The 72,089-nt window shown below is 31.1% G+C and overlaps 3 protein-coding genes across 5 annotated transcripts in view; 1 reads left to right on the plus strand and 2 right to left on the minus strand.

Moving 5' to 3' along the window:
* Nucleotides 1-4,773: 4,773 nt before the first annotated feature.
* Nucleotides 4,774-33,961, minus strand: LOC107457263 (retinol dehydrogenase 12). Of its 2 annotated transcripts, none has more exons than XM_043047594.3 (7): nucleotides 33,695-33,961; nucleotides 28,747-28,970; nucleotides 17,584-17,823; nucleotides 16,239-16,331; nucleotides 12,704-12,889; nucleotides 10,434-10,543; nucleotides 4,774-4,993 (listed from the first exon to the last, which is right to left on the minus strand). In XM_043047594.3, the coding sequence occupies exons 2-7, from the start codon at nucleotides 28,934-28,936 to the stop codon at nucleotides 4,802-4,804; spliced, it is 1,011 nt and encodes a 336-aa protein (XP_042903528.2). In that variant the 5' UTR covers nucleotides 28,937-28,970; nucleotides 33,695-33,961; the 3' UTR covers nucleotides 4,774-4,801. The 2 variants fall into 2 exon arrangements, with proteins under 2 accessions (XP_042903528.2, XP_087005918.1); XM_087149792.1 differs by lacking the exon at nucleotides 33,695-33,961 and adding an exon at nucleotides 30,511-30,656 and having other exon boundaries at nucleotides 28,747-30,223.
* Nucleotides 33,962-39,955: 5,994 nt separating this feature from the next.
* Nucleotides 39,956-50,862, minus strand: LOC107457274 (toll-interacting protein). Of its 2 annotated transcripts, none has more exons than XM_043047589.3 (8): nucleotides 50,698-50,862; nucleotides 49,621-49,794; nucleotides 44,866-44,999; nucleotides 42,996-43,044; nucleotides 42,701-42,853; nucleotides 42,473-42,569; nucleotides 42,134-42,288; nucleotides 39,956-40,428 (listed from the first exon to the last, which is right to left on the minus strand). In XM_043047589.3, the coding sequence occupies exons 1-8, from the start codon at nucleotides 50,737-50,739 to the stop codon at nucleotides 40,315-40,317; spliced, it is 918 nt and encodes a 305-aa protein (XP_042903523.2). In that variant the 5' UTR covers nucleotides 50,740-50,862; the 3' UTR covers nucleotides 39,956-40,314. The 2 variants fall into 2 exon arrangements, with proteins under 2 accessions (XP_042903523.2, XP_042903524.2); XM_043047590.3 differs by having other exon boundaries at nucleotides 50,590-50,789.
* An 11,812-nt stretch (nucleotides 50,863-62,674) lies between these two features.
* Nucleotides 62,675-72,089, plus strand: part of LOC107457264 (uncharacterized) — a 12,946-nt gene continuing 3,531 nt past the window's right edge. Inside the window, exon 1 of the mRNA XM_016075390.4 lies at nucleotides 62,675-62,887. Coding sequence (XP_015930876.2) covers nucleotides 62,713-62,887 — 175 coding nt within the window. The 5' untranslated portion in view covers nucleotides 62,675-62,712. The remainder of the gene's footprint in view (nucleotides 62,888-72,089) is intronic.

Below are 72,089 nucleotides of genomic sequence, written 5' to 3' on the forward strand. Positions count from 1 at the left end.
AAAATCCGAGCTTTGTAGACTGAAACATTCTTGCTATATTAAGAAAATATTTTAACATCGACCGTACAAGTTGGTAGCTATGTTCAAAATCACTATAATTGATCAAAACTGTATTCTGCGCTATATAAAAGAAATGATTAAAATAGTTAAAAAAAATCTTATACTGAACTACAAAAAAAAATTAAATTAAAGCGAAAAAAAGGAATAGAATGAAGATATAAATGGTATAGTTGAGACCAATTATCGTCATTTTCCTAATTATAATGTTTTTTGTAATTCTCGGTTTTGTGTTTTAGAGATACACATTATTAGAAATTTATATAGTGTACGCATTTTACTTGAAAAATTATCACCATTAATTATTTTATAACCGGTAGCAATCAGCGCAGTTACTTTTGTATCATTTAAGTTAAAGAGAAAAATATTAATCATTCTTAAGTAAAATTCAGTAAGAATCATCTAAGTTCAAAATTCCGTTATATTTACTTTTTGCATTTTTCATCATAACTTTTTTCTAATCGGCACACCTCTAGCTCAGTAAACCTTATAACTAAAATTAAAAATTCGCTTTCTCATGTTAATATAATACTTGAAATGTTTGTTGTTATTTCTATTACTTACAGCAAGCATGCTTGGCAAACCAAGAGAAATTTAAGGCGGGGGAAGCGTTTTTCGGTGGCGCCATCTATGGCCAAGAATATGATTTCAGCCACACACACACGTCACAGTACGTTTTGCAGAGCTGACCCATTCATCCATCCACATATCGTAATTTTGACCTTAATCAGAGATGGTTCGAACTCCAATTCAGTACCCCCGAGGTATAGATTTCTTAGGGGAACTTGGAGGACTTAGCGACTCAGACAGATTTAACGTGCACCTGTCACCATTTAATGCACGGGGTTTCTTTTGCTGGTGGATTCAAACTCCCGTTCTCACGAACAGGAGACCAGCGTCCTACCAACCAGGTTATCCCGGACCAATACTCGTAATAAATCGTTTAAATAGCTCCTGAGAGAAAGCAATTTAAAAATTCTCAAAATTATTGTTATTGCTTAAAAATTTGTAGATGTATTTCAAATTTCTGATATTTTTACAAAACATGTATATTTTAAGACGATTTTAAAAACATTTCTAACACATAATTTTCAAAATTTTGAAATTAGATGATTCATATACAATAAAGCTTTCAATGAGTAAAATTGGTTGAATAGTTCCTGAGAAATATTGATTTATAAAACGCTAAGAATTATAATAGGTATATAAAGAATTATATATGTCATAGCTTAATTAATCTAGCAATTTACATATAAAATTCCCCACTATTTTATTTAAAATTGTTAAATGTAAATAGTTTTTCCTTCAGCTAAAACGTGTGAAAGCCAACTATAACTTTGCAACTTTTAACATTAAAAAAAAACTTTTTTAATTGCTTTTCTAAACAGGCTATTTTTAACTCAAACAAGTGCCTGTCCAATTGAGGGTTTAAATATTTATGGAAAAAAAAGCATTATAATAAATTTAATTACCTATGAACAAAACAAATGTCGAATTACTTTTCCTAAATACCACACAGTTTTCTAATTTCATTGAATAAAGAGCATAAATAAAATCAATGATCGAAGTGAAATTAATATTTTCATACATATCTACGTGTCAGTATTCGAGAGATGTTCAAATTCTCAGTGAAGCTAAGCATAGACGGAGAATTGTATAGATCTGAAAAGTAGTATGATATCGTCAAAGTGGGGAAAAAAATGCAAAATTCCTGGATGGAATGTAGTCTCCGTTCTCGCGTCGCACAATGTCAGCGACGTTGTGGTATGTTGATGTAAAAATTTTTAATAAACGTTTCTCGCTCTTCCTAAGTATGTTATATTTTATTTCATACATAAGTGTGTATATAAGGAGCTTGGGGCAATGTAATGAAAAGCCACAATTGTTTGCACATAAGAGAGTTTTTTTTTATGAAAACAACACGTGTCGAGAGTTAGATTTTATTGTAAATTACCTATTTGGAAACTTTTAAATTACCGATGAGGAAACAATACTACTGAACAGTTTGATGTAAAAAATTTCAGCTTTGGAAAAAATGTGGCTTTTCACTAAATTGCCTCCAAGGTTTTCCTTTTCAAAATTTTCAATTCCCTTAGGGGAAAACTCCCAACTTTTACTCTTTTTGCAGAAAATATTTTCCAGAGAAAGTTTCACACGGATCTTTAAAAAAAAATCTGATAGTGGTAATAAATTTACTTTAACCTTTTCCGGAACAACAAGTTTCGATCAAAAATTTTAGTCTGGCAGGTCATTAGCAAGTGATAACATTAGCAGGGACCTTTAACAGCACATCATAAGTAAAGCAGCATACTTAAGCTCTTTGTTGCTTAACACTAGGTTTACGGACGTTTCTTATATACCTATCTCTATGAACACGCGTCAGTTTGACGCATGAACGAATACATATAACAGCACTTACATAGATGCCAACTTGCTCCGGAGAACTGAAACCTTCAAAATCTGACATCAATTTGTTCTCTCTATTATTGTTTATCGGCAACAGTTGTTTATCGCTTGTTTCATTTGAGATAACGATATCGGATAGCGGAAATAAGTATTGTCGGTGCATTCCTATTTAATATTGATGTGATGTTTGCATGTTTACTCAAAATTTTGTCTAAATTACGATCACGTCCAATTGACGCATATCTGTAGAGATAGATATACCACAAAGAGAATTTCACTATTTCAACGCTTTTGAAGAAAGTAGACTTCAATATATATTTACCTTGATCAATGGATAAAAATCATTACAAGAGATAAAATAAAAATGAAAGCGGGTTTTGTAATTTTCCTTATAAAATTCGAAATGCGTCAAAATGACGCATCCCGTAAACATAGTGTTAAAGCGGTTGCTAAACGCTTAAAAGAAATTAGTTTTACAATTCTAGTGTTTTGTACAATTTGTTGAATTAGCGTTGCCAGGATGGTTATACTCAAAGAGGCCAGCTACTCCGGATACGGCAAAATATTTTTTTAAAAAAACGGTATAAAACTACAAATTAAATTTTGCAGATTTTCGGTTATTTTTGCCAATTCTTTAAAAGGCATGACATAGCTTCGACGCAGGCCTGCAACTACTACGCTTTTTGAAAAATGTGTTATAGAGTGGTAGAGATTTAAAAACCAAAGCTTTCAGAAATTTTGCCAATATTTTTAAAGCCTCACCTAAAATAAGCTGAAATAAAGTGCATACCTGCCAACTTTTCCGGAAGATTTTATTTTCATATTTAAAGTGGTAGTAAATATATACAATTTTTTCTTTTATAAAGTTAATTTTTAAATGATTTTGATCACCACTATTCTTACAAAAATTAAGCACATATATTAATTTGCGTTACTATCACGGTAGTCATCTTAAGTTTTCTCAAATACAATGTATTTGTTTGCTTGAAATTGAAGTTTTAATTCCATTTTAACACCACTGGGAAAAATGATAATGGAAGGGATTAAAAGTTGGCAGGTATGAAAGAGGCATTGCATATGAACTTTTAAATCATTTATATGTAGTGGTGTGGAAAACAAGCTAAAATGAATAAAAAAATAATACATTAAAACATAAACATAGTTACCGCTAGAATAAGTTTTTACAAAAAGCGTAGAAAGTTGGTAGCTCTGTCGCTGTATCAACGTGGCGTATCGCATAAGTCTTTGCCAAGCTATTTTTACACGGCTTGCTCATCTGGCCACACGGTAAGTAACTACAAACTAAATTTGCGATTATTAGACAGATTTTGCTAGTTTTTACAAGATTTAACATGACATATCTGCAGAAAGTGATGAATTATATAAGCCTGCGATTTGTTTAGAAATAGTGGTGGATAAAAATCTACTAAATTGAATTTATTAAACCAAGAATCACAATTAATAAACTACCACTTGAAAATATTGATTCGCTGTCCGGAGCAAGTTGGCACCTTTGTAAAACTATTTTTGTGTGTTTTATGTTGTGTTAATTTCTTCAAACCATTTTAGTAACGATAATAATATTAAAAAAAATGTACTCGAATTATGTGTTTCTAATTATCTCGGCTTCACCGGTGACCCCCATAGTATTCAACGTGCTAATACTTAAATCACATTGGTATTTTCTTACACTGGCAACCTCGTAAGTTTCAAATAAATCACAATTCCTTGATTACAGATCCAAATCAGAAGATTTATGTTACAAATAAATCGCGGTAGATGTGCATTCTTTATCTTTCTTAGATAAATGAAATAATAAAATAATTGTGTAGTCAGTTTTTATTTTTTGGAAGAAAAAAAAGAGCTTCTCTGTAATGCGGAAACAATGATTTAAAGGGTAAAACGTCTCACCACTCCCAGATCCAAAAACAAGACAAGACAACTAAGCCATTTTGAACCTTCTAAAAAGGTGAAAAAATTAACTGAAAATCTGCAAATTTTAGTTTGCAGTTTTCTTACCATTTCTTATAATATTTTATCGAATCCGGAGCAGTTGGCATTTCTGAAAAGAACCGTTTTATATGAGCTTGTGAATTGTTATTTATGTACTACGTATATATATCAACAGTGACAATTTAGATAATTGTTACAGCTGATCAGTTAAATCACTTTATCGAATGTACTAAATTGAGGTTCATACTAACATATAGTTTACTAACGATAGACAAAATTTGCTCTCTAAGTGGAAAAGGCAGTATCTTTGGTTTTTTAAACAAAAATTTAAGTTTTTTTTAAATAAAATTTAAAGGCTGCTTTATAAAATTTATTTTATGGCTTTTTATTGTTTTTTACAAAATGATTCTCCAACGATTTTTTCGCTAACTTCAAACAGACGTTTTGCCAGTAATTTGTTCCTTGCCGCTCGTGTCACTGATTTCTTTTTGCAATCAGCGAAATACTTCCCAGTAGTCTTTTCCAACCGAGGATCAACTGCCAGTCGAATTGTAGTTTGAGCACCTTCTTCTGATGTCTAGAAATTGTTTGAAGGAAGAAAAAAAAGAATATAAATTAAGATTAAGCAGAACTATAAATAAAAATTGAATGATAACACTGGGGAACAAGTTTTACTTCTTTATTTGCTTGAGATTTTTTAACAGATACTTTCGTACCGCTAATTTCAAAATAAAAAATTATTTTGCTCATAAGACTACAGATTTTTTGAATGATGTTTTTAGTCTATTTTTAGTTGAAATGTACAGGTTTAAAAATGTTATATACAACAGTGGTCGCAATGCACAATGTTAGATACCAGGGGTTTCCAACTGGCGGCCATCGGAGCCTTTTTTGTTGCCCGCGAACTAAAATATATTATTTGTCACTTTTTGCGAACAATTTTCGTAAAAAAATCTACATGGGTTTAAAATACTTTTCTCGATAATAAAAACCTAATTTCTTCGTTTCTGTGAAATTTAGCATACCAACTGTGCAAAAAAGGCAAACAGTGCAACGGTCTCAGGTTTTGCATCCAAGAAAATATTTATTCAAATACAAAAATAATCGTGTATGCTGCTCTTTTTTTATTTCATTTTTTTTGTATTTTGTGAATATAATTTAGCATGTGTGTATCAGAAATTTTCTCGAAGAAATTCTCCGATTTAACTTTTTGAAACTACTCATTTAGGACGAAAATATTTACACACACATTTGTAAATTTTAAATTTAAATATCTATTCTCAGGTGGCTGCAGCAGACAAACCTCAATTTTCTCATTGAACATTTTGTGTGATACTGTGTAAGTTTTAATACCAACCTTTTTAAAGTTTTATATCTTAACAGTTAGATATCTGTTGCACATTAATTGCTTAATACCAACACATTAGGTATTATACACATATAGGTACACATTAAAGTTATTGTAGCCCGAATTTTTATTATTTATTTAATATTTTTTTAAATATTATTAATAACAATTAAATATTTTTAAAAATATTATTAATAACAATTAAATATTTTTAAAAATCTATTTCTTATTTTAATTTGTAGTTCAATACTTTTGTTTTGTACAACTTGGTAAAAATCTGACAGTAATATTTAATGTTGCTTCAAACATAAAAGAGTCCTACATAAAATTTTGACAAAGTTGCGGCCCGCCATTTGATTTGTGTTTTTAATTGTGGCCCCCGGCCTCATGTAAGTTGGAAACCCCTGTTATATATAACAGTGTTGCGACAAACTTCTAGAGGAATTAGAGCACATCATTAAATTTAAAATTGCGTAGGAACCCCAAAAATATCGTTATACGCTTCTTTGTTATGAACCATTTCTTTAAACTTGTACATTTCGGCAAAAAATATGCTAAAAATGTCATTTAAAAAAAATTTGCAGCTTTGAGATCAAAACTATTTCATACTTGAAATCCCTACAACCAAATATGGCAAGATCAAATATTTGTATTTGGTTGAAATATCCCTAAAATCCCTACAACCAGTGTAATTACACAACACTTATGCTAACCAAACCTTTATTTCATTTCATAACTAATATTCTATTACTCTTTCTTTTATTAGATAATATATGGGACACTCGCAAAATCCGTACCCATCCCCTTGACTGCCCTCAACAAATTTATTCGCTAGTTTTTCTTTTCACCGTGAAGTTACGGAACATAAAATTAATTGTGATTTTGGAATATTGCGTACTGCCGATTAACGTACACAGGTTCCACTCAATTTCTATGGAAATTCAAAGTTTGTCCTGTAGTAATTACGACGCAGCGTAACTTGTGGGATATTTCGTGGGAATGCTAAATCACTCTGATATCTTTCGAAAAAAAAAAGACAACCCCGCATCTTGGCACTATACGAACAAACATATGAGTTTTTAAAACGATTTTTTTTTCTCACAGAATCCTAATTAAAATCTGAACGCTCTATCGAGACGAAAAGCGTTAGAAATTCTGCGATAGCATCGCAATAAGTTCTTCTTGTAGAGATCGGAAAATTATTAAAACTTGCATTGTACTCAAATACCGAGATTCACTTATGATTTGAGTGTTCCAGCTCGTAGGGTAGCTTTATAAACTTGTAAGTTCGGAAGTTTTATTAACTATAAATTCTCTGTGACTATACATTCTGCATGAAGCGGTATAGGCTTTTATATGAAATCGTTAAGGCGTCATGTACGATGTTCTTAATACGATTTGTGCGCACTAAGTTATCAGAATTTTGATTAAGAAATCGTTGATTGATGAAATCGTTAAGGCATCATGTACGGTGTTCTTAATACGATTTGTGCACACTAAGTTATCAGAATTTTGATTAAGATATCGTTGATTGATGAAATCGTTAAGGCGTCATATACGATGTTCTTAATACGATTTGTGCACACTAAGTTATCAGAATTTTGATTAAGAAATCGTGGATTGATGAAATCGTTAAGGCGTCATATACGATGTTCTTAATACGATTTGTGCACACTAAGTTATCAGAATTTTGATCGAAGATAAATTCGATTTGGCGATAAAATGGCGGTAAATTTGTAATATAACAGAAAAGATTGGAACTTGCATTTTCATAAGGCATGTAATTGTGCAGTAGAGGTTTGAATGCTTGGAGAGAGTTCGAAATTTTTATTACAATACTCAACCTCTAACCGACACGAAAACGAATAAAGAAATACGCAGTAATCAAAACTTTTTTCACTCTAATCTTTAAGTAAAAAAAACATTGTAATTTTATATTAAGAGTTTTAGAACACAGGTATTATTTTTGCTCAAATTTTAAGTCCCGGAACTTTACTGTTTATTGAAATTACATACATTTGCAGGCTTGTTTGCTCAATTTAGGCTTATAAGCTTTTGTCAAGTAGAAGGACATATAGAACAATTTAGAGAAGGACATCACGAAGAATACAGGGTTACTGCGGGATTCGAACCCACCACTTCCACGCTTCACACTGCGCTTGGCAGGCGATACCGCTCGGGCGGTAGCTAAATTTAAGTTTTAAATTCATTTTTTGTGTATTTAAACTTTTTTTGCACACCATTACATATAAATGACTTAAAAGTTCATATGCAACTCCACTTTGTTCCAGCTCTCTCGCGGTCAAGCTTTTAAATTGTTGGCAAAATTACCAAAATTTCTCTAAGCTATGGTTTTTAAATGTTATCCCTCTATGCAATATTTTGCAAAAGGTGTAGTAGTTGGCAATGTTTGCAACATTGCCGAAAAATATTGAAAGCTACATTTTTTAACTGTTTACAACTCTATGAAGTATTCTAAAAAAAAAAGCGTAGTTGTTTGCCCCCCTGTTTAAGTCTTAGAGGTTTGCCGATGGGTTTCTGCGGAACCCTAGGGGTCTGTAGAAATTTAAGAGGAGTTCCGAGAATTTGGCCTTTTTTTAACCAGCAATGATTTTTGAAACAAGTAACTATATTTGTATCCAACTAGTAACCCATAATTTATTCAATATTTCGGTTACTTTTATGAAATTATTTAATGGAAATGCCAAGGAAAATATATAGCAAAATTTAAAAATATATACATATTTTCCAACAACTATTTATTAAATAAATCGTGAAAGGGATGCGCATTTTCGAATGAGGCGTTTATCATCAAACTTTTCAATTCAAAGGAAAACTAATTTCAAGAATAAAGAATTAAACTTCACAGATAACCGTTTTCATTGTTCATAGCCTTTTCTGAAAACCATAATTCAGCTTAATTTATTTAATTTCAACTTATGCATACACAAAAGTATATTTTGAACTTGTAGGCGCTCCAGAGCTGCATATTCCACTGCCTGACATTTACAATAATTCTAAGACTGTTATTCAGAAAGCAACAAAAATTTTGATAATTCATATTATATATACATCAATATTCCTTTTTAGTCTTTTTTTGGTCAGCATATTTACAGCAGCTAATAAAACTTTATTTATAAAATCAAACTTCCGTCGAAACAAGCTCGATCATTTAGGGTTCCCTAGCCCCCCCAAAAAATTGGGAACCATTGATTTAATTGATTAAGTTTAGTTCTGAAACTGCTCTAAGTGCAGGGATGCCAACTACTGCGCTTTATACAAACACGGCTGCCAACTTTCTACGCTTTTTGTGAAAATTTATTCTTGTGGTAGCTAAGTTTGTGTTTTAATGTATTATTTTATTCATTTAAACTTATTCTCCACACCACTATATTTAAATGATTTAAAAGTTCATACGCAACGCGGTGATGCTTTTAATCGGTTAACGCCCAGCGTCATATATTTGGACAGTTCCTTTTTTCAAAGACATTCATTGTGGTGGGAAACTTTTTTCAGTATTTTCATTTATCTGGATGAATTAAAAGATTCTCAGATACCACATTGATTTAGTTATTTCTGATTAGATCTAGAATTATAAGGAGCAAGTACCTTTTGATCTATCAATGACTTTTTGAATGCCTTAACAGTAGAAAAGACAATTAATTTCGATAATATATTATACCACTTTTTCCATAAAACCACTTTTTTGTATCATTTTAATTTATAAATTCGGGACAAAACGGGTTAAAATTAACAAAAAATTCTGAAACCTTCGGCTTTTAAATGTCTACCTCTCCATGAAATATTTCTTCAAAAAGCGTAGTAGTTGGCAGGCTTGTATAAAATCAAAAGCCAAAGGTTTCAGAATTTTGAGTAGTCTTGCCATGATTTGAAAAAAATTATTACGCCTTGCAACTGGAACAAAGTATCATTTCATATGAACTTTTGAATCATTTACATGTAGTACAGAGCTGCGAACTTTTTACGCTTTGGGGGCCCATATTTCCACGAATGATAGCTAAGTTAAGTTATATTTCAATGCATGACTCCTTGTTTTGTAAAAGCTTTAGTTTTTAATTGTTTACCATTCTAAAACTGTTTTGCAACAAACGAAGTAGTTGGCAACCCTGGTAGTGGCAAGGATAATAACTTTAAATAAGTATTACTAAACAGAGAACCATACGAAGAAATTAAATCTTTCCAACTACAGAAAGAAATTTTCCCGAAAAACGTAGAAAGTTGGAAGCCCTGAATGTGTTATTTTTAAAACAAATTGAAAGCAAAAACTGTAATATTTTTTTACTTTTATATGTAAATCGAATACCATTTTCAAGCCACGCTGCGATCTCTTTTTTTGACTCGAAAATTAAACTAAAACGCAGTAATCACGATAATGTAAAAAAAAAAAATTTATAAAATCTGAGTCCAAATATCAAATTAGCTATAAGCAATAAAAATTGCACGTATATAGTACGTAAATTTATGAAAAGTGATAGAAATTGCCCACATTAAGTACGTAAATTCATAATAATCAATAAAACTCACACATATAAAGTACGTGAATTCACAACAAGCAATTAAAAATGCGCACATTAAGTACGCAAATTCACAATAAGAAATAAAAATTACACGCGTAAATTCACAGTAAGCAATAAAAATTGTTATTTACTTTGCCAACCACAAAAAACAATATTCTCATTAAAATTGAATATAAACCATCAACTGGAGTCAAGAAATCCGAGTTCACCACACCGGGATGCAATGAATTAACTGTCACTCCTGCCAATAAAGAATTACAAATCTCTGCTTAATATCAAGCAGTCACTTTTAATAATGGTACAATTGCAGAGATGCCATCTGCTCCGGACACGCCTAAATAATTTTTAAAAAACGGTAAATAACTACAAGGTAAATTTTGCATATGTTTGACTATCCTTGCTTGCTTTTTAAAAGGTATAGCATGACATAAGTTTTTGTCTTAACTTGATAGGAGATTCGCTGAAGATAACGTAGTGAATTTTATAAGCCTACGAATTATTTAGAAATAGTGATGGATAAAAATCTACTAAATTGAACTTGTTAAACCAAGAATCACAATTGATAAACTACCACTTCAAAATATATATTTGCTGTCCGGAGAAAGTTGGCATCTCTGTAATTGCTTTAAAAGCACTTACATTTTTATCGAATTTATATTATGGCAAATGTGAAGCTGATACATTATTGAATATCATACCTGCCAACTTTCACTCTTTCTGAGAATGGATTTTCAGAGTGGTTGTAAAACAATAAATGAAAAACAATCTGACTCAAAAATATTTTTGTATTTTGATCCCGTTGAAATTCGCTTGAGCAAAGATTATTATGCTTTTATATATTTATTGTAATTATTTATATGTAGTGGTGGTCAAACTCATTTATAATTATCATTATAAATCAAAAAGTTAATTGGAATAACATGAGTATTGCTACCAATTTAAATATGAAAATAAAATCTTCCTGAAAATCCGGAAGAGTTGGCAGGTATGGAATATGTCTTTAAAGATATGAATAATTACTGGTAGAAACATGCATTCCATATAAACATTTATTGAAATACAGTATATCTCCGTGCATAAGTCGATCCAATGAGTAAACCGACCTCAAAATTTTGATAACGAGATAGGAAATGGTCTCGTTTATCAGTCGACCGCTTAAAAAAAAAAAAAAAAAAAAAAATCCAAAAAATTTTTTTAAAAAATTATTAAGTCTAAATAATTTTCTTCAATTTAAAGATATCTCACATTGGATATAATACATTTGCCTTCAAATACAAATTATTGAATCCTACATAGATGATGTTCCGAAATCTTATAAGGAGTAGGTTTTTTTTTAAAAAATTTCTAAATTAATTTCGAAATTTGTGATTTGAAAATGTCCCCCATGGAAAGCCTCTGTTTTGGAGAATCAGCCATGTACGGTGAAACCTCTCGGGAGCTGTTTTACTGTAGAATGGATCACTCTCCATTCCACAGTAAAATGGTCGTTGGTGGAGGTTGGCCGCTCTTAGAGATTACCTCCTTTGACTTCAAAATTGTTATCGAAAGTACGTGAGTTTAATTTTAGTCAGTGTCATTTTCTTGATGAGAAAATTCATCTTTAGTTGGCGTCCCTGAAAAGACGGAGCAATGAATAAAATTTAGCGTCAATAACAATCCTCCCAACTGATAAAAATATATGCAAAAACAATTATAAATGATTAAGCTATTTTAAATAAATAAAAAAAATTATGTTTTTTGTTTACGTTTGCATTTAATTTCATATCATAAAAATTTGTTAGTTTTAAAAGAAGAGAGGAGGTTTGTTTGAGATGCTTGCTTTTTCTAAAAAAAAACTTTTTTTTCTCTAATTTAACGTTTATATAGGTTATAACCTATAAGTAAATCATCGTCTTTACTGCACTCTGACTACAACATGAGGTTGTATGCTCAAAAGGAGCTCTCTAAATAAGAGCGTCTCACAAATAATTCGAATGTATTTTAATCCACTTATTTGTTTTGTTAATTTCTTTTTTATATATTTTTTTGGGCTTCTTTATTTGACTTCTTCCACGTTCGGTGCAGTTGCTTGCCCGGTAGCTGGGAGTAATGGTCTCTCCTAAAGGTTTTCTTCAACATAAAGTCTATGGGAAAAATTCTGCTCCTCTCAAAAGTGGTCGTAAATAGAGGTGGTCGCTACACAGAGGTGGTCGCTACATAGAGGTGGTCTTTCCGGGAGGTTTCACTGTATTTTACTTGAAAAATAACATATAGTAGTGCTCGTAGTGGTAAAAAAGGTATTAAATAATTGAATTTCGTTTTTCTATTGTTACCATTTTTGTTTTTAAATTTTAAGGCCAGTGTGAATTCTGTTATAGATTTAAATACTAGGAGTGCATGAGAGAGTTTTAATTATACTAACCTGATCCTTGAAGTCTATCAGCCAATTCAGCAGTAAATAAGACGTTTGCCAACTTAGTGTTTCCATAAACATAAATCGAATTCAATCCTTTTTTGTTGCTCAGGTCTTCGATGTCTAACCTCTGGTAACGATGGGCTTCAGAAGACACGTTGATTATTCTGCTGGGTGAACTACGCTTCAGCAAATCTGCAGAAAAGTATTAATTGTCACTCTTTTAGTTTATTCGATTGAAACAAATTAATCTTGAAAAAAAAAACTGTAAAAAAATCTTTACAACCAGTATACTCACAACAATATCATGTAGAACAGTAATAATTTTAGTTTAGTTACCAATGACCGCCGTTATATACCGCCGTTGAACAGCCGACCCGATTTTTTGGGTTTACTACCACTAATGCTCAATTCCGTAGTCTTGTAATTTTAAGCCCAATCCAGAATACAAGGAAACTCCTGGATCAATCATTGGGAGAATATTGCCTTCATGGAGGTTTTTTTGATGTTACTAACCCGCAATTGCGTTACATGGAGAGGAAAACTTCAAAAACCTCCCACGCTTAGTCTGACTGCAAGGGGGGCTCTAAGTGTATTTTACATCAGCACTGTGGTCGGTACAAGCTGAATGCGGAATTCGTATCGGCCAGCCATGGCTGGGTTTCGAATCCGGTTCACCTCATTGGAAAACGAACGCTCTATACCCAGAGCCATCACGGTTCAACAATTAAAATTTAAACTATTTTAGCTTTTAGAGTTAATTTTATTTCTAGTAGAAAAGCCATATTCAGCTATTTCTCACTTCGCACTTAAAAAAAATAGAATGCCAAAGGAAAAATTGAATTAACCCCATGCAGAGCCATTGTTTTCAGTATAAAATATTTTTGGAATATGTAAAATATTTTCGTGACTGAGTTTGATTTATAAAATGAAATTCATTTAGTTTATTATCTGAAACTAATTTGATTTTAAGAGCATTCTTTTTTCTTCTTCTTTTTTTGTGGGAAGGTGAGTGGTATTTTAAGCGTTATACTAACTGTAAAGAGTTAGTCATTAACTTAAACTTATGAGCTTTACTATAACTGTTTTTACAAATTCTGAGTTTATAACTACAAATAAACTCGATGAGAAACGACCAAATGAGAAAACGCATAGCGTACTCGAGAAAGTAGCTGTCCAGTGTTTGGCTTTTCTCTTGATTCCTCGCAAACCTTTACTCTAACCTACATTTATATAAACACTCTATGGTTTTTTTTTTTTTTTTTTGTGTATTTTCTGCAGCTGTCAGTAGATGGCCACACAAATCCTAGGTGGAAAAATAACTTCCCATCGTGATTTAATATTTAATAAAATTGGTGGGAAATATACTTCCCATGCCTGATGAAGTGCTAAATCAAAGAATAAAAACCTTTGTCATTAAGATAATCTGAAGTTGAGTCTATCGTGCATCTCCAATTAACTCTTTGAAGCGAAAATTTTATTAAGCATATTTTTCATTTTTTTTCTTCATTGTTTTATGTTAATTTAGGTAAAAATAAGGGGAAATATATTTAGTATTTTAATAATTTATTATTATGAAATGCAACGTGAAACGCCGCTATCTTTTTCTCGTTAAAAGTAAAATCTTCCAAATACGGCTCACTTCCACACAATAATTTTTCAAATTTGCACTTATTTGTAATTATTTAGATCTAAGAGAAACAGTTATTCAGTATTGAAATTTCTTTAATTTGCTATAACAATTGATACATTTTTAAATATGAGTGGAAACAAATTATCACATTACTTTTTTTTGGATTTTATATTTTAGTACAATTATAATTCCGAGAATGGAACAGATTTTTTTAGTGATTAGTAGACTGTTTTTTATTACATATTAAAAAATACTAAAATTTGTTTTTGCTTGTAATTAGATCGGCAGAAAAAAATATATAAAAAAGATACCGGTGTCCCATCTGCGCCAAACTGCTAAGTTTGAAATTCATGGTTTAAGCACCATAGTCTATGTTATTTATATTTCTACACTAAGTCAAAATATATTTCTCTGTTGAAAGTTCTTAGCACCTTTTTTTAAGGTTTAAACATATTAAGTTTTCTCGAACATTCATTCCTTATAATAAGGGCAACAGAAAGCCGCCATTTATAAGAATCCCAGTTATCTCAATTGAGCAATTGGTTTCATGACTAAAACTTGTATAAAATGCCTGTTCGCTAATGCAGAGATTTAACACTAAAAAAGATTTATCACGTTCACATAACATCCAGCACGTTAACATACATATGTTCAACTCAATTACCACAGTACAATCTTGACTGTTACTGTCAACAGTCTATTACTGTTAGCATTGATTGGAAAAACAACATTATTTTCGCAGTTTGCAACTACTTTGTTACAAATGTAATTAATTGCAACTACTTTTTTTAAATGTAGTGACTGTAAACTACTTTTAAAATGTAATAATGAACTTTGCTGGTGAAATTAATTTACATCCATGTTCAAAATTGTTATGAATAAGAAATTGATTTACATTAAAAGAAAGGAACTAATTCAGAAACATTTATTCATGTATACTTGAGCCGGTTTGTAATTCCAAAACATTTTCTTCGAATTTGCTCATTTAACATTCAACTTTTTACGTCTTTTACGACAGCGAATATTTAATTCAAGAAGAACGAAATTATCAAATACTTACAATTTTTCAATTGTTTAATGCTCTTTTAAATCCCCTAAGAAATTTAGAATATCGGAAATATGTCCCCTTCCTTTGAAATAACATCAATGTTTCACAAGTGTGCATTCGCATGTGAAAGTGCGTTCAAAGGTATTAATTATCTATTTTTCGTAATGGCTAGTTTAAATAGTTATACATGATGTAATTTAATTTCTGTTAAAGCTCAGATGCAGCCACAGGATCATTTTTAATGTATCCATTGACGGACCCGCGAAGATTTTTGCCCATCAAATTCAAAAATTTAGTTGCGTTAGAACCGTGTCTCTTTTCTCAATTAATGTTAAAAGTAGTTGCCCAGAATAGCTACATACTATTGGGGTTTTTTTTGTATTGCACAACTTACTACACTACTTTTTTAAAAAATAAAGTAGCACATTACTCTACAAACTATTAAAAAAGTAGAGACTACAGTAGTTCCACTACTTTTAATGCGCTACATCCGACCACTGACTGTTGGTTTGGTGAGCAATGTTTTTTTTAAATTACATGCAGGGCTACCGACTTAGGTGCCAACTGCCAAATATACATCCAGGGTAACGGCGATGTTCCAGCCCGCTAACTCCACGCTTTGCACAGCGTTTGGTGGGTGACACCGCTTGACCAGGGGGCTGCATCCAAGTGACGTTGCATATGATATGAACTTTTAAATCATTTACATGTAGTAATGTGGAAATAAAGTTTGAATGAATAAAAAATAACACATTGCAACATAAACTTCAATACCACTGGAATAAATTTTTACAACGAGAGTAGATGGTTGGCAGCCCTGCCTAAAGCATGAATTGAAAGAAAAGAAGAGAAAATGTTCTTACCTAAAAGTAAAAGCGTCAAAAGAAAGTGTCCCAAATGATTAGACTGCATCGTGTTTTCGCAACCATCTTCTGTCAGCTTTCGATTTTTTAATCCTTTAAAAATGAAAAACAAATGTTTTTTTATTCTATATTTCAAACCTATCAAAAGTATTTATTTAATTCAAAAAATAAATTGAAACAAATGATTTTAGATTTGCAATCTAAAAGCTCTTACACAATCAAAGGTTATAATAATCCAACGTTATAATTGCATGTACATAGTCGCATCTTTATCTTTAAAACTTTGAACATTATTATTATTTAACAAAATGAGAATCTTTAATTACGTTCTTAACAAACTGCGGTATCCATGAGGGTAGAATCTTGCAATTTCGCCCTCAAAAGTCTCTGCTAGAGCTTCATACTTTGTGACTATGCAAGTTTAAATTGTTCTTGGCATGCAAAATTTATCGCTTAGTAAAATTTGTGGTCAATCTGACTAACTGGTGCACTCGATATCATTTGGAGCTACGAACCTAATAAAAGTTCTAATTTTAACTGATTCTTCACCGTTAAAAGCAGAAATTACCGCCATGGGAAAAATTATATAAGCAAGTATGTAGGTAGGTACTTTATTTTCGTCTCGTCACACTAAAGCTGAACAATGGGCTATCGACGACAGTTTGTGAAGCATTCCTGAGGAGGATCTGAAGACATGCCATCCCAATTTTGATCCTCTGGATGACTCCCCCACTTTGCTATCCCGACTGTCTGGGAAGCATTCCTGAGGATGATCTGAAGACATGCCATCCCAATTTTGATCCTCTGGATGACTCCCCCACTTTGCTATCCCGACTGTCTGGGAAGCATTCCTGAGGATGATCTGAAGACATGCCATCACAATTTTGTTCCTCTGCAGAGGGGATCTCTTCTCCACTTTAGTAGTCTGACGGTCTTCGAAGCATTCCTGAGGATGATCTGAAGACATGCCATCCCAATTTTAATCCTCTGCAAAGGGGATCTCTCCTCCACTTTGGTAGTCTGGCTGTCGGGGAAGCATTCCTGAGAATTATCTGAAGACATGCCATCCCAATTTTAATCCACTGCAGAGTGGATGAATCCTCCACTTTGGTAGCTGAATCATCTGAGCTAATTAAAATTAATTAATAGCTCAACTATTTTATGATAAAATAACAGCTATAATTCGTACGTAAATATTACTCTATAATATAAAATACTATACTAGTATGCAAATAAGTACTAAATATATAAAATTCTGAACAAACTTGTTAATAAAAAAAGAAAAAAATTAGAACATGCAAAAGTGTTATAAACAAAGTTTATAAAATTAAAATTAATAACCTACCTGCTATGCCGGCATTATTGATTAAAACGTGTAATTTTTCTTCAGTTTCCAATACACTTTTTGCACATGCTCTTACAGATGCAAAAGAAGTCAAATCTAAAACCTTGACAAACACGTTCTGATTTCCAGTGGTCTTTTTTATCTCTTCGGCCACTTTATTAGCTTTTTCAACATTTCTACAAGCGAGCAGCACACGAGCGTTTCTTCTTGCCATATCCATAGCGGTCATTTTACCAATACCTAATTTTAAAAGAGAAAATATTTCCATGAGGCAGGATAAAAGACTGGCTCATTAAGAGACAACACATATAGCTAAAATGAAAAATTATCCAATCTAATCATACTTTTCTTCCTTGTAGCGCATTACTGCCACTAAATAAGACATTTTATTACATACTAAAAATAAATTTTCAAATTAAAATGTAAAGTAAAAAGTAATTTTAATACATTATTGCTCACCATAATGAGCCACGATAGCTCAGTGGTTAAGGCACTAAACTGTCATTGGAAAAAACTATAACTCGATCCCGGATGTCGGTCTATAGGACACCCTGCTTTAAAACGATAGATACCAGCTTGAATGAGGGAAAAAAGCACCTTGATTCAAATGCCACAATGCCAACGGTCAGGAAGAAGTGACCCAGGTTCGAAACCCAGCAGTAACTGCTTGATACGAATACTTTTCCCGGCTCACTCCGATCACATTACTGACATAAAATACCCCCAATAGTAGACGAATCATGGGTTAGAGTCATCTTGCCGTCTGGTTTACCATGAGAGATTTTCATGGTTTTTCTTTTTAGGTAACGTAAATACAGATTAGTTCCATTAAAATGTCCTCCACAAAAGCTGGTTGGTCGTATGCTTTATCCAGGAGTATCTTGCCTTCTGGATTGTGTTCAAAATTACAAGGCTTCTAAATTGAGTATTCGAAAACACAGAATTGGATCGGCTGCTCAACGCCAGTTACGAAATAAAAATAAAATCGTGAGGAAATTGTGGAGCCATAATCTTCTCTGGCCCATAGCGAAAATGCTTTTTGTTCACCACAATCAGCAGTTAATCAATGTGTGTGTATATATATATATATATATATATATATATATATATATATATATATATATATATATATATATATATATATATATATATATACAGGGTGTTCACTCAGTTAAACGTTTCAGAACTTCTAAGAGGGGTAGGGGGCATCCTGACGACTTGAAATCATATAGCAATGTGGGGTCGAAAATGCTTTCCTGAAGCGGTGACGTACAGTCCGCAAAAAAAAAAAGATATCACCCTGAATAACTTTCGTTCTAATGATCGGATTTTCACGAACTAAGTGTGAATCTTAATGGTTCCTGGGGGTGACCTCAAATATGCTAATTAATTAGTCCTAACTATTAATTAAGTTACGAAATCAGACACAAAAACGTACTTTCTCTGAATAAACATATATTTTTTCTTACATATTTGGATTCTTAACCTTCAAAATATAGGGGGTAGCCGCAATCTGGGAAATATGGTCCCCATAGTTTGGTCAGGAGAGCGATCCAAAGTTCGTACCCCTTAATGTTAATTTCACTTTTTACGTTTTTAGTCATATTTTAAGAACTAATAAAGCAATTCGAAGAAAATTTCACCCAGTCATAGAACTCATTTAACCAAAGATAATTTCACGAAAAAAATAATTTTTAATAATTGTTAATTATTTTTTTATTATTTAATTAAATTAAGGATGAAAAATTTTTGAATTATAAGGTATGAATTTTTTTATACCATATTAATCTACATATTTTTCAATTGAAAAATCTAAAGTTTCAACTGTTTTTATTTATTAGAAGCTGAGAAAAAATTAAAATTAATTATTTTTAAAAAATAATTTGGCGACAATGAAGAAATGATTAAATGGGGCGATTAATATTAAAATGTGATAAACTTGCGAGGAACTTGACTTCGCGCGCTTAGCATAAAATTTCATTCATATTTTTTTCGCTAATAATCGTTTGCTTATCTTTTCATTTTTATTTTTTTAAGCTATAAAATACGATGTTTCCTTTTTAGTCGTCTAAAATTCTATTTGCAATTTAGTAAAGAAATTTGAATAAAACATTTTATTGAATAAAATGCATTTTATTCAGAGAATGTGGAGTTTTATAAAAGCATGCTTCTGATAGAATATGATTATACAACAGATTGTGCTTCTTTAATGTGATTATTTTTTATTTTTTAGTTTTTTTTTCTCAATAACTGATAAAATTTCAATAATATACATACGAATGAATAAATTTGGAATAAAATATTCATAATTTTCTTCAATATATATTTTATGAATATTAATAAAAATACGTAGTCAACATTTTTAAGCATCTCTCACAACATCGCAAATTTCTCAAAATCTTATAGGGTAAACTAACCAGTGAAGGAATACTTAAGCTTAGCTTGTCTTTAAAAAAAATCATAAAAATTTCAAAATTTGTAATTTTAGCTAAATGACGTATTTGTTATTAAATGCATGTCGACATATTTGTTATTAAATGCAAATTATGTAAAAAAAATTTAGATAACTTACATAATATTGTTTTAAGCTTTTGGTGGTTTAAATAATAAGTAGTAAGATAACCAAGTGAAGGAACAGTTCTTAAATTGAATAAACACTAAATTTTCCAGTGAATGAACACTTAATTTTGAGAATGCTTGATGCTCGTTAGGAATCCTTCGGTCACACAGATATCTGTCGCCCTGTAGATGCCTGAATTGACGGCTGTTAACACAGGCGGGCATTAGGAAAAAAAATTCTTTTAAGTTTTCGTGCCCCCATTTCAGTATCTTAAGGGCCTTACGAGCTCTGTTTAAAAAGAGAGTATATATATATATATATATATATATATATATATATATATATATATATATATATATATATATATATATATATATATATATATATATATATATATATATATATATATATATATATATATATATATATATATATATATATATATATATATATATATATATATATATATATAAATATAAGAAAACAAAAATAATCATAGTAGCAGTATTTGGTGGTAAATGTAGCTTATCGTAATTGAAGAATATACTGTGCGACATTTTATGGTGAATTTGCGAACGTAAGTTTCAAAATGTATCGAAACATGTGGATGCTATTTGCTGATCATCTTTATCCAAAGAAAACCATGTAACGTAAATATCTAGCAAAATGAAGCAATTTTTTAAACAATGAATCATACAATATGCAACATATTATTTCAATATCTTATTCTTAAACATAACATATTTCAATGTTTTTAAAATGCCACTAAACATTCAGCAATTCATTGAGTTATAGAAAAAAGAAATATCGTAAATTATCGAAAACCTTGTGAATGTGCATTAGAATTACTATACAATCTACATTTTATTTTTCAAGCACTTTTTTTTCTTCAAACTTTCAAGCCTAGAAGACTCGATTAAAGCTGTAAAAATCTCTATCCCTAAAATTTTGTATATAGCTATTATAAGTTACGTTAATTTGATTTTAGTATGAAATCCTCGAATAAACATAGCAAAAATAGCATAATCTAAATAATATCAGATAAAAACTTATAAATCGATTCAAATTTTCTTTTCAAAGGAGATTAAAATAATTTTTTTTTTCTTTGCTTTTTGGACATAAATAAACTTAAAAATTGTCTATTGCCTAGAAACTTCGAGATGTTTTCTATTAACTATTAATTAAACCTCTCAGAGCAATCACAAAACATTATTTCAATTTTTTTACAGTCAGAAATTGGTTGCCTAGCAACCTAGTAAAATTAAGCGTTTCTCTTTTGAATCAGTCAATGGGTTATCTTAAAATATTTATTTGCGCAGGCGACTTTTTTTGGCGGTTTTCTGGACTATCGCCAAATATATAAACCTTTATTGCAACCCAATTTACGACCCAATTGTTTTAAAATTTTGTCTACCCCCCCTAATTCAAGTGTCTAGATTCCAAATATGTAAAAAAAAATATATGTTTATTCAGAGAAAGTACGTTTTTGTGTCTGATTTCGTAACTTAATTAATAGTTAGCACTAATTAATTAACATATTTGAGGTCACCCCCAGGAACCATTAAGATTGACACTTAGTTCGTGAAAATCGGATCATTAGAACGAAAGTTATTCAGGGTGATATCTTTTTTTTTTTGCTGACTGTACACAGAAGCACCATAAAGAAAAGAGACCTATAATAATACATTGAAAAAACTATATTGTACATGGGCCAAAGTAAGTGTTTGAAGTTTCTGCCACCGGCTACAATGTACACCTCACATCTCCGTCGCATGGACATTCGAACATTCTGCAATACTCCAGGCATATCTCGCAGGCAGCTACTGCGATTCTTGCAACCAGCATTATCAACAGGGGTGTCATAAACCAGTGTTTTCATATGACTCCAGAAATCAAGGCATGATAGATCGGGTGACCGAGGATGCCATATAATTTTTTCAATTTATTATTATAGCGATTTTTCACTTACGGTCTCTTTTCTTTATGGTGCTTCTGTGTACGTCACCGCTTCAGGAAAGCATTTTCGACCCCACATTGCTATATGATTTCAAGTCGTCAGGATGCCCCCTACCCCTCTTAGAAGTTCTGAAACGCTTAACTGAGACACCCTGTATATATATATATATATATATATATATATATATATATATATATATATATATATATATATATATATATATATATATATATATATATATATATATATATATAGATAGATAGATAGATAGATAGATAGATAGATAGATAGATAGATAGATAGATAGATAGATAGATTTGAAATATCCTGCTCAAGGAATTATTGATAAAATGAGAGAAAAATAGGAAAGGAACTTTAATTTTACGTAATTCTATTTTTACACTGAACACCTTACTTTCATTTTTCACCTGCCGCAAAACGGCAGGAGACTAGCTTCAAATCCAAATGATTTGTATAAAAATTAATATTAACTAACCCTTAAAAATCCTCTCTCATCAATTTTGGAAAACAGATTTGTTTATTTATTTTATTTCTGTTCTTAACAAGAGCTCTTAGTGAGAAATTTGAATTTAGCTGTAGTATAATACCTGTCAACTTCTAGTCTAAAGAAAGATAAATTTCTCCAGTAGTGGTAAAATCAAAGTTAAATAGTAATCACATGCAAAAAGATATTTTTAATTATTGTAATTAAATTAATTGTAATTATTGTAATGTAAGAGCGTAAACATACCATCATATGACTAATAAATGCTGCATCTAATAAATGTTTCTTAAATAATGCAGAGATACCAACAGTGCCGTAACTTCACCCCTCGGGGCCCTGGGGCAAAAATTTTTGGCAGAGGCCCTTTCAAAAACTTTCAGTACTCCATCTCTAATCGTCATTTTAGCTATTTATGTATTATGTTAGCGAATATGTTTATGAAAACAAGTTATTTGTTCGCATATAAATTGGTTAAAAAACATTGTAAGTTTTCCACATGGCAAAATACAAAATTTCAGCGAAATCGATTAATCCTGAGAAATTAAATTTTAAAAAAGTCGTACTTATAAAATTCAATTTCTCGAGAACTAATCAACCAATTTCGCTCAAATTTTGTATTTTCCATGTGGAATTAGATACTTTAAAATGATACAAAAAGAAAATATGCCTTACGATTTAAAAGTTTTCAGACTATTATTGTCCCGTAGTGGACTGATCGTTAAAACACGGTTCCCAGCAGATCACCGAAGTCAAGCATCACTGACTGCTGTCAGTGTGTGGGTGTGCGACCACTTGGATCAGTCTGCGTAGGGACCGAGGGTGTGCAGTATTGGTCCTCGTTAAACTGTTCTACCATAAAGTGCTCGACTTCGCGTGCAGGTCACCGGGCTACCGAAGCGGGGGTGCCACCCCCTCTGCAGAGGATCAAACCTCAAGGGATGTTTCCCAGACCGTCGCCAATAGCCTATTGTGCAGCAGTAGTGCGACGTAAATGATCAACAACATCAGACTATTATTAAATAATAAATATTTACTAAAAGTTATTTTTTGCATGGAATTATCTTTAGATAAAAGAATTTTATAATAGTGTGCAAAAATTTTTCAATTCCCTTAACATTTGGGGGTCCAAACTTTGGATAGCTCACCCGACCCAACTATTGGGACCATATTTCCCAGATTACAGCTACCTCCTATATTACGGGGGTTAGAAAATCAAATCTGTTGAACTGGAAAGTATGTTTTTGTGTCTCATTGCGTAACTTAAAATAAAATATCGTGCACTAATTAATTTGCATATTTGAAGTCACACCCTCGAATTATTAAGATGGAGCCCTAGAACGTGAAGATCCGATCATTAAATCAAAAGTTATTCTAGGTGGTACGTTTTTGGTTCACTGCACGTAAATGTTACCAATTTACGGCATCTCACCTAGGAAATATGACTGGGGGGGGGAAAGCTATTCATGTTGTCTCCTCTCGTCCCCCATGTCCACAGTAGCCTCCTTTTCCTCTAAATATAATGCTAATCATAAAATACCAATTTTATAAACCTGTTGAATCCGGTTACTATACCGTTAGGAAGGTCTTTTCAAGACAAAATCATTATAATAATTAAAATTATTTTTTAGTTTCAAATCTAAAAGTTTTTGATCGCGTTATGGAAACTGAAGGAAATTATAGACTTTTTTTTCTATCGGCACATGTATCCACTATCCACATTTTAAGAAGTCCTAATTGAAAAAATATACAGAAATTTTTTCTCTATTATATACATCGATTAACAAAAAACAAAGTTGCTTTACTCCAATATGGACAGGTCCTTAGAAAATATAGCTACATTTTGAAAAGAATTCGTTCTTAAATATTTGGTCTATGTATTCATGACGCCATGCAATCATATCGCTGGTTCAAAACTAAAACGACACTTCTGCACCCACTTCTCATTCAAATAACATGAGAAGATAGTGCAGAAGTGTCGTTTTAGTTTTGAACCAACGATATGTGGCAAAATTATGACAAAGAGTAATAGTTTTTTTTCTTCTTTTTTTTTTATGAAAGAAAAATGAGAAAAATCCAAAGCTAGATTTCTAAGCTAATGTTCATAGCTTTTTTATTAAATTAAATGCTTTTTTTTATTAAATTAAATATGATTTTTTAATATAAAATAAAGATTGCATTTAATTTTTTAATGGAAACAAAGTTGTTAAAAACCCTAAAAATTCGAAGTTCCAATTAAAAAAATTTAAAGGTCTTAATAATTTCAAAAATATAAAATAAGAACAAAATCCATGCACACAATAAACAGTAAAATTATCAATTAAAGTACTATACAAATAAAATTTTATATACGAACATAAAAAAATGCAATTTTTATGTTACCATTCTTATAAAAGAATTCTAACAGTATATAAATATAAAATTTAAATGTATTTTAATGCAAACATTTACTTACCTCCTTACAAATAAATTTACATTTGGTTTTCTTGTTTTCCAAGGAAAAAATTTATTAAGAATGGGAATTATTGATATCACGATTTATGTTTGAAAAAATGAAGTTGTAAATAATTTTAAAAACTCTTAATTAAAGTTAAATTTTAATTTCAAAATCTAAACAAAACAAAAGGTAACAGAAAATTTATATCTGAATTAAAAATGGTTAATTTAAATGACGCAATTAAATGAGTTAAAAACTGGAATTTAACTGCAACGTTTTACGCTTGTCTCAGAAATCTCTTGACAAAATGACCTAAGTAAATGTTAACAAGAGTCATCCCCTTGGATTCCTTAAAAGCTTACATCTGTTTTCCTAGAACATCTTGATAATTGCTAGTTTAAGACAACTTGAGGGACATATAGATGGTACTGTAAATATAGGACATTTTATAAGAGCACAAAAGAGCCCAGGGTCATAAAAATGACTAAGGCAATTTAAAGAAGGAAAAGTCATTTTCCCATGGTGTAAAAGGAGATGGCTATCTTTTGAGGAGTCAGATAACTGTGGGTCAACTCTGTGGATGGTAAGAAGGTTTTAACACCTTCATACCACCCACAGTCAAAAGATGCTTTCAAATATATCTATTAGTTGCAGGGTAGAATGCATTTTTCAGGATGCAAAGCAGTGGTGCTTATTTTAGTTTTCTAAACACTTGTTATGTTTTTTTATGATGTGCTCCTCTTCTCTTTTCGTGTTTTTGTTTTAAATTTTTTTAATAAATTAAAAGTTGTAATATGTAGAAAAAAATTGAAACGAAAACGAAGCATTTTTCTTGGGGGGGGGGATTTCTATTTTAATTTGAAAAATAGCTATTAAATTGGGAAAAAAAGTAGTTTCTTTTTCTGAAATTCTCAATTCTGCTTTACTTTATTGTAGCGAATGTCAAATTTTCAGAAGGGGAGCCTAAAGTTTTCGATTTGGAAAATAGCTTTAAAGTCGAAAATAAGAGTTAAATATAAGAGTTAAATATAAATTTTACTCGACTTTATTCTTGCGAATGTCTGAAATTCAGAAGGGGTGAAGTATTTTCTTCACCCCCTCACTTTAAGAAGAAAATAAAATTTTCTTTTTGAAATATAGCTTCAAGGTTTTTTTTTTTTTTTTTTTAAAAAAAACAATTTTACTGGACTTTATTTTTTCAAATGTCTAAATTTCTGAAGATACAAAAAAATTTTAGCCCTCTTTACTTTATATCAGAAGAAATTAAAGTTTTCTATCCCCTTACTATAATTTAAGAAGAAAATGAAGTTTTCTGTTTGGAAAATATCGTCGAAGTTATGAAACAAAAAAATTTTTTTCTTCTAAAATTTTCAACTTTACTTGATTTTATTCTATTAATGTCTAAATTTCAGAAGATGAGAAGCAAATCTTTCGCCCTCTCACTTTTATTTGGAAAATAGATTCAAAGATGACATTTTTTTTTAGTTACCAATTTTTATTATTTTTTAGCACTTTGAAATTTCAGAAGGGGCGGAACACTATGTTCGCCCCCTCATTGCTATTTCGGAAGAAAATAGAGTAAAAATTGGAAATAAAATACTTTTTCTACTTTTACTTTTCTTTTCCAAAAGTCAAAAAACATATTAATCGCCCATAACAGAATAACTTGATGTATATCTCTTCAAAGCTGAAAAAGAATAGCTTTTCTTTCCCTCTAAAATTTCCTATTTTACTAGACTTCGTCTTGGCGAATAACTAAATATCAGAAGAGGCAAGGCACGTAAATGTTAGAGGAATATAAAGTTTTCTATTTCAAAAATAGCTTCAAAATTGATAAAAAAAAAATTTAAATTACTGATTTTACTTGACTTTATTTTTGTGAGTGTCTAAATTTTAGGAGAGGCGAAACGCATCGTTTGCCCCATCATCTAAATTTTAGAGGGGCCCTCTGCCACTGGGTCTGACGCAATCAACTACATGCAGCTGAGGCCTTTCCCCTTCTCTGTAAAGCGTGTTAGTTCTTTTAAGAAAGGGAAATAATTTGTGAAAAGGTGTTTTACCCTTCCCTTTATGTTATAGTAGGTACGCAAATACAAAAAAGAAAATTTTCATCAACTCTATCTTAACACAATATAATTAGAGTGCTTTATTTTGAAAGAAAAAAAACATGATGTGGTCTCTTCATATGGGGCCCCCTTGACCGTCGGGGCCCCGGGGCGGTGCCCCGACTGCCCCGGCGTAGTTACGGCCCTGGATACCAACTTGGCTCAGCTTTGTGTACAATTATTTTCCAGTGTTAACGAAACGTTGTCTTTAGTTACTTTTTATTTTAACACGTTGAATGCCATGAAGGTCACCGATGACCGGCACTGAGTTTGTTCGTAGCGCCACTGGGGTGACCGGTGACAGGCGAAGCCAAGATTATTAGAAACACATAGTTCTAGCAAATTTTTCCTTTTTTTATGTTATTATCCTTACTAAAATGGTTTGAAGAAAGTAATGCAGTACAGAACACCCAAAAATAGTTTTATTTATATACACAGAGATGCCAACTTGCTCCGGACAGCGATTAAATATTTTCGAGTGGTAGTTTATTAATTGTGATTCTTTGTTTAATAAATTCAATTTAGTAGATTTTTATCCACCACTCTTTCAGAACAATTCATAGGCTTATATAATTTACCACTTATTAGAAATGTCACCTCACCTGCCTGGACCTCACCTGTCTTCTGTTTATAATTTACTTACTTTAACCAAATTATGGCTAACCAATTTATGTAATCACGAATTCGATGAATCAGTAAGTGGCGCTTCGCGCCAAAGGCCGAGGTATCACCTATTTCCAGCGTTCCACCTGCCCGGACAACGATACCTCAACATCTACTGAAGAAATTAAACCAATGCCAAAACAAGATCCTTTGAAAAATAATCTGTGCAAGATGGTTCATCCGGAATCCCAAAATACATACAGACCTCAAAATACCAACTCTATCACAGCATATATACAAGCTAAACGCAGATTTTTTACCCCAAAGAGCTGTATCATCCCCAAAACTAGCTATAACTGAAATGGTTTTAATACCAGCCTTTCCTTTTTTCCGTCTCGCTTTCACCCCTGATATGAAATGCACCATACTCTTACATAGGTACTCGAGATTTTACAACTGTAATCTTATGTTAGCTCGAGATGACCCTTTTAAAGAATAGGTGTGACATTATTCTACAAGTTATACAACTTAGTTCGCTATCAATTTATTGAGAATGTTAGTAACGTCACTTAAAATGTAATCTAAAGTTAGTGTTTAATTTATTTATATGTAGTGGTGGTTAAAATAATTTCAAAATAAATTTAAAAGTCATTGCTCTATAAGAGCGTTAAAAACAATTTGGTGGTTTTAAAAATTGGAACAAATTTATTATAATAAAGTAAAGAAAAACTTATTTGTTAATAAAAACCTATTTGGAAAAAGAGTTAAAATTAGTTAAATAATTAATTAATTATTTAATTTAAAAATTAATAATTTATTGTTATAATATTAACAAGAAAGATTCTTTGAAATTCTAAATTAACACCAGCTTTCTAATTGAAGCTGCCCTGGAAATAATAAGCCTCTCTCAGAAGAAATTTAATTTTTTGAACAGATACGTTTAGAATTCAAAATCAGAATTATCAAATTCAAATATATATTTATAAAAATCTTATTTACCTGCTGATGCACCTGTTATAAGCACTGTTTTGTTCCTCATATCCTGATGACTATCACAAATGCCAAGGGTCAGTCTGCAGTAGAAATGCATTAAACTACCCAGAACAAAAATAATTATTACAGCAGAATAAAAGGGATAGTTAATTAGATCATGGAAAAGATCCTGAGCTATCATCAGTATGAACTCCATAACTGCAATCTTAAGTCTTTACCCACTTCAGAAACTGTAAATATAAAATAAATGATTATTTGCACAGATAACTCTGCGCTACTGGGGCATAGTTGATTAAAGGTGTCTCACACACAGCTGGTAGAGAGCTGGAAGTCGTAAGTTCGATCTTGGCAGATAGTTCGATCTTGGCAGATCATTTACGTCGCACTATAGCTGCACAATGGTCTATTGGCGACAACCTGGGAAATTCGTGAGGATAATCCGAAAACGTGTCATCACAATTTTGATCCTGAGCTGAGGGGAAGCTCCTCCGCTTGGGTAGCCCGACGACCTGTGCTTGAAATCGAGCACTTTATGGTAGAACAGTTTAATGAGGACCGATACCGCACTCCTTCGGACCCTAAGGAAGTTGATCAAGGTGGTCATCCACGCGCTTACTGTCCGAAACCAGTGATGCTTGACTTTGGTGTTCTATTAGGAATCGTATCTTTACGATCTGTCAAATACGGAAGCTGTCAGATTATTAAACAACCGAGATGTAAAATCTGTCCAAACTGAAAAATCCTCTCGTTTTTTATTGTGTAGATGTTTAGAAAGATTCACCTGGCCACAGTCTGGAAAAATTTAAAAAGAGATAGAAGAAATTGTGGAAACTTAGAGTTTCAACTAATTTCTATTTGTCCGAAAATATTTGCGAACTAATGAAAATATACCTTGATAGTCAACTAAATTCTCGAAATTTAAGTGAAATTAAAAGCTAAATTTTTTTAACAGATTTATTAAACATTTGTTACCACTACAACGTATCGAGCTATATTAAAGAAAAGAAAATATATACATATATATTTTTTTATAATTAAAGTTCCCGTAACGGGACAGTAGTGACTTTTCAAACAAATATAGAAAATCCGTAAACAAATATAGAAAATCCGTAGTACCAAGCTCAAATTCGAAAAACAAAAACTATATTCTAAATATCAACAACTCTCTGTTGTTCTAAAAAATTGTCTCGTGCTTCTAAGTTTATCGCCTGCTTTTATTTTTTATTTTTTATCTCTTTATGTGTTTATTTTATTCATGCTTTTGCTAGCCCGTTATTTTTTTAATATTTTTACTTTTTTTCTTGCATTTGCTAGTCAATTATTTTTCCTATATATATATTCAGACTTTATACCACTCTTTAATTTCTCTAGTTAGTGACCAGTCTGAGCTCGAGCAATGTCTACATCATTTGATTGGAATCAAAATTACTTGGCGTTCCCACCGCCACACTTGAATGGTAAAAACATGAAAAACGGTACTTGGCTATGGTTGGGGGATATAATATGTATGTACAATAATACAATGTTCCTGCCAGCTGAGCTTGCAATTCACATTTCCATATGTGATGACGCCCTAGGGCGACTGGAATAGTAGCAGTGTACAATCTCATCCTCATAGCATTCACTTTTCCTTATTTTCCGGGAGATTTTATATTTAAAGTGGTTACAAAATGTATGTTTTTCTTAATTTTTGTTACAATTAATTTATTTCTTACTGCCATTACATCTAATTAATTTAAACATAGTGTAAACCAACTAGTGAAGGAACACTACCCAGTGAAGGAACATTTCATATATATTGATTAAAAATAATAATTTGAAAGTTTTTCTTTAGATTGATTGGTAACAATAGCTTACTGCCAAACAATAGGAAGTCATCTAGTAATGTTTTGGATTACCTGGTCACATAGACTTCTCTGGAAAAAATTTTAAATTTGTTATTATTTGTGCAACATCTTCTTTGAAAAAATTATAAGGTAAGTGTTTGTATTTATATGTTTGAAGTGGAATTAATTGCATGTAATAGTTTTATTTTTCTCACTGAGATAATAAGAATTCAAAATATAGTTATTGAAGTTACGTTTTATTTTTTTTAAACATCATAGCATAATCAAGTACTGAGATAAGGGGGTGTTTATTCACTGGATCACCAAACGATGAAAAACCAGTGAAGGAACAAGTGTTCCTTTACTGGGTTTTTTTCTAAGTTAATGAAAATGAAAGAAAAACTTTAATTTTCTTGTACCTTTAGTGATGTTTTGCATCAAAAGTATGTTAAAAATACAAAAAACAACTTCTAACCAGTGAAAGGACAGGCATGTTCCTTTACTGGGCATAGATTTCCCAGTGAATGAACAGTATGTGTTAATATGTTGACACTTTACTTTTCAATTCATGATTACAAAATAAAAGTTAACATTTTCCAAGTATTTGTATGTTATAATTACAAGAATAGGCTTGTTTTTAGATATTTGAATGGCTTATAAATTCATAAAGAGCATTAAGAAATAACCAAAATGAAGTGTTCCTTTACTGGGAAATTTTGTGTTCCTTCGCTGGTAAGAGCTGTTCCTTCACTTGGTCTTCTTACTACTTGTTATTTGAACCTCCAAAACTTTAAAACAATATTATGTAAGTTCTCTACAATTTTTTTTACCTAATTTGCAATTAGTAGCAAATATGTTGACACTGTCATTTAAGTAAAATTACGAATTTTGAAATTAATATGATTTTTTAAAAGGCAAGCGAAGCTTAAGTGTTCCTTCACTGGTTAGTTTACCCTACATATAAAAACAAAATATTTAAAATAAGTAACTAAACTGTATGTAAATAATTCACTCAAATGCGTACGTGCTAACTCTTCCGGTTTTCCCGCAAGATTTTTTTTTTATATTTAATCTGGTGGCAAAATTTTTCGAATCACATTTAATTCTTCATTAACCCTTTCGCGCCGACTGTCACAAATACGTGACAGCAAAAAACCGTATCAATCAGGGTGAAAAGATAAAACTGGTAATCAAAGTATTTCTTTAGCAGTTTATTTGTGGGCGGAGTTATAATTGTCTGATTTATTTAATTCACCATTACTTTGTTCAAAATAAAACTATTTAGTTGTACTTTGAATTAACATTGATTATATATATGATTGCACTAACAATAATTAAAGTAAAAGCAAAGTAAGTCTGTCAAATTAGTAACGACTACATTTAAGTTACCGTTTTTTATTTTATTGCAACTTGATTCTGATTTTGTACGAATGCTTTTCTGAATCACCCGTCCCCAAGGGGTTAAATAAAGACGGCTCAAAATGATTTTCGCAATAAACTACATTTAAACCTAGATAACAAAAGCTTGCTAACTCCCTAACAGTGTTTTCAATTGTTCGCTAAATTTTTACAAAATACCAACATAGAATCTCAATTTCGCTCGTTTTACCCTAGCATTAGGAAAATACTTTTTCAAAAGGCGTAAAAGTTGTCAGACAGGAATACCTGCCATAAGTTAACTATGTTTTGTGCAAACTATTTTATAGTGAGGGAGACATTTAAAAACCAAAGCTTTCAGAATTTTTTGTAATTTTGCCAATATTTTAATTGCCTTACCACGAAAGAGCTAGAACAAAAGTGGCGTTGCATGTGAACTTTAAAATCATTTATATATAGTGGAGTGGAAAATAAGTTCAAATGAATAAAAAATATTACATTAAAACATTAACTTTGCTACCACTAGAATAAGTTTTTACAGAAAGCGTAGAAAGTTGGTAGCCTTGGTTAATATACAAATGCATTTTCACAATTGCAGGGAAAAAAATTCTCCGTAAGAGTAAAAATTGAAGGTTATACTCTTTCTATAATTTTGGGTCAGATTGTAGACATGAATAACTAAAAGCAGTATTATAACGGTCCGTTAAAAAATGTTAAGTGGTAGACATTTTGAGAGGAATCAGAATAGAGTAACTAATTTGTATCTACTTATAGATATTAGCAAACTAAGAGAAATATTACTAGATGAGAAAAGTCAGTTCTTAAAATTAAAACGTATAAAATTTCGGTAAGCAACATAAAATATTTGACACTACTTTTTACTTATTTTTTGACATTATCAAGCTTGATAAAAAAAACTATTTTTTTGACAAAATTTAGTAATTTAAAATTGTGAAATATCTCTAGCACAATTTACTCTTAATTATATACTTCATTTTAATTTAAATTTTAAAATAAAAATTGGATAAAACTAATCTAACGAATTAATTTTTAAAAGTTAAATCATAACCTTGGGCGTAACAACATCCTATATAAAATTGAATAATGGTAAGAGAATTATGATATTTTTTTGCATTATTTGAATGAAACAAAATATTTTAACAAACAACATAAAAGGATTACACTTAGTTAATAAAATCTGAAGAGTAAATATATTATTAGCTTCAAAATTAATTAAAACCTATTAGCTAATTAATTTTTAAAAGTTAAATAACAACATCGGGTGTAGCATCCTATTAAAAACAGAATAGTGGTAAAAGAGTTATGATACTTTTTTGCGTTTTTTGAATTAAACAAGATATTTTAACAGACAACATATGTTAACAATTTAAAGGATTACACTCAGTGAAATCTAAAGCGTAAATAATTTATTAGCTTCAAAATTAATTAAAACTTGTTAGCGAATCAATTTTTATAAGTTAAATAACAACAGTGGGCGTAACATCCTATTAAAAATAGAATTGTGGTAAGAATATTTTTTTGTATTTTTTGAATGAAATAAAATATTTTAACAAACAACATATGTTAACAATTTAATTGGATTACATTTAGTGAGTAAAATCTAAAGCGTAAATATTTTATTTGCTTTAAAATTAAATTAAATTGTTAGTTCAAAGTACATCTGCTATCACTTATTTATTTTTTATAGGACAACTATAAGAAGCAAAAATAAATCATTCTGGCATTTTTACCTTTTTATTTCCAGTCCGCGAAAACTGATTGAACGATATTAGCAGCTACAAATCTTTATCTGATAATTTTGATGAATGACTTTCAAAAATAAATAGTTGATAAAAAAAAAGTAATCAGAATTTATCTTAAGTTAATTGTATCACTTAGATTTTGTTCGATATTATCGCGGAATATACATAGATCACAATGCTTATAGTTTTTATATCCGACACCTTGAGATGCCAGCTACTAAACTCCTCAATGTTTCTGAGCTAGTACAAAACAATATTGATACGAAGTATCTCTAAATAATTATAAGCTACGATTTAAATACACGAAAAAAAATTTCCTCCAACGTTTATTTTTTTCCTTTAACAAAAGATCAATTGATTTTATGATGGTTCGCGTAAAATCACAATTTAAATATTTTTTTATTTATACGATGGCTTAATAAAACGACGAACGCGAAAAGGAAAAAATACCGATTACAAGAACAATAAAAATATTTAATTATAAAATTTTATGTAAGAAATGTCTTTTCCTTAGATCGCAATGCTGATTATCGTAAGAATCATTTGAGGTGTACTTAAAAAAAATAATATGAAAATGACATAATAAATTTACATTTTATTCGAGACTCATAAACAAAACAAGATCATTAATCAGCTGAATATAATGCTAACTTTAACTCTATGCGACCAAGCTTAATAAACTTACAATAAGATTGCTTTAGTATGCACATGGATTTTCTTTTAAATTCAATCAGTTCATGCATTAATATACAGTACTCTCGATATCTCGAACTTCGATATTTCGAAAACCTTGTTATGTCAAAAAAATACTTTCCCCTTGGTATTTTATATCATCCTAATGTTAATTTGAATTCCTATGTCAAAGATTTTCTCCTCAAAACCTTGTTATGTCGAATTTTTTTTCTAAATAGAAAATGAATTTTTTCTGAAAAATCACAATGTAAATTTACTGTAAACCAATTCTTTTCTATTTAATGCATTTTTATTTTCGTCTAACTCTTAAAAATAAAATTATCATTGTTGTATTTAGAGTATTATTATAGTCAACTATCAATACAAACATATTTATTAGTAGTTATTCTCATGTATCATGACTCTATTTTTAGAGTAATATTTAGAATATATTTTACTAATTTTTAGATTATATTTAGTTCTGAACTTGTTATCTTGAAAACTCGCTATCTCGAAATTTTTTTAGCTTCCCTTCAATATAAGATATCGAGAGTATACTGTATATGTTAAATTTATTTATAAGTATTATAAGATAAGTATTATTATATTGAATTTATATAAAATCATTCTAAATTGAATTTACAAGAATTAAACAGAACATCATAAATTAGACCACCACATTAAATATTGTATAACGAATAAAATCTGACGAAGTACTCATAAAGTCATAGTTACTGTTTTTTTACGCTTTCTGCTTAAGATTTTACAGTACAGATTTTGAAATTGTAAGCAGGATTTATTTTTAACTTTGTAAACACGTAATGTTTCAAAAAAATTTTGGTATAATTTATCTTGATATAATTATTTAAATTACACTAAGAAAGAAATTTTTTGTTATATTTATATTAAAACTAAATGCTACCTTATTCGGATGTGGGGATTTCAAATTTGAAATTAGTTTTTTTTTTTTTTGGAAGCTACATATTTTTTTTCAAAATCACATTTTTAGTTTAGTTTATTTTTTCTCTAAATGTACAGGTTTATTAGGAATATATAGGTTTAAAGACATACATATATTTTGGTTTATAAACAGCCGACCCAATTTACAGTTTACGACTACAATTTTTTATTTTATTTTATAACCGTCGTTGAACAGCCGACCCAATTTAATGGGTTTACGACTACTAATGTTCAACTCCGTAGCCTTGTAATTTTGAACCCAATCCGGAAGACAAGGATCAGTACCCCCAGAGGTACTGATTTGTTATGGGAACATGGAGGACTTTGAGACTCGACAGATTTAACGTGCATCAGTCACCATTTACTACACGGGAGTGTTCGGCCGGCGAGGATCGAACCCACGACCTCTTGGACTTGGGCGCAGCACCCTACCGACCAGGCTATCCCGGCCCTTTACGACTACAATTGTACAACTCCGTAGGCTTGTCATTTGGAACACAATCCAGAAGACAAGGGAATGCCTGGATCAAGTATTGGGAGAAATTTGCCTTCACGGAAGACTTTTTGATGGAACTTACCCGCATTTGCTTTACATGGAGAGAAAAGCCACGAAAAACTCCCACGGTTAGCATGACGGTAAGGAGACTCTAACCCATGATCTGTACCATGATCTCTATCCCAGGGACTCTAACCCATGATCTGAGAACGGATACATCTATCACTGAGGATACGTCAGCACTGTGGTCGGTGCGAGGCGAGTGCGCAATTCAAATCGACCAGCCATCTCTGGGATTCGAACCCGGTACACCTCATAGGGTGGCGAGCGTTCTATCCCCTAAGCCACTACGGTTCAGACATACATATACGCATTTCTGCTCCTTTGGAGAGAAAAAAAAATACAGATTACCTAAACTTACTGCCTCATAAACTATTACCGCTTTCTTCCAAACACTCCCTAAGTAAGCACTTTGTCTTCACACGAGTAAACTTTAAAATATATTGCTTAGGAACATATAATTAAATTGCGAAACAACTATAGCGTGTAGAGAGAAACCGAATATAGATTTCCGAAATATATAAGATCAATATCAAAACTCTCATGCAATCGAAAAAAATTGTTTCCCCGTGTTATTTTCATCACTTTCCTGTTTTTAAATTTTAATGAATTCCTATCATTGATCATTAGCGAAAGTTTTCTTACGCCTTTGCAGATTGAAGGCGATTTTTTGAGTTCTCAAAAAAAGGAGGGGAACGGATGAACCTTACACTACAACACCCACTCTTAGACTATGTAATTGTGAATGACCGAAGTTAGTGGTTGTTGACTTCCACCGGTGAATGTTGACGATCACATAGTCGCTTTGGTAAATGTCCGAAATACTATATACTAGATCTAGTTAAGTGCCACTGCCCGGTATGCCCTACATCAATGTTTTTAAGGTTCACTGCCTGGTATACCACCCTATATCAATGTTTTTTAAGGTACTCCGAACACTGATGTTTCTCCTAATCTATCCTCAGCAGACATTAAAATATCGAATAAATATAATAATATCAGCGAATAGATTAACATGAAATATTTCGGACATTCACCAAAGTGACTATGTGATTGTTGACATTCTCTGGCTGTCGATCATTCACGCTAACAATTATACAGACTAATTTCCTTATTTCACGAGCTATGGAATTTTTCTGATAGACATGATTTTTTGTCTTCTAAACATCACGGTTCTGAAAAGCAAGTTTTTAATTACTAATTTTTAACTTTAAAAGGATGTTTTAAAAGTATTATTTTGAAATTTAATTTGTATTTTTAAGGATACCTGAGCCATTTACCGATGTGGTATGCATTTTATTAATTAAAATGTCGTATTACAATGAACATCTCTCACATTCTCAAACCTGTGAAATTTAATACGTTTTGAGAATGATATTTCCAAGTAATATGAACTGAAAAGAAAAATCAGAATTGTTCTAGTTATTCTGTACCAGCCCTGGTGGGCTCTCACTGATTTAACAAATCTGAACTCAAAGAGATAAGATAATGGCATGGCTAGGCATATAGTTGAGTATATGTACGATTTAAACATAAATATAGAGCACTCGCCTTTCTATGAGGTATACCGGGTTCGAATCAAAGCGATGGCTGGTCGATACGAATTCTGTATCCGGCTCGCACCGACAGTGGTGCTGACCGACCTCAGTGGTAGATGTATCATGGGTGCAGTGCCGGTTTACCCATTAGGCCAGACTAGGCCATGGCCTAGGGCTCCCAATGATTAGGGGCCCCCTTAAAATGGATTTTTTGAAAATAAATTTTAAAAAATTTAGAAAAACAATGATTTAAAAAAAATCAATTTCAAATATATATGTTATGATTATTTTTTAGTTCTAATTTTACTAAATGAAGTAAAATATAATTCATTATTATTTATTTTAATTTTAAATATGCTTTCTTAAATTGAACGATATATAAATACTTTTATATTTGAATAAATAAAAAATATACGAGAAAAAAAAATTTAATCTATGGGCCACAAAAATTTGAATGGTCTAGAACGCCCGCGTACGCTTAATCCAGCACTGCATGGGTGAGAGTCCCCTTACTGTCGGGCTAACTGTAGGAGATTCTCATCGCTTTCTTCCGCAAATGCGGGGTAGTGCCATCAAAAAGACCTCCATGAAGGCCAATACTAGATTCGGGAGTTCCGTTGTCTTCTGGTGCAGGGTTCATAAGTACAATGCTTATGGAGTTGAACATAGGTGGTCCTAAACTCAAAATTGGGTCGGCTGTTCTACGGCGGTTATAAAAATAAAACATAAATATAGAAATAATGACAATATAGGTGTATGGCAAGAGGGCCCCAACCGCGACTGTCAGCAGCTTCTGGTGGTTATAACTTAAAATTGTAACTAGAAATATTTTAAATTTTTTCCAACAAAAAAAAATTAAACTTTTACACTCATATTTATGTATTTTTTACAGATTTTCGCATTCATTTCAAAATACAGTTGGGAGAAGGGTGGGGATATTCAGGAATTTCTAACTGCGACAAAGGGGAAGGAAGACATAAGTGTAACAAACCAATATTAAATTTTTTTTCTTCTTATGCTCTAATTACACAGAAAAATATTTTTTGGTATTTTTTTATTATAAAAATAGTCTAATATTTACTAAAGAAAACTCGCTTAAATTATCTGAATTATATTTGTACTAAAATATAAAAATCACGAAAAGTAGTTAGGAATTTTTTTTCATTCGTATTCAAAAATATATCAATCATTGATTTTGTAAATTATAGAAATTTGAATTATGAATAACTGTTTCTTTTAGATCTAAATTACTGCAAATAAGTGCAAATTTTAAAAATTATCGTTTGTAAGCGAGCTTTGTTTGGAAGATTTCAGTTTTAACACAGAAAAAGATACCGGTATTTCACAATAAATTATTAAAATGGTAAATATAATATTTTTTACTTATAATACAAAATTGATATAAAATAACTCTTCTGGTTTGGGTTCCAAATGACAAGACTATGGAGTAAAATGGGTCGGCATAAAAAAAAGCCAAGATAGTCACGGGTATTTGTTTCCTTCGGAAATAATTAATATAAAGCTTTAGATCTTTAATTATGCATTTATGCAAACTTTAATCAACAATTTTTAATAGAATAAAATTTGTTTTGGGTATTTCACTATTTAGAAATGTCGAATTCAAATTTTTTTTAACTCAGTTTAAAAAATTTGAACAGCTCTACTAATATTTGTGAAAATAAATCTTGATGCCATTCATACTTACTCCAACTTTTAGGAATTAAAAGTTTCTTAAAAAAAGCTAAAAAACGTGCCGTTATGACGTAACATATCGTTTTACGTTCTAAATACCTAGTTTTTAATTTTTAAACTTTAGTTTTTCATTCTGTCTTAGATGTTAATATGCTTAGAGAATATAATAGAAATTTAATAAAATGATACAAAAAAAAGTTTTGAAAAAGATGATAAAAAGTGAAAAAATTCCAGACTCAAAGAAGAATCTCATGCTTAAAAAAATTCACTTCAAGAATTTTATTTTTTAACAAATGGAAATAACTAAAATTTGGAGAAAGTGTAAATTACATCCAGGATTATTTCAACAATAATTATTAGAGCTGCTCAATTTTTTTAAATTGAATTATAACATGCTAAAGTTTTCAAATATGACATTCTTAAACGGTGGAATTGCCCTTTTCAAATCAATTATTTAATATAACTGAAAAAATTACTATTCAATTAAATAATTTTCATGCAAATTACATAATTTCAATTTTTAAACTGTCTTATATGTTAAGGATTAGAAAATATAATAGAAATTTAATAGAATGATACAAAAAAAAAAGTTTTAAAAAAGAAGATGATAAAAAGCAAAAAACTGCAAACTCAAAGAAGAATTTCATGCTTAAAAAAATTCTTTCCAAATTCAAAAAACTCTTTTTACTTTGCCTGAAAAAATTTTAATGATAGTTCATATTATTAGCCAACTACCAACAAGATTCTAATCACATTCTACAGTAAACCTGCCTTATATATTGATTATTATCATAGGTTATGAATGATGTTTTTAAATAACAAAAATAAAACTAAATGTAGTAATTCTTTTAATATCACATTCCTTTAAACGAATATTATAATACAGTAATTAAATTACAAATATTTTGAAGTGCAATCTTAAGAGCAAGCTATAAAATAATTTTCAAGCTCTCCTTTGACAAAAACGTGTAAAATTCAAACAACTACTCATTACATTTCTTGAATAAACATTTTTTTAAACATATAATTACAATTATAAAATTTATAAACATTACGCTAAATTTCTGAAAGCACTTATAGAAGGTAATTTCACAACCGAAAATTATTTTGAAAATTTTGTCTTCAAGAACATTTATTTTCAGCACGGTATGATACAAAAAATCCAAAAAGAAAAATGTTCTTCATCACAGTTATTTGTCTGAAAGAGACAAAAGAGATGTTATGACTTGATCTTTGTTTCCATGGCAATTTTCTAAGACACTCAGAATAACTTCCCGATCATAGGCAGGGAACATTTCTTGCATCTAAAAGAATAACAAAAACACATATTCATAAATACACATATACAGAATACATATACAGAATACACATATTCATAAATATTTTTTAAAAATAACAACGAATTAAACGTGACTCCGGTAGCAGAATTCATACAGTGAATCTGAAGCACTATCTTCATATACCTGATTTCATTTGGGACCTTACCATAGACGAAGATTATTATTGTAAAAACAATTTGGGACCTTAACATAGACGAAGATTATTATTGTAAAAACAAACTCAACTTGATCTAAAATATGAATGGCAAAATTTGCATATTAAAAAGAATTTAAAAATTATGCATAAAAACTTTTTGTTGTTAAAATTTAAGTTGAGTTTTAATTCAACTTAATCTAAAAAAAGGTGGCAGAATTTACAAATTATAATCTCTACAAGTCTTAAAAATAAAAATTTCTGTCATTTAAAATAAAGTTAAATTTTAATTCAACTTAATCTAAAATACATGTGATAGAATTTACAAATTATAAAGTTCTTAAAATTATACATAAAAGCTTTATGTTGTTAAAAATTAAGTTGAATTTTAATTCAACTTAATCAACTTTGTAAATTTTGTCACATGTATTTTCAAGTTGAATTTTAAATCAATTTAATCTAAAATAGATGTGACAAAATTTACAAACTATAAAATCTTTAAAAATTGTAACATAAAAAATGTATGCAGTTTAAATTAAAGTTGAATTTCAATTCAACTCAATTTAAAATGCATGTGATAAAATTAATAAATTATAAAGTATTCAAAAATTAAACATGGTTTAATGCCACTTGCCACACGGCAAGCCTGCTTGGTGAAACCGAGCAAATTTAAGGCAGAGTGTGCGATTCTTGCTCTTCAGTGGCGCCATCTATGGCCAAGAATTCGACTTTTGCACATCATACGTCACACTCGTTTATAAGGCGAACCCATTCATTCATCCACAGATCAAAATTTTGACCTGAATCAGAGAACGGTCGGTCTCCAATCCAGTACCTTCAGAGGTATTGATTTGTTATGGGAACATGGCAGAATTTTAACATGCATCAGTCACCAACTACACAATAAGTATTCGGCAGGCAGGGTTCAAACCCACAAACTCTCAGGCATGGGCCCAGCGCCCTACCGACCGTTTAATTTTTAGGCTATCTCGGCCTAAGAATTAAACATAAAAACCTTATGTTATTTAAAATTAAGTTGAATTTTAATTCAACTTTAATTTAAATGCAACTTTGTATTTAAATACAAAAAAAAGCAAAAAGGGATTTTCCCCTCTCAAAAATATAAGTTTGCCGCATTCCCATTCCTGTATAGAAAGGTTTTTTCCAGATTCAGCATAAATACATTGCCGTTTCAATTTACATTAAGTATTTCGATTTTGAGCTTGTTTAAAACCCAGATAGTTATAGAATTTTTCCCGTTTTTTGTTTTGTCAACACAATAGTTCTGCATTTGAGCCTCTCACTTAAGACGTAAAAAAGGCAATTTTAATTAAAAACAAGAAAGCAATTTTTAAAGGTATTAATTAATAATAAAAATCAAATGTAAACTACTAAAAAATATATTTTAAATAACTAGTTAAAATTGAAACGATACATTTTGTAATCCACACTTGATAGTTTCATTATTTTTTTACACTGTTATATTTCAAGTAAATTTATAAAACCAACGCTAAAAAAAAAAAAAGAATTATTTACTTGTTTTATTTCTTCTTCACTAGGACGGTAAGGTTGTGGCTGAACTGCAGGATATGCATAATTTGGATTTACCATAGGTGGTTGCTGGTATTGTACAGGTGGTTGCTGGTATTGTACAGGTGGTGGTTGGTATTGCATAGTTTGTATACGGGGAACTAAAAAGAAAATAAATCATCATAAAAGAACATAAACATTCATCTAAAATAATACCATGATAGATTTAATAACCATGATTCAATTAACTTTTGATGGTGATTAAACCCGTGATATGTCAAAAAAGGCCACATTTATTTAAAATTTACTTTAACAGAATTATTCTAGAAAACTTTTTATACTAACGTCCAAGCATCGGGTTTCCGTATTGCCGGGAATAATATGGCAGGTCAGGTGTAATCATTAGGGTCGGTGCAGACACAGTAGACCAATATGGTACAGACTAAAAAAAAATTATCACTTAAGCAATGCTTCATAAGATAAAAATATACCACATACTATTTCAAATTTAAAAAAAATATCTCAAACAATAAACTGAAATATGTGAGCACTTATTGAAATTTTAATTTTTACCTTCATATGCATTGTAATACTTAAAAAGCCTTCTTTGTCTGTTCCTTGTTTACCACTGAGGGGAATGTTTTCATCAAACAATTTGCCTTGAAAAACATCATCAGGAATGACTAAATCAGCATATGCTATTCTTTCATCAGGAGTGAGGGTGCACTAAAAAAATTTATTAGGTACATCACAAATTTGGTATTCCAACAATAGACTTATATATATATTCTAAAAATTGAATTAAAATTAAATACAATTATGATCAGTTGAAAATACAAGCATATTTAAAAATTTATAAAGATATTACCTCATCAAACATTTCAAAGTGAATGGTCTTTATACCAGGATCAAGGTAGCTATAAATACAACAATGAAAAATTAGGGTTTCATATCAACTAATTTTGAAAAACAATTTATATAAATAAACGTCAAAATTTTAAAAATTTTATTTAACCACATATGTTGAATTTTCAACATATAATGACATGTATTTAAAATCGCTTTGTTTTGAACCTATTAAAATAAGGAAACATTTACAGGGCTCCTAGCATATTTTAGCCAAAGAAAAGAGAAAAAGAAGACTATTTGTAATTAAAAACAGAACTTAGGACCATTTAAAGTTTAAGAAGAGGGTTTAGGAGTACCATTTATTGATACAACCATTTATATTAGGTACCACAATAAATGTTTTAGTCTTCTTAATGACAGTGTTAAGAAACAAAATCAGTTAAACAGAATTCTTAAAAATGATAGAAAAAAATACAGATATGCTATAAAAAAAAATTACAAGACTCAAAACCAAAACACAAACTGAAATTTTACTAAAATAAAACAATTCTCTGAAGAAAAATTAAATGAAACCAATTGGTCAATTATCTATTGTATTAATTTATGTTTACAGCTTACTGTTACTGTTATGTTTGTTGTTACTGAACATATAGTCCATTTATTAATAAAACTATTTATATTTAGGTACCATAATAAATGTTTTAGTTAGCTTTCTTTATAAAAATGTTAGAAAATAAAATCAGTAAAATAGAATTTAAAAAAATTGTAAAATATCAAAATGCAGAAATGCAACAAAGAAAAAATTACAAGTTTCTAAATCAAAACATAAACTGAAATTTTACCAAAGTAAAACAATTCACTGAAAAATTAAATGAAACAAATTCATATGTAAGTTCTCAAAAGTTCTAAAAGTGTAAGTTCTCAAAATTTATTTCATAATGCACGCATATAAGACTTGCTATTGGGCATGGTTTAATTATAAATACTTCAAAAAAGAAAGAAAGAAAGAAAATCTTGCATAACATAGTGTGGAGAATCACTTGTGTATTTTTTTCTTTTTAAAGAATATCTACAATTTTACACTTATGCTTCCACTGTTATGCTGATTTCATCACAGCTGAGTAAATTTTGCTACGACAATATCTTTAACAATAATTTTTTTTTTTTGTAACACAATCCATTTTTTGTAACACTTTCTATAATTTATTTTTGTAATTATATCAAATAGATAACCATACATATTGAATTAAGCAGACATTAAATACATTAATAAAATCCTATTACATACATAAATTAGCGAATGAATCCCAGTAAAATTTACCATAATTAATCACTTGTCAATTGAATGCAACCAAAATCTGCATAAGATTCAATAATGTAAAAATTATATAACTAGAACATATATTTTAAAAAATATAAACTAGAAAATGTTGCCCTCATTTGAAGATAAGATTTAAAATTCTTTTAGCCATGCAACAATTGGTGCAGGCTGACATTATGAAAAAGTTCATTAATAAAGCCAATTAAAGTAATTAATTAATTTACATTAATTATCGCTTAATATTTGGATACAATCAAAATTAGCATAGGTCTCAAAAATGCAAAAATTACAAAACTGGAAAATTCATTTAGAAAACACTTACAGGGAAATGTAACCCTAATTTGAAGATAAGATTCAATATTTAAAATTTTAGTCATGCAACAAAAAGTGCAAGTCAACATTATTGAGAAACTGGCATTATGAAAAAGCTAACATTATTGAAGAAAAAGTTGATTTCATTTAATAGATTAATAAACTAAAAACCAGTCCCATTCCAAAAAAATAAAGTTACATTTAGAGAATTAAAAAAAAAAATTTATGTGAGTACATTTAATTAAAAAGAACTTACGATGTAATTATCTTATTCCATCGAGGAAATTTGCCTCCTCTAATCGATGTATGGGTTTCATACACAGAGTGACCTATTCTAACTCTCACATATGGATCCATTTTGGTCAAGCTATAACTTTTAGTGAGTTCAGCCTGAAATAAACCCACAAAATTATTACTAAATTATACACGCAAAGAAAATTGGTTTATACGCATATTCGCCCACCATTCATAAGAGAGTAAGGATCTTTTTCATCCATAGTAATGGTAGTAGATTCAAGCTGTTAAGTATGAACTTTTCTGTTCCAGTAGTTCACAGCTTTGGGTCTCAAACAGAAAAGGTCTTTAATTTAAAATTTTAATTACACAGTATTACAAAAATATATAAAATTTATAGTTAATCTTGAAACAGTTAACCAAAGTAATATTTCTTTATAATCTGTCATAAACAGTTTGAATAGTAGCATTTAAATTATTGAATATGAAAGATTTTAGAGATCTGAAAGCTTTCTAATCTCAAGAGACTTTCAGGCTTTAATCTCATAAGGTTTGTAAACAAAGACAATCTATTTAATTTAGTTTCTTAATCCAAAACATAAGTTTTTAAAAAAAACTACATACTTTACAAAATAAATAATATTTTATTTCAGTCACGGTATATAAGTTCAACATTTCATAACCAGGGGTCTGTCCAGACATTTTGTGAAAGGTCCGTTTTTCACGAAATTGTGAAAAAATTACTCACATTCTTTCAACCAGGGTCCGCTTTTATGAATTTGTGCAAATAGGGGCCGGTTATTGCAAAGAACTTTTTCAAGGAGTTTTTAAATTGTAAATAGATACAAGATTAGGCTCAGCACTGCAAAATTATAATAAAAAAATTAAATTTTCAAAAATAAACAGCAATTGCTGCTTCTAAATTAGAGATGCAACATACAAATATTTGGTATTTAGCCTATACTGCTGAACGCAGAATATTCATTTCGAACGAATAATGGAAGAATCCTCTGCCGAAGACAACGTCTACATCCATCTTTCTTGTTTTCTGCCCTGGGAAGGGTTTATTCGATTAACAAAATAATAATGAAGATAAAAAAATTTGTGAAAGGTCCGATTAAAAGAAAAATCATTTTGTGAAGGGTCCGTTTTTAGATTAAAATATTTTGTGAAGGGTCCGTTTTTATGAAAAGATATTTTGTGAAGGGTCCGCTAACGGACCCAAACTTCTTCTAAACAGACCCCTGATAACACTGGATTCTAATGAATACAAACTATGTCGATTTTAACATCAATCAACTGGAAAAAAATCTCAAAGCAAATAAAGTTCAATATCAAAATATTCAACAAATGAACAGTGTGAGTCCCCAAATCCAAAATACTGGCATATTTCCTGGATTTCTGATATGAACTTAAAATAGCAACAACATATACACAATATGCAATGAAAAAAATACAGAATTCAAAAATGAACTAAAATCTAGATAAAATTTATAAATTAATCAATATTTTACTTTAATAACCGAATTATTTTTAAACACAACAGTTTTAGTAATTTTAAAAATTACTGTTTTTCATTATTTCTAAAAATTTATGAATCAATTCTTTTTCATTTAAAACACTGCTTTATGTAGAAAACATTGAGGGTTTTCTGAGGTGGGCCAACTGACACTCTGAATTTACTGTGAATTGTTAAAGCTGCTGTTGTTTTTACTTGATTAAGAATTTCATTCATCTAAAAAATATACAAATTTTAAACAACAGTCCACATCTTTCTTGCGCTCAAAAACAAATGTCCATTTTTGAGACTAGCCAGATATGAATTAAAAGAATCAAAAGCTGCTGTAGTTGTAAAACGATGAAAAACCTCAATCAGTTTAAACACCCAAGAATAAAGATTTCCTCTATACCTCCTCTCATTGTCTGTAAATAAACCATTTTACTTAATATAAAATATTCAAAGCAATGAAAACAACTTTTATTCATTATGGAAGTTTATACAACAATTTAAAGAGAGTGAATTTTTTTTTTGATAACCATTACTTTAAAATGAGAATTCATACGAATTATACAATAAGAAATTGATGAAATAGTGAACTGGTCGAACTAAATGCAGTAGTATAAGTTTTTGAATAATTAAAATAAACTTTTATTCAAAATAACGTTTTTTTTTTTTAATTTCTTATAATTTAATTTTCTAACCGAATTATTTAAAATACTGAAAAAAGAATAATCATGAAGAAATAAAAAAAAACTATTCACTGAAAAAAGAAGAAAATTGTGATCGCCACAAGGTGATCACAGGTTACCCATTGGCAAAATGGTTGTGGTCTTATTTTTATTGGAAAAGAAACTTTATTGTGTTTTCATCTTGGACATCTTGAACTGTTAATCCTGAACTGCTCGGTACACAATTTCACAAACATATTTAAATGCAGCTCAGGCACATTCTGTGTAAACTCTTTTGATGACTGAACAGACATTGAACAGCCAATTGAGATCAATATTAACATTTTTGGATGGGTACAATGGTGTTTGATGGAGATTGTAAGCCGCATCACACACGCGTTTGGGATTCGCAAGTTTATTCATGAAATAGGATTTGAAAGCTAGGCTTTTTCTCAATTTTACATGAATAGTGAATGAATCATTCATATTATGTACAAAACAGTCTACGATCTTGTGTAAGTTATTAGGTACGTTGACAATGAATTCTTTTTATCTCTAACTGGTGATCAACACTTAGTTCTCGTATTTGCATGAAAGGGGTTCGGAGAGTCACCATTCGCTCTTCAGTAGGATTCAATTCTCTCAACCACCTTCGGTACTTTTGGGAGGGACGGCCTTCATGCTTGCATTTGCAAACAAAATCCTTCGTTTCTCTGTTTGTGTGTAATACTGAAGGTATTCCTCTCCACACTCTTTGGTTTCTTCAGCCTCAGTAATTTTAGGCCTTGGCATAATTTCTTTCTTGCTTCAACTCTAACTTTTGGGACTGTGTAAATCAGTTTAGACCCTCTTTATTTGTGATATTCACCTGAATTAGTACTGAAAACGATCCAGTTTGAACTATAGGTTATTCTTAAATAAAACAATAAAAAAAAAATATTGTTTAAATTATGAAATTTTATTTCTTTCACAACCCAAGAAGTATTTATGGGACCTTTCTGGTTGCATATCTCAAAAATAAACTCACCAACTTAATGCGTAACAAAATTAAAAGTGGGAGAAAAAAAAGAATTCTAAAAAAATTATCAAACTGCAGCGGTCATCATAGCAACGCGTGTACACTGTTTACTATTACTCTTGATTATTGTAGTTGAAAAGTGATGACGCTATGAAATCCAAATCAAGACCCATTTGGCCAATGGGTAATAAAGAATCATCATGTGTCAAAATATTTATCAGAATTGTTTGAAAAGTTGACAATTTTTAAATGTATATTCAACTTAAAAGTTGAAACAAATTGGTACATACTCCACTAGCTTTAATTTACAGAAGGCACCTACAACTATGATAAAATTATTCATCTAAAAAGATAAATAACTTAAACATACCTTGACTACTTTTTTTTGGAAACATTTTTGTTAATAAAAATATAATAAATGGACAAACAATGTCCAAATCGTGTTTTAATCAATTAACAAATTATAACGAAGTAAGTTAGAAAATTTTAAGAAAACAAAACTTCTTTTTTCTATATTTTTACTGTTTTGGAATTTTTGAGTCAAAGTAACTCCTGTTCGAGACTTCTTTGGAACATTCACTTATTTTTAAAAAATTGAACACAAGACTATGTTAGACTATATAACCCCTTTCACAAGAATCAGAAAAAAATGATGCAGTAAATTGAAAAAAATAAATTATTTTACATATTTAAACTTTTAAAAATATAGATTTTTTGATTTGAAAAACATGACAATGTTCTTATGACTTTTGGAAGCTAAACTTTTCATTCTAACTGGTAATAGTTATCTCATGAATAGTAAAGTATTCATGATTCATTAGCTTGGAAGGTTTTTTTTCTTTTTTTTTTTTTTTTTTCTTCTTCCCTTGAGATTCAGAGCACTCATAAACAAGAATATCCATTTTTTCAGACTTGGTATAAAATGGCTCAGAAAACTTGGTTTTTAGGTTGTGTTTATGAAATATTTATCGCTAACAAGGGGGGAATACAGCACATTGGACAGGCTACATAAAGGAGTATTTTGACATTTACCTAATCTTTATCATGTAACTGGATCCATCCACAATCGTATGTTTGATGGTAAAAACTCATCAAAACCAAAGTTTACAAAAACTCCAGTCTAGCCATAACAAGTTTTTTAATTACCGAAAAATACTAAAATAGCCTTAACAAGTGTATAAACCATTTTTTAAGACCAAAAATTAATGTATGCTTTGTTTTGATTAACAGTCAAAACTAATAATTTTTTCTTATGTAGGACTAGAGTAACCCCATATGAACCAATGTAGCCCAAATTGACAGTAAAGATGGTTTTTATTTGAAATTATACTTTAGAGTTCTTTCTGCATAGTTAAAATGTACTATTTATACAAAAAAGAAACCAAAGTAAGTTTTATATTTATATCACATATAGTATAAATTATGCACCCGAGTAAAAGATAATGAATTAAGTGCAAATCAAGAAAGAAAGAAAAAAAAATTCAAATAAAGCAAAAAAATAATAATTATATAAGATAAAAAGAATATTTTATTAATGGAAAGCTTATTCACAAAAAAAATTGCTTACATAAACAAGAAACCTTTGCTTACTTGAACAATGGTTATAGTGATTTGATTCACCATAGGTTGTGGGGCCATATGGTGATGTTGCTGTTGTTGGCCCACTTGTGAAGGATTTTGTGAATGGCCATTAGTAATTAACTCTGGATTTGGATTTTCTTCATTGAATCTTAGAAAATCATCAGGTAAATTGCCTACTAAAACCTACAAACAAGCATGAAATAAATATTAAGCTGATTTAACACCCAAAACAAGATTAACAATAATCCTTAATGTCTATATAGTCTTAACGATTATTTATCATGAAACCGATCAAATGGTACATTTTGGGAAGAAGCAAAAAAAAAGTTACCCAGTGACAAAAACAATAACTTTGTAAACAATAACAAAAAAAACGTACAACATTAATACAAAGTAAGAATATCATAAAACAAACTCAGAAAAAAATTATCCTAACCATTTGCAAAATGTTTAAGTCCATACAATTTTTATTTAATCATTTTGTTGTTGCTATTAATTTTTATTTTTCCTATAATTTCAAATCGCAGGTATTTTTGCGATTGCAAAAAATACAGTTGCAGACAACTAAAAATAAAACACATCAATACAAATGAATGAGTAGAGTAAAACATAGTTTTAAAAAATTATACGTTTAACATTTGAAAAATCTTAAAGTTCATTAAATATTTATGGCAAGTAGTAACAAGGAAAATAGTTGACAATATGATTTTATACAATCAATATTGAATGTTAATGGTAGATAATATCACGTATAATCAGACTCAATAATTCAACTTTGCAGAAACAGAAATGAAATGCTATTTTAATTTTGAACGATCCTGACTTTTAAACAAATACACTTTAACACGAATAATAAGTAAAGTGGCAATTGCAAGGAAAAAGCAAGAACTTTTTCACAATAGAACAATAATAGTTTTAAAACAAAGTTTCTAAAACTATACATTCAATTTTATAAAGTTGCAAAGATAATTTAGATACCATTAAATTGTTAAAACGCTATGCCAAGAGTTTATAAAGAAAGTCAAAATTTAGCATTTATTTTGAGTCAGCTATTTTGAACGAAAAGAATATAAAAAATAAATTTACTCGACTTCTTTCCTCTAAGTATCTTGGATTAGGCGTATCCATTATTAAAACTAATTTACTTTACAAAACTAATATTGCATTTGTTTATTTACATCGTATGTAGTTCTGTTTCGGTTTAGATGACTAATACGATACGATAACGATATTTTAAACGCCTCCTGAAGCAAGGGAAGGAGCAATCAATCGATACAATCAAATGATATCCTGTTTTTTAAAGCTAGGCATGTAGCACAATAAAAGACCATTCTCACTGAATGTAATATTTGTCTCATGCAAATGAAAGATTTCGCTAATCAGATTCTCAATCGCATTCACACAAAAAAAAAATCACTTCCTCGAACTAATTTTAAGTAACTTTGCATTTCGTCGGCGTCTCGTAATACATGTGGCCGTCGAGGAGGAAGGAGGCCCTGATTAGTGGAAAATATTTTCAACAGTCAAAAGTTCTGTTTTTCCCCTCTATAATATTTATTGCATTTAACTTTCAGAAATATTTTCCACGACGCTTTCTTAAGAACACAGTTTTCAGTTCCATATAATTTCCCTACTTAAAAAAATGTTAATCTGTTTGAAATCAAGACAGGGCATCCCCTATGTCGAGGATGAAAAGCATGTCTTTGGATCCTCCTCGGAGATATTTCCTAGACAGTTGCCTATAGCCCATTGTGCAGCTCTAGTGCGACGTAAATAAAATATCTACCTACCGAATCAAGACTGAAACTAACGTACTTCCTTCTTTAATGACTAGCATGCTAGAGGAGAGAGCATGCGAAGTGTAGCCATTAGGTAGAGAATTCTGCTCTGTGCCACCTGTAGCCCATTTCGATCACCAAACATAGACTTTTAAGAAATTCTGGAAAACTCTTAAAAGCTATTTTTCCATTTGAGAGGGTCCCACAGTGGACTGATCATAAAACACAGTTCTCAGTAGAACACCGAAGTCAAGCATCACTGGCTGCGGTCAGTGTGTGAGTGGGTGACCACTTTAATCAGGCTGCGAAGAAACCGAAGAAATGCGGTATCGGTCCTTGTAAAACTGCTTAACCGTAAGTGCTCAAATTCGCAAGCATGTTGTTGGGCTATCAAAGTTTGGTGGTATCCCCTCCAAAGAGGATCAAAATTGTGATGTCATGTCTTCGGATTATCCTCAGGGATGTCTCCCAGACAGTCATCACGGGCCCATTGAGCAGCTCTAGTGCGACGCAAATAAACAACTACAACTCTATTTCAGAGGTTAAACGTGAATTTTAAAGCGACTCTCCCCAGTTCTTCGAGAATCGTTAGATCTTAGTTGTTGATAAATATTCCAGATTTCTATTAACCATTCCTTGTTGAGACGAGACATTTCTGCAGCGATTTTATATTTGAATTTTTTTTTTTAAATTTTTGGAATGTCTTCATTTATTTATTCTGATCTAAGTTCTTCTTTCATGTCTCGTGAACTGAAATTATTTCTTGCATCTCATAGAATTGTCACAAGCCGCACTACTCCTTAAACCACCAGACAAGAAGAATGCTATGATGGAATAACATGGGAAAAAAATCCAATTGGCCCTAAGATCTCATACTATAAGAACAGGGCGAGGAAAATAATAGTCAATGGCTCTTCATTCTATTTGTTCCCTGTGGTGTATACTGCACAACTGCAAATGCTATTCCCCATGAGCATATGTTTTCTCACACCAGAAGGTCACATTATGGCTGCTGTATCCAATTCTGAGTTAATGACTATCAATGTTCAATTCCAATGTTCAATTCCGTCCAAAGTCTTGTAACTTTGAACACAATCCAGAAGACAAGTTAACTCTTGGGTCAAGTATTGGGAGAAACTAGTTTTCGTAGAGGAGATTTTAATGGAACTAATCCGCATTTGTGCTACATGGAGAGGAAAACCACCCACTGTTAGCCCGACTGTAAGGATATTCTAACTCATGATCCGCCTACCACTGAGGATATTTTGTCAGCATTGTGGTAGGTGCGAGTCGGGAGCAGAATCTGAATCTACCAACCAAAGCTGGTATCGAACTTGGATCACCTCATTTCGATGCGAGAGCTCTATCTCATGAGCAATCACGGCTCTGTTTTAAAAAGTTTTAATAATCGCCGTTGAACAGCCGAACCAATTTTGGGTTTACTACTAATGTTCACTTCCGTGATGGCTGTATTTTGTAATTTTGAATCTTGTATTGTAATTTTGAACCTAATCCAGAAGACAAGGGAACTACTGGATCAAGTATTGGGAGAAATTTGTCTTCGTGGAGGACTTTTTTATGGAACAAACCAGCATTCGCCTTACATGGAGGAGAAAACCACGAAAACGTCACATGGTTAGCCTGACGACAAGGGGATTCGTATGAACTAGCCATCGCTGGGATTCACCTCAATGGATTGCGAGCGCTCTATCCTCTGAGCCACCACGGTTCTCTTTGAACAAGTTAATGTTGTACGCCCATTGCTGTAGAAAATATTATCTCCATTTCTTTATTTTATAAGCTCGATGTCGAATATATGATAATCAAAAGTAGTATGAAAAAGTTAATAAGAGATTAATTACATGTTGGCAGTTATAAATGTTAGCATTGCATTAAAATATTTTAATACAGAAAAACTTCCTAAACAGCGGTGAAAACCGCTCCCTATTTGAATTGTTATATAAGTTTCGTCAACCTGTAAAATTACTTTCCATTTACTTCTTCTAATTGGGTCAAACATTTTGTAATCTTTAGGTTAAATTTTTTTTTCAAGTACAGATAATTGTTTTTCAAATATAGGAAAATATCTATTTCGTTACGATAAACATATTAACTAAATGCTCTTACATAAAGCAACAATAAGTGTATGCTTTGAAAACAAAACATCCTGTGTTTGAGGGGACGTTTAAAAAAAAGAAACAATAATGAATGAGAAGCAATTACTTGACTTGTTGAGCGGTATGAGCATGGGAAGGAGCTCGTAGTATGTTAGAAGTAATTTAAGAATTGCGAAGCAAATTGCTTTTTTAAAATTAAACATCCCAATGAGGTGATCCGGGTTTAAATCCCAACAATGGCTGGTAGATACGAATTCCACACCCGGCTGGCCCCGACCACAGTACTGACGGAAAATATCCTCAGTGGTAGACGGATCATAGACTAGAGTTCCCTTGCGTTCAGGTTAACCGTGGGAAGTTCACCTCTCTAAGTAACGGAAATGAGGGTTAGTTCAATCAAAAAGTCCTCCATAAAAGCAAATTTTTCTCAATGATTGATGCGGGCAAAGATAAACGGGTTGATAGGGAGTTGGACTTCTGTTCGTTAGAACGGGATTTCGAATCCAGCCGTGCGAAAAAATCCCCGTGTTTTAAATGGTGACTGGCGTACGTTGAATCGTTTGGGGTCACAAAGTTCTTCAAGTTCCAATAACAAATCAATACCTGAGGGGGTACTGATCCTGGAGTTCCTTTGTCTTCTGGATTGGGTTCAAAATTACAAGGCTTCAGAGCTGAACATTTTCAGTCGTAAGCTAAAATTTGGGTCGGCTGTTCAATGACGGTTTTAAAATATGAAATTATATAAAAAAAAAAACTAGAATGCAAGAGCTGCGGTTGATCATACTATGGAGCAGTGGTTTCCAACTGGCGGCCCGGGGGCCGCATCCGGCCCGCGAAGCCTTTATTTGTGGCCCACGAACTAAAATATATTAGTTGTCATTTTTTTGCTGACAATTTTCGTAAAAAATCTGTATGGGTTTAAAATACTTTTCTCGTTAATAAAAACCTAATTTCTTCGTTTCTGTGAAATTTATCACACCAACGGTGCAAAAAAAACTATTTCTCAGGTTTTGCACCCAAGAAAATATTTATTCAAATACAAAAATAATCTTTTATATTGCTCTTTTTTATTTCATTGTATTTTGTATTTTTGTATTTTATTGTATTTTTGCATTTTGTGAATATAATTTAGCATGTGTGTATCAGAAATTTTCTCGAAGAAATTCTCCGATTCAACTTTTTGAAACCACTCATTTTGGACGAAAATATTTACACACACATTTGTAAATTTAAAATTTAAAATGTAAATATCTATTCTCTGGTGGTTGCAGCAGACAAACCTCAATTTTGTCATTGAACATTTTGAGTAAGTTTTAATACCAACCTTTTTAAAGTTTTATATCTTAACAATTAGATATCTGCTGCACATTAATTGTTTAATACATGGGTGCACATTAAAGTTATTGTAGCCCAAATTTTTTAATACGCAATTAAATATTTTTAAAAATCTACTTCTTATTTTAATTTGTAATTCAATGCTTTTGTTTTGTACAACTTGGTACAAATCTGACAGTAATATTTAATGTTCCTTCAAACATAAAAGAGTCCTACATAAAATTTTGATAAAGTTGCGGCCCGCCATTTGATTTGTGTTTTTAATTGTGGCCCCCGGCCTCATGCAAGTTGGAAACCCCTGATATAGAGCATTCGCCTCCCAATGAGGTGATCCAAGTTTGTTCCCAGCGTTGGCTGCTCGATTTGAATTCTACTTCCTGCTCGTACCAATCACAAGATGACATAAAATATCCTCGGTGATGGGCAGATCATGGGTTAAGATCCCCTATCCACCAGGCTAAGCATTTGAGGATTTCGTGGTTCTCCTCACCGTGTAACGCAAATGTTAGTTACATCAAAAAGTCCTTCACGAAAACTAGTTTGTTCCAATGCTTGATCTGGCTTCCACTGTTTTCTGAATTGGGTTCAAAATTACAAGGCTACTGAGTTGAACATTGGTCGTCGTAAACTCAGAATTAAGTTGGCAATTCAACGCTGGATATAAAATTTTAAAAAAATGCCTCAACCTCCTCGAATGTTAGCTACTTATGCTAAAAAAAATAATAAAGCTCACAAGCACAAAATTATAGTTTAAAAGATAACCATCATAAAGACAAAAAAAAAAAAAAAAAATATTGTACAACAAAGTTTCTGTTCTCTTTTTAGCTAGTTTATCAGCCCATTTGCTTGCAGCTATTTTAAAATGAGTTAGAATCCATTATACGGGAATTTTCATAATTTTCTCAGAAATTCTTAAATGTGTTGATAAGGGAGAAATATAAAACGATAGTTTTATGTATTTAGAAAAACCACTACACATAATTTTTTATATCTGTGAGCAATTAGTCCAATTTTAAATTGCTGACATTTTTAAGTAGTATAAAAAAATGGAAATTCCTGATTGCACAATGGTAAAATTTTTACCAGTAATAAATTTTTTTTAAGGATCGTGGGTGGTAACCCGATTGTAAAACATCAGTCATCTTTTGTTTTCTGCTAAATTATAAAGAAATGTTTTGAAAGATAAAATAATTCCATTAAATTTTAATTCCGTGATGTAAAAAATTCTTTAGACGGTTGAAAAGAAATAAAAAAAATTGCAATGTTTTTCGCCTAGCTCAGAAAATTTTTTTCTTTCCCTTCTGTCTACCTGAAAAACATAGTTGAATTTTTGGGGGGTATTTTTTTATTATAAAAAGCAGTCTAATAATTACTCTGTTAGTAACTCTAATAGTTACTTTGTTTAAAAAAAAATCTGTTTGATGACCGAAATTATAATATAAAATCCAAAAAAAAGTAGCTTGGAAAAAAAATTCATTCATGCTCAAAAATTTTTCAAAAACTAATTTTGTAAATTAAAGAAATTTCTATAATGAATAATCTTTTCTCTTAGATCTAAATAACTGCAAATAAGTGGACATTTGAAAAATTATCGTTTGGAAGTGAGCCATGATTGAGAGATTTTTACCTTTAACGCCGAAAAAGACGCCGGAGCCTCATGCTGTATTTCAGAACCGAAAATTATTAAAATACTATAGACAATATTTTTAACTTATTGTGACCTAAATTAATAAAATAAATAATGAAAAAAGTATCAAAAATATGTTTAATAAAAATTCTGCCTCTAAGGGTTATTAATAGTAAAAAAGTTGCAATGATGTACTAAAAATTCTTAAACTGAGCAGAAAAGTGTATAACTATTTAGTATTATTTAAACTTTTAGTTTATTGTTAAAGCTAAGTAAATTTTTTCGAAATCTGTGACTTTATTCATTCTTTACACAATTCTGCTATTCCTACAAACAAAAATTCAGAATAAATAACATACGATTGGAAGTAATTTTCTCTTTTTTCCCCGACTGCTTTACGCCTCTTAGAGAAATTTAAGGTATTTTTGAGGTTGATTTGAGGCTTATTCGAAGTTGATTTCAAAAACAACCTTTTAAGATCAACTTCCCAAGATGTATAGCCAAGGTGTATGAAGTTGTTTTATTCACACTGGTTGTTTTGAGATTAATGGAAATCAACTTTAGAGCAACCGGCTTAGGGAGGTTGTTGCTGCTTTGGGTTAATTTTTTCTGCACTTCTGTATATTTGAGGTGCGATTAATTTTACCCATCCTAGACTAAAATTATTTCTGAGTTATATATGAGGTTGAATTTGTGAAGTGTAAATGAGGTTTATTAATGAGGTTATTTTTTGTGCAAAACATATTCTCATTTTCTATCTCCGGTGTATTTGTTTACATCTGTCAACCTCACAAACACCTTATTTCTTAGTAAGAAGCTATATATGAAAGTCGTCAACTAATTTTTAGCAGGGGAAGAACAAATAACCATATTATTTATTTAGGGAATATGCTATCGCTAAATCTCAAAAGCAGTTTAACTGCTTTGCTTTGTTAAAGTGTGGATTTAAGAGTTTTCCAAAATTTATGTTGATAATGTACGAAAAAACGTTCTCCATATCGTTAAAGTTAAAAAATTTGTTTCTCTCATTCAACCTATTATTTGACTGTGTGATTCATTTTTATTTATTTAATAAACTCTTTAATTATTCCATCGTATCTACTACTATAAATTACATTTCAAATTATTCAGATTTATTCCAAAATTTGCGTTTAATATATTGCGAGATTGGCTACTGTCTGAATTACTGAAGATGCGTCGGAAAAACTAGGACCATTTGAGGTCTGGACGTGGCAAAGGAGGTTAAGTTTGAAGTTTTAAGTAACGTTTAAAGATTTAAGTTGAGATTTATTCATTTTAATTCAAAATGTTATTTCGACGCTGCAGACGTGGAGGAACGACTACACACCCGCCCACCGGGCGGCAATACCTCAGTGATTCAACGACGGATGAGGAATGCACGGAATTTGACACCACGAAATTTGACAAAACCCGAAGCAGGCTTAAAGCCACGGAAAGGAAAATGAAAGACATGTTTGAGAATGCAGCTAAATTCATGTCGCATCCCATGACTGAACCAATTAAGCCTGAATTGCAAACTGAAACAACTGTTGACCCAGCCATGGTAACTAACGATGAAAACCAACATTTGAAACACACGAGAGAAGTGCCAACCTCTGATCCCGAAAGCATTTCCAAAAATAACTCAGAACCTCTTCCAAAAAAAAGAAAGAAAACGAAAAAGCAAATTAACGTCAAAAAAACTGAAGATAATTGAATCATGTCTGCAAATAGCCGCACTTCTTCACCACTAGATACCGCCACTAGCTTACAACTAACTGAAACTAAAGCAGACTCCAAAATAGTTTCACCCACCTACCCTCCCATTCCAGCTTCTCCGGCTACATCTGTTAGAAACTACAAAGTTCTTATTCGCGGACTTCCAGCCGACTTCAATCCAGATCACATTTCCTTAGAAATAACGAAAATGGACTTACAATTGATCAAAATAATTCAGTTCAGGAAGAGAGAGGGCGGGGCCTATCGGCTACTACCACTTTTCCTCGCAGTCATTAGAGAGACTGCCAATCACCTTCAAGTTCTCACCTTTGGAAAGATTCAGCGTTTCTCGGTCAGTGAGGAACGCTTCCGCGGCGGTCGGGGATCGCTGCAGTGCTACAGATGTCAGGACTGCGGCCATGCACAAAGGTCTTGTCCTGCTCCTCCCAGATACCTGAAGTGTGCAGAAAGTCATCGCTCCTTCGAGTGTTTAAAGAACAGAGAAACACCTCCAAAGTGCTGCAATTGCGGAAAAACACATACAGCGAATTTCTCTGGGTGCGAAGCCCGCCCCAGTAGAAAGCCTACTCGCCCTCCTAGGGCTCCTACACCGAAATCCTCATCTTATCGCCTAGTTCTCATTGTGAAAGAACTCCAAGAACTTTTGCAGAATGAAGAAGTTGTTGCACTTCTTCAATCCATCATGCAGGGAAAGACTGCCGTGGTGTAGAGGTCAGCACACCCGCTTCATGTTTCCTTGATCCTTGGTTCGACCCCAATTGAACTGACTTTTACCCCTGAACTCTGAAGTTCCTCCACATTCCAATGACCGCTCTATTATTCCAGTTTATAAACTCTTTAAATCATAGACTCTCAATACATAGCAAAATTATACATGTGTTAACACTGCAAACTATGTTTACAATTACGTCAACATGTATTATTAGATCCAATACTCAGATGATTACTTTGCTTATCTACTACTCATATGTCATATCTAATACTATATATAACTCTCTTACGTGGCTCCCAAATTTTGGCTGTATTTCTTTTCCGCCGTTTGCTTTGTTTTGTTTACGTTACTATTTCTCTTACACGGCTACAAAAAAAAGTCTCATTACAACTCCCCGAATGGCAACGCTAGAAAATCGACCAAATATATATAATTCTCTTACGTGGCTCCCAAATTTTGGCTGTATTTCTTTTTCGCCGGTGGCAACGTTTGCTTTGTTTTGTTTACGTTACTATTTCTCTTACACGGTGACAAAAAAAGCCTCATTACAACTCCCCGAATGGCAACGCTAGAAAATCGACCAATGATTGCCGCGAAGAATGTCACATGCAAAATCTAGCTGAGATGGCTCAACATATAGCGCTTTTAAAAACGGAAACTGAAATAACCAGAGAGCATCAGCTGCGGCAATCTCATACAATTAAGCTAGGCAGAAGTGACTAGTCTTTGTCGATAGATCTCTATATTAGTATTTTGTCGAAAGCGCTTTTTTCACGAATTTATATATTTGACGATTTTTGATTTATATCACGAATTATATTATAGCACATTTCTAATAGGTTTAACGTGTCATGTCATTTATTTGAATTCATTTTGAATTGACATGTCATTTATTTGAATTCAAATTTATTTTAATGACTTAGTATTTACTAAAAAGATGTAATTTTTTTTAAAAAAAAGCTTTTTTGTGGATTTGAATGATTGTCTTGAATTCTTAGAATTTAGTGCATTTGCAATGCACCTAAGTTAGTAGCGAGCGAAGCGAGCTTGGTTTGCGAAGCAAACCATATGAGATTGCGTAGCAATTTTCGGGGATTGGCGAGCGTTAGCGAGCAGGGGGCACAGCCCACTAGTTTATACTAATTATATTAACTCATGTATTAATCCTACAAATAATGTTCACATCTACGTTAATATGTGTTATTTGAATTAATGCTTAGATATTATTTACTATGCACTAATTGATTTAAAATATTCTCATTGTTGTAATAATTTCAACATTTTTCTTATCAAGCAAATGTGCTGGACCTATTTAAATAGCTACCATAATGTTGCTAAACTTAAAATGTTTTTAACACAATGTATCTAAATTACATGATGTATGGGATAGGCCCAGTTTTGTTAAATAAAGAAAAGAAGCGTCTAATATATTAGAGATGCAAGAACTCCTTCAAAACGCCGAACTAGTGAACACTCCTCTCCGAAGCCCAAGCCTAATCCAACATCCAGGACTAAGCTTTTTCCACCAGCCGAACCCAGCTAGCTGTGATCATTTTTTTCTTTTGTTTTCAGATCCTCTCAACTTCGATGAATCGGTTAAAGCCGCTTGTACCGAGATAGATGGAATTTCTACCGTACCGTCTGATATATTAGTAGTATACTGAATAAAAATATGCTTAGAAAAAATTGCTAATTCTGTTCTCGTTTAATAAAGTTTTGAGTATTAATTGCCTCCCGTGGCAATTGTTCCCCAAGCTTTTACAAATTTAATCAAACGCATAAACTATTTAAAATTTTAGGTTGATTTTAAATGTTAATTTTGAGGATGTTAAATTTTTATCATAATTGAGTATTTTATCTAAATTTGTGTTGCATTCTTTATATAGAAATTTAAGTCTCAGTCAAACTTTGTATTTTAATGCTAATCTTACTATGAAATCCACACAGCTCAAAAAGATTGAAAAAAAAATCTATCTTAATTCGTATTTTGAAAAAATAATCATCTTAATTCGTATTTAATCTGTAGTGTATGAAAGATGTTTCAGCAGAAACATACCTTTATTAAAGCCTAAGCATACGTCATTGCAAGAAAACCGAAATAAATTAAATATCTTCATTAAAAAGTCTTAAAGTCTCTCAAAGTTATAGTAGTGGTATATAACTTATCATCAAATCAGTGAAAATTCACCTGGTTTAGCAACCACTTAAATGCTATAAATTTTGACCTATCCATTGCATCTTTTCTTATATGTTGTCGAATTATTGTGGCGATCAAAAATGTTCCATCTTAACATAAAATACATCTTATGACAAAAGTTTATTTACCACTTTAATAATTTTGAGAGATCATTGGACGTCTTGTTAACAGAGAAAACGCTTAATTTTTGGGACTCTCTCTGCGTCACTAGTCAATAGAAATTTGCTAGTTAAAAGAATTTTAAGTGCCCACCGGAGTGTGTGGTGGTCAGAGAGCTGACCTCACACCAGAAAGGTCCTGGATTCGAATCCTGGATAAAGTATGGATGTTTTTTCATTCTCCGTACTATCTGTCCTTACTGTGAGAGCTTGGCCCACCTAATATGGTGCTCCTGAAAGAGTGGCCAACAAATCTTCCTTACTCAGGGATGACACAAGCGATTATTTATGTAAAAAGTGATAAAACTCAATTCACTCTTGTTTATTTATTTACTGTTTCTTTAATTATTTAATTGTATCTACCACTATGATTTACATTTCTTATCATTCACATATAAATATTTTTTACTACACCCTAGGTCGTAATCATCCAGTTCATAATCTTAGAGAATCCTTAGTGAATCATCGATCTTAGTGATATCTTATTGAATCTTCGATCAATGTATCAATCATTGTTTAGAACAAGAAGGAAACAACATCAACAAAATTCTAACGAGCAAAAGTGAACTTTCAATATTGAACTTTAAAAAAAAAAAAACTCTTAATATATATTTTATGTTTGACCTCTTGTATAGCTACCACAATGTTGCTAAACTCAATATGTTTGTAACTCAAAGTATTAATACTTCATGATGTATGTGATAGGAGCCGCTGCTTGGCCCAGGTGCCAAGTTTTATTAAATAAGGCAAGCAAGTTCACCCTAGGTCGTAAATTGAAAAAAATATGCTGTAAAAAGATTCTAATTAAAATTTCTCCCAGTGGAATATTGAATTTTAATAGTTAGCACTTTTTGCAATTTTAGTCGTTACAACTACTGATACCTGAATGACGAGCGTCAATGAAGGGGGGCAATGGAAAAAAATAAAAGAATTTTAAAGTGACTTACTGCTATTTTTATACTATTAAGTCACATTTATTAGTTCATTGATGCTTTTTTTCACAATTCTGCTACACTGCAGTGCAATTTAATAAACAGAGTAAGTTCTTCACGATTGATTCCGAGAAAAGTGGCTTGACAACTTTTCTTCTTCTATTGCTAATGCTAAAATAGTATTTCAAAAAACTGATAAAACAAAATTTATTTTTGAAAAACTTTTTTTTTCCGCAATACGTAGCTTAAACCATATAAAGATGCCAAGTATTAAAGAAAATCTCAATTTTGAATTTTTTTGTCGCTTGCATTGATTTTTCAATTGCAACGCAATATACACACAAATGAAGATTCCTACTAAAAAACGAATAATCGTGATTTTGTTCCGTGCCTTGCTATTTCACAAATAATAAATGAAAGAAAGTCGCCAACCAGTTTTTGGCGGCAAACAGGATGGGTAAAACACATCCGTATCATCCATTTTCGAGGATATAAACGAAACGTGATGTTAAGAGAAGAAAGAGATAGAAGAGATATGAAGATGAGTTTGGAATGGTTTTATTTACCTTTGCTCGTGATGTCAACGGCTGCTTTGGCGCAGGACGTGAACTGGGGTTTCAAAGTAAGGTGTTTTGTGGTACATGGTGAAGTTATCTGCCCTGGTTGCAACACGCGAGCTGGTAAGTAAATTCATTATCTGTTCCCCAAGTTTTATAGTTTAGAAATTCCAACTAGCTTCGATTTGTGAAGAAGAAAAAATTTTCTAATGTTACCAAATTTTATGTTTTAGTTTAGGATTCCTGGTTTAGTAAATTTTATTTAAAGTGATTTTGTCTACCATTAAATATAAATTATTCACACGTAGTATAACTACAACAGTAATATTTAAAGTCTAAATGATAAGAAAATTTTACAAGCTTATATAAGGCCTGCCAACTTTTAACTATTAATGTAAAAAATATATATTAGTGGTAGCTAAGTGAATGTTTTGAATGTACTATTATTTATTTTTTTTTTGTTTTGTTCACACTTATTTTTCACATCATAACACATAAACGCATTGCTACCAACTTTACCGGTTTTACCCGGAAGATTTTAATTTCTGATTAATAGTGGTAGCGAAACTATTCCATTGAACTTATTGAATTATAATAATACTTAAATATAAATGAGTTTGTTCACCACGACGCATAAATAATTACAACAAATATATCAAAGCATAATAATATTTACAATAGCGAATTTCAAAAAGGCCAAAATATAAATACATTTTTTAATGAGATTGTTTTTCGGTAATTGTTTTACCGCCACTTGGACAACCTATTTTCGAACAAACTGAAAAATGGCAGGTATGTAAATGATTTATAAGTTCAGATGCAATACCACTTAGTTCCAACTCCTTCGTGGTAAGGCTTTCAAAATGCAGGGTAAAATTACCAAAAATTCTAAAAGCTTTGGTTTTTAAACGCCTACCACTCTATAAAATATTTCGCAGAAAGCGTAGTAGTTGGAAGGCCTGTCACTTCAATACTTGACTCAATATTTTGCAGAACTATTGAGTCAAGTATTCGAAAATCGAAGTAGTTGGCCTCAACGCTGCTTGTACCATTTTTATTTTATTTTATCATTATTGATGAACTGTCTATTCACGAAACTGATTTCAGACAGTAATAAAGCCTTAACATGTCCACTGCCTGCCGAGTGCAGGTGTTATGCTATATGAATTAACTATGAACCCCCTAGTCAAAAATAGATACCCAAAAAATGCAAAATTTAAGCAAATTTATACGTAAACAAATATTTTATCAACAATTTTATGCTGGATAAGAATGTATTTTACATACGTTATTTTTACATATTATGTTAATGGTAAATTTGCTTCGTCAATAATATTTACGTAAAATACACAGAACTATTTTTACTAAGTCTAAATAGTAAATTTACTTCGTCAATATTACGTAAAACATAGAAAAATATTCTTACCGAAATAAAATGGTAAATTTAATTTTTCAGTATTACGTACAATATACAGAAGCTTTTTACCAAAATCTGAATGTTAAAATATACGTCAACATGTAAACGTAAAATGTACAGAACTATCTTACCGAAATTTTTAATGGCAAATTTGCTTCGTCAATACCACATAAAATGTACGAAAGCAATCTTGCCGAAGGGTAGTTCTTAACCACTTCAAAAAAAAAACTTTTGCCGAAAGCCGGAGCAGTTGGCAACCCTGAACGGCTTGCTGCTAAATTTGGACCTTTTATTGCAGATAAAATTTTCTTATTTTAGCCCCCTTCCTAAGCATTCAACATTAAAAATGTTACCACGAAGTCTCAGACCAGAGACGTGGTGGCTCAGGGTATGCAGCACTCACCTCCTAATGAGGTGACGCAGGATCAAATCCCAGCGATGGCTGGTCGATACGAATTCTGCACACAGCTCGCACTGACCACAATGCTGAAGTAAAATATTTTCAGTATAGACAAATCATGGGTTAAAAACCCCTTGCCACGGGCTAACCAGGGGAGGTTTTCGTGGTTTTCATGTCCATGTAGCGCAAATGCGGGTTAGTTCCATCAAAAAGTTCCTCACGAAATCAAATTTCTCCCAATACTTCATACAAGAGTTTCCATTGTCTTTTGAATTGGGTCCAAGGTTACGTAGTTGAACAGTGGTCGTCTTGAACTCAAAATTGAATTTGGATGTTCAACGACGGTTATAAAATATTATAGTCATATCCTTCAGCATTTGAGTTTTGCGTGAAATTTAATTTCCAGTGATTAAAGCCAAAGTTTTTAAAACAAACAGAATTTTCACAGGATCTTTATCAATACTTCAGAGCATGGCCATTCCAAGGATGTCATGAGTGACTATAAATGTAAAAAGCGATGACTATTAAAAACAAAAAAAATATATATTAAAAGTAGCAATTTTTTATGGCTTAGTTAATCCAGTTTTGGAAGTGAATGTGAAGAACGTTTTCGTTATAAATATGAATAATTTGCGTAAAAGTCTTAATTTAAATATTAAACTGTTTTATCTACCACGACAAATCAATAATTCAAACATATTTAGATAAGAGAGATTTAGACACTTGCGAGTGTCGGTAAAATAGCTTCTTTTTTAGAAAAATATTAATACCATAAGTATTATAAGACTGCCACTCTCGAAAAATCTTTCTCAACAGCCGTTTAAGTTGGCAGCTACTCATTCCTTTATCTGACCTTTAATGTATTTCCTTAAAATAGTTTTATGTACTTGTGGGCGAAATTTATTTATTCTAATTTATTAGACTAATACATTACCTTTGTTACCATTAGAAAAACAAATATCCCGAGACTACGGAGATTCCGTGGTTGTTGAAAGGTATAACACCAACACGTAGTATATTTCATGACAGTTATATACGCGACATTTAACAACTGAAAATGTTTGGGGGCAAGTGCGGTCAATGTCAACATACGTTTGACATTGAAACAGAGAGAAAAAGAAAAGCGTTATTTCAAATCTGCGTCAAACGCTTCCTACTTCTGCCAATTTCCACTCAATTAACTTTCATCATTTAATTTTGTTCTTTCAAAACAAAGTAGAATAGTTATTAAACACATTTAACATCCCTCCTCTGACTGCTTTTCCACAAATTTTTAAAATTTTCTACTTTGTATTAACGTTTACTACTGCTTATTTCTACTCATATTTTTCTTAGATCATAATAATTCATTTTTTAACGAGCGAATTGCCAGCCGAGTGCTGGTAGTTTTTCAATATTTTTGATGAGTGGTTATCTATGAAAATATAAAAGTTAAATTATCTTATATTAGCAACCAGTTTAGTTTTCAAATTTTACAATAAGTTCCTTTAATAAGTATTATGTTAAGCCCACGTTAAGGACTTCAAATTAATAGCTGTTAAAGTAGCCGAATGTCAAAGATCTTAAGGCAAATCTTAACAATTTTCTTAAGATCGTTTTTTTCCCAAAGAAAACTTCAATTAAAAATTTTATTATTTTATAAAATGAAAATTCAAATCAAGAAAAATTTTGCAGTTAAGGTGAAAGCAATAAATGTGAAAGAGGGTGAAAAATGTAGATGTTGTCTTGTAGTCTTCGAGGAAAAGAAATGAGTATAGGTTGAGGTTAATTTTTGATAATTTCGTAGACAATAGCAGTAATATAAGGATAAACCTGATGCAATATTACGTTATTATCACATTATTTTCGAGAAAAAACATATTTTCGGAAAAAAATAGTTGGATGCATCTTACTACCACTTAGTCTATTTTATAGACACGAACTATAGGGAAAAAATTTCATCGCGTAATATCGCTGCGCGGCATATATTCTTTGGCCCAGGCATCCAATTTTTGGCAAATTAAGAAAAAAGCGTAATATCGCGTGATCCGGCAATGAACGTGGTAATCTGTAATTTACGGTAATTTGTTTCATGCTTACATAATCTCTCTTGTTGCTTACATTATCTGGTCTCAATATAATTCTGATTAGTTATGCGACGTATCGAACGGAAATTACTGCTATCGAATAAAAAATACAGGATTCGTTTTGAAAAACTCCGTCTGACTTTTTTTTTTCTGGATCTAGGGGTATATATATTTTTCTCCTGCCTACCGGCCTGTGTACTAGAGCTAAGGGCAGGGAACTGTCCTTGCATCAGAAAGGTTCTGGGTTCGAATCCCGGGGAAGGCATGAATGTTCTTTCGTTCTCTGTACTATCTGTCCTCACTGTGGGAACGACGTTGGCCCACCTAATATGCCTGAATTGACGGATGTTAAGACAGGTGGACATTGGGGAAAAAAAATTCTGTTTAGTAGTAAAAATCATTCGCCAGTACTTTCGCCAAAGCACAATTTTTTTTCGCCGAATTTTATCGCATTTGGAGAGATGGCGAATGTCCTGCATATGTTATTGTCATAAAAAAACAAATTTTCTGCAAAAATACTTGGATGATAATTTGCATCTTGCGACCACCTGATTAATTTTATTGACACTAACTCTAAAGAATTAGTCTCGCTCTATCGCGTGATCTGCAACGAAACTGTTAAAAAATCACCTACACAGATTATTATTATTATTTTTTTTTCATTCATCACCAGTACTGGAACCAACTTCGCTCTCTGTAAAAATATAAGTTGTAAAACTAAATATAAAATTTTATCTCATAAATATTTATAACATCATGACACGAATCGAAAATACAATTTCTCTTGATTATGAATAGTTTTCAGAGTAAAATACATCATAAATGTCATTTCTTTTCTGTGACGAATTTCGGTAGAAATTGTTCAAATATAGCACAATTATGAATAAAGAACAGGAAATGAATCCACATTTTCGTACACTCTACTTTCGAAATAGAACTTAGCATGTGTTTTCAAAATTTGGGCAATGCGTCATCTGCACGCGAATATGATTACATCCGCGCTTGCTTTTGTGTTTTGGAGAGATGACACTTTTCGCAGTAAATTAATCAATACTTTATTTACATACAACACTTTAAAAGTACGGTTTACAATTCAATATACTGAAAGAAAAATTATCTTTAAAATAATTATAATTAAAAAAATGATAATTTTAATTCTTAAAACATTTTCTCGTTTTTAAAACAGACCTACCATGCGTATCCGTTTCATTGTGTTTGCAATGTATTTGGTCTACATTAGTGTGGTTTAAATTAGAAACAAAACCAGAGCAATAACTTTTTCACTTTTCACCAGGGCTAGATCCTAAAAAATTTTAAAGTGTTGATTAAATTTTAATAAAAAATTTAATAATTTATTTTTATTAGTTTCCAAATTAATAAAAAAAAACTATGACTAGATATGTTTTTTTGGAAAATTTAAGCGTCGTGATGGACACGAATTTATAAAAATGCATTTTTATTGTTTAATTTTTAATATCACTTTCAAAAATTTTTAAGCACACTCAAGCCCTGATTCTTTATAGTAAAACATTACGTTTTAATATTTAATTTTGGCTCAATAAATTTATTAAACAGTCGAGTGTTCGACTGCTTAATCGACCTTCAGACCTAAGTCTAAATTTAGGAACTGAATGAAATCTTCACAAATGAAATCTCCTCTGCAAAGGATCAAAATTGTGAGGGCGTGTCTTCGGATTATCCTCAGGGATGACTCCCAGTAATTGGAAATTAAAAAAAGTCAGATACTTCAAAATCGATTTCTATGAACTATTCGACCAATTTGCTCAAATATGGATTTTGCCATATGAAATTACATTCTTATGTAAAACAATTTACGCTTGACAGTTCAAAAATTTTCAGAATCATTCTTAAATAATATATATATATATATATATATATATATATATATATATATATATATTTACTTAAAGTTAATTTTGCATGGAATTATCTTTCGATAATCGAATTTTATAATTGTGTGCTAAAGTTTTCAATTCGCTTAAGAGCAAAAGCGAAATACGCAAAAAGTAAAATTAGCATAAAGGGTACCAAATTTTGGAGCGATCACCTGACCAAACTATTGGGACTATAATTCCAAGATTACGGCAACCCCTTTTTTTTGGGTTTTAGAAATCCGAATCTGTCGAAAAATATGTATAATTATTCAGAGAAAATTCGTTATTGTGTTGGATTTTGTAACTTAAAATATCGTATTTGAGATACCCTCTCGATCATTAGTTTAAAAGTTATTTACAGTGGTCCGTTTTTATTTATTTATTTTTTAAATGTACACGAATTTCTCTAAGTACATAGTCATTTTCTGGCTTTAAGAGACAGCATATACAACGCAAGTGCATACATAATCAAACTTGTAATGAAAGATTCCGACAGAACTAAGCGGTATATCAGATACATACATTTAAAGGTAAAACCACTTTTTTTTTCCTTTTAATATATAAAGGCATTTTTTGTGTTCAATGGTGGACACAATTTTCCCGTAGAACTAATAATATAAATTTGAATTGTCAATGTTAAAAAAGATAATAATTTGCAATTTAATTTTTTACGTCATACCGCTTTTAATTTAAAACAATTTTTATAATTATTAATATTTCTTCAAGTTCTGTCAATATTGAGTGCTTGTTTCAATTAAGTTCTAGAAAGTTGATAGATTGATCAATTTAAACTACAGTAAAGTACAATAGTATCCAGAAATACTAACTTAATTAGTAAGCTAATTTTTTTTCCCGATATTTCGTTCTTAGTTCTATGTTTAGCCGACCGGTCTGTGTAGGGGGCAGGGAACTTTCCTTGCATCAGAGAGGTTCTGGGCACGAATCCCGGGCAAGGTATGGATGCTCTTTCCTTCTCTGATCTATCTGTCCTCACTGTGGGAGGTTGGCCCACCTAATAGGGTGCCCCTGAAAAAGAGGTCAACAAAATCGCCCTATAAATGCCTGAATTGGCGGATGTTAACATAGGTGGGCATTGGAAGGAAAAAAAAGCTGATGTTTTAAATTTCAATTAATTTTTACGACCGCTACGTTTAATTAAAAACCAAACTAACCTAGTTAGTAGATTTTTCTTTTAAAACAGCTTTCTTCTTTTTTTTTTATTTGAGGAAAACCATGATTGCACAAATATTTCATAATTTCAGTTATTCACAAACGCAGAACAGTTCCGCATACAATAATATGGTGTCGCGAGGACTATTCGTCATGGACACAATTCATCGCAGGTCCAATTCATCACAGAGACAATTTGTCGTGAGCACAATTTTTTGCCGTTTCGGTGAAATTAATCTGTTTTGAGACGAATATCTTGCATTGTGTACAAAGTCTAACTAATTAGAGACGAACATCTTGCATTGTGTGCAAAGTCTAACTAATTAGAGACGAACATCTTGCATTGTGTACAAAGTCTAACTAATTAGAGACGAATGTCTTGCATTGTGTTTGTGTACAAAGTCTAACTAATTAGAGACAAATGTCTTGCCTTGTGTACAAAGTCTAACTAATTAGAGACGAACATCTTGCATTGTGTACAAAGTCTAACTAATTAGAGACAAATATCTTGCATTGTGTACAAAGTCTAACTAATTAGAGACGAATATCTTGCATTGTGTACAAAGTCTAACCAATTATTTAATTTATGGCCGTTTAAATACATATTACGAAAGCACCTAGACGATGATGGGTTTGTGAATCTGTATACGATAATATGGAGTCGCGAGAACAATTCATCGTGGGCACAAGTCGTCTCACTAACAATTCATCATGGGCGTTCGTGTTGGGAACACATCGCGAGCACAATTCGTCGTGAGCACAATTTCTTGCTGTTTCAATTTCTTGATCATCTTCAAAATTAAACTATTTTGAAGATGAATATCCTGCGTTGTGAACAAAATCTAACTAATTATTTACTTTATGGCAGTTCAAATACATATTCTAATTTGCTTATTGTTGTTTACAAAGGGACGGGAAGGTATGGGCAATGCTTGCATAAGACACTAAAATTACCTTAATTTTTCAATATTTCTTAAGTGCATAAAGACTGTTGTGGTTAATCCTTAACGTCCAGCATAATAATTTCGTTAAAATATATATACACGAGTGTAAACTATTTTTTTAAGTAATCCGTCGAAACATGTTTGGCAGGAGAATATAATTTTCGACTTGTCGTGCTTGTTCTTGAAAGTATCTTAATAAGTTTTAAATTTTTAAAAATTTTCAATTCCCCAAATGTAACTTTAATTACAAATATAAAAATTTCCAAGTTTAACATTTTTCAACAAACTTTTTGTTACATCTTTTTGCTGTAAAAAAGTTTATCTTACGCATCGTTCTTACCTCTGCACTTTTTTCTAAATAACAATAACCCAACTCCCTAAGGTGATGACGAAATATTTGAACAGCCGCAGAAGTTATCAAATAATAAATTTTACAGCCACTTTAAATATAAAAAATGAAATCTTCCAAGTAAATTGAAAATAGCAACAATTCAAAGGGAAATGTGTACATCATTTTTATGCGGGCTATGATTAGTCAATGGTTAATAATAATGCACTAGCGTGCTCTTAAAGTTCTTGCGGTGTTTTCAAGGTTGATGGTTCCAGGGCTCGAAAACCCGCCCGTCCTCGGCGGTCAAAAATTCCTCGCGGACAACGAATTTCTCGAATCCGACGTCCGCGCGGACGGCCATTTTCCCGTTAATGTTCGTGATACATTTTAAATTTCAAACTCAAAAAACGCGGTACCCTCGGATAAATTGACATTCCAGATAACTTGACCTTTGTCATTTAAATTATTTCATAAAAGAAATACTAGGTTACTATTAGTAACCTAGTATTTCTTTTATTATTACTGTATAATGTAATCCTAGTAACTACTAATTCATTGTGCAATTTACATATATGTTTGTAGTAAATAAGAGAAAAATATATTTTTATTTATTTAGAAGCTACGGGTTAGTTTCAAAGGAGGACGGGTGCATTTATTATTTTTTTTTTCCGACATCAAAATTGTGCATTTTGTTTAGAAGGCTGATCATTCTTTATATATATATAAACCTTTTATTTACATTGAACATAACAATCATTGAAATCATACAGAAGTCAAAGCCTTGCATTAAATTAAAACAGTGATATACCGGTTATGATATCTTTTGTTTATTTTTGATTTGAGATATTTTATCTACCACTTCATTTTAACAATATAAATAATAATATTTAATTTCACTAACAAAGCTGCTAACTTATTACGATTTTTTTTATAACTTATTTAAGTGGTAGCTATGTTTCTGTTTTAAATGTACTATTTTTTATTCACTAGAACTTTTCTTCCATACCTCTACATATAAAAGATTTAAAAGTTCATGTCCATCGTTACTTTGTTCTAGTTCTTTCGTGGTGAGGCTTTTAAAGTTTTGGCAAAATTACCTAAA

Source organism: Parasteatoda tepidariorum, chromosome 8 (genome assembly GCF_982258835.1).
Source record: "Parasteatoda tepidariorum strain Cologne lab strain chromosome 8, Ptep-v5.0, whole genome shotgun sequence".
In the NCBI taxonomy this organism is placed as follows: domain Eukaryota; kingdom Metazoa; phylum Arthropoda; class Arachnida; order Araneae; family Theridiidae; genus Parasteatoda; species Parasteatoda tepidariorum.

Bases quoted from the DNA above. Each gene is read 5' to 3' on its own strand.
- LOC107457263 (XM_043047594.3), bottom strand. From the start codon at position 28,936: ATGGAGTTCATACTGATGATAGCTCAGGATCTTTTCCATGATCTAATT. The intron at 16,332-17,583 runs GTAGGTTATTAA...TCATTTTTAAAG, and splicing joins CAATAATGCCGGCATAGCAG to GATTAAAAAATCGAAAGCTG. The intron at 12,890-16,238 runs GTAAGAACATTT...ACTTTTCTGCAG, and splicing joins TTTGACGCTTTTACTTTTAG to ATTTGCTGAAGCGTAGTTCA.
- LOC107457274 (XM_043047589.3), bottom strand. From the start codon at position 50,739: ATGGATACGCCTAATCCAAGATACTTAGAGGAAAGAAGTCGA. The intron at 43,045-44,865 runs GTAAGTTCTTTT...TTGTATTTATAG, and splicing joins TGGAATAAGATAATTACATC to CTACCTTGATCCTGGTATAA. The intron at 42,854-42,995 runs GTAATATCTTTA...AAATTTTTTTAG, and splicing joins ACTTTGAAATGTTTGATGAG to TGCACCCTCACTCCTGATGA.